This window comes from Vidua chalybeata, chromosome 10, assembly GCF_026979565.1.
Source record: "Vidua chalybeata isolate OUT-0048 chromosome 10, bVidCha1 merged haplotype, whole genome shotgun sequence".
Taxonomy (NCBI): Eukaryota; Metazoa; Chordata; class Aves; order Passeriformes; family Viduidae; genus Vidua; species Vidua chalybeata.
In genome coordinates, this window is record NC_071539.1 from 15,122,468 (window position 1) to 15,194,556 (window position 72,089).

The 72,089-nt window shown below is 37.9% G+C and overlaps 3 protein-coding genes across 5 annotated transcripts in view; all 3 read right to left on the bottom strand.

The window, feature by feature from the left end:
- Window positions 1-354: 354 nt before the first annotated feature.
- Window positions 355-5,329, bottom strand: RNF7 (ring finger protein 7). 2 transcript variants are annotated; one of them, XM_053951535.1, is made up of 3 exons: window positions 5,105-5,329; window positions 1,976-2,023; window positions 355-500 (listed from the first exon to the last, which is right to left on the bottom strand). In XM_053951535.1, the coding sequence occupies exons 1-3, from the start codon at window positions 5,273-5,275 to the stop codon at window positions 444-446; spliced, it is 276 nt and encodes a 91-aa protein (XP_053807510.1). In that variant the 5' UTR covers window positions 5,276-5,329; the 3' UTR covers window positions 355-443. The 2 variants fall into 2 exon arrangements, with proteins under 2 accessions (XP_053807510.1, XP_053807509.1); XM_053951534.1 differs by having other exon boundaries at window positions 5,098-5,321.
- Window positions 5,330-12,680: 7,351 nt separating this feature from the next.
- Window positions 12,681-58,487, bottom strand: RASA2 (RAS p21 protein activator 2). Its single transcript, XM_053952009.1, has 24 exons — window positions 58,426-58,487; window positions 52,191-52,296; window positions 47,067-47,170; window positions 45,948-46,042; window positions 41,359-41,435; window positions 34,619-34,702; window positions 32,781-32,853; window positions 31,456-31,532; window positions 29,968-30,066; window positions 27,746-27,902; window positions 26,433-26,581; window positions 25,019-25,133; window positions 24,497-24,571; window positions 23,700-23,823; window positions 22,214-22,320; window positions 20,928-21,014; window positions 20,757-20,834; window positions 20,224-20,297; window positions 18,927-19,033; window positions 18,559-18,641; window positions 17,498-17,706; window positions 16,677-16,780; window positions 15,900-16,089; window positions 12,681-15,045 (listed from the first exon to the last, which is right to left on the bottom strand). Exons 1-24 carry the CDS (start codon window positions 58,484-58,486, stop codon window positions 15,015-15,017), a joined length of 2,466 nt encoding a protein of 821 aa, XP_053807984.1. The 5' UTR covers window position 58,487; the 3' UTR covers window positions 12,681-15,014.
- A 3,202-nt stretch (window positions 58,488-61,689) lies between these two features.
- Window positions 61,690-72,089, bottom strand: part of ZBTB38 (zinc finger and BTB domain containing 38) — a 12,290-nt gene continuing 1,890 nt past the window's right edge. For both annotated transcript variants that reach the window (XM_053951692.1, XM_053951691.1), the window contains exon 2: window positions 61,690-67,519. In XM_053951692.1, coding sequence (XP_053807667.1) covers window positions 63,941-67,519 — 3,579 coding nt within the window. In that variant the 3' untranslated portion in view covers window positions 61,690-63,940. The remainder of the gene's footprint in view (window positions 67,520-72,089) is intronic.

Genomic DNA, 72,089 nt, shown 5'->3' on the forward strand with positions numbered 1-72,089 from the left:
CAGTAAACTATGCAGTGTATCAGACCAGGTAAGGTGATCCTTTCAATTCAATTCATTTATCAATGGAAAAAGATTAAATGTTCCGTGTTTAGGGTATGATCTGCACCACTAAGTTTCTGTGCTCTGATCCAGACAACACTCAAATCATAGCAGATACATTTGTTGAAGTAGCATCTCCTGTTTGACTTGTGGAACCCCTGCAGTGAGCCTGACCATGCACTGCACCTTGAGCAGCCAGAGGCCTGCACCAAACCCACTCTGGTTTGGAGCAGATAAACCAAGTGAGTCATGTCCTGATGGACATGTTCTGTTCTGCAGGAGCATAGGGCATAACACACACACCATTCCAGTAAGTGCAACAGAAAGAAATCCTTCCAGTTTTTATTTGCCTATTCTCTGGACTACCCAGTCCTGCTGGCAGAGGGGACAGCGATTATTCTGTTTCACCCACAAGGACATGCAGCAATTGTGGAAGGAATGATTGCATTCTCCCCAAACCACTGAAAGAGAAGAAAGAACATGTTCCAGTCACACTCAGCTGTTCAATCAACTCCTACAGCAAGGTTCAAACTATCACTCTCAAATATTTACAGCCACTGGAAACTTTAGAGACAAAACAGGTCATCACTGATTTATCCACTGAGATTAGATTATTATGATCATCCTGATGATAGTGAGTCCCACCAACAAGCCTTTTACTTCCTTCCAAATATTAAAAAAATAAATGCATATATTCTCACCTTCTTGTATAAAATAACAGGGTTTTGTGACTGTATAAACACATTTAGGGATGTGTTCTGCCCAGGAAATAAGTGCAACTATTAAAGTTTTTCCCTTAATCTTCCCCAGTACCAAAATAAAGCCACTGCACTACTGACTCACTATCACACCAGAGCATATCACCAAATTCTCATACGAATGAATGCACTGTTTGAACTGAAATGTATGATAGCAAGGAGGCACATGTGACACAGTATATCGTCTTAAAATGGGACTTTTACAACAGGAGTTATTTGCAGGCTACAGTTGTTCCAACACTACAAAAATTGTTAACTGTTATCCATTTACTTCTGAATAATATTTTAAAATGTAGTTACTTTGCTTTTTTTCCTTATTAGCTCACATTTTCCTCACAAGAGCACAAGGGTACCAATCAAAGGAGTGCTGTAAATTATACTTTTTCCTGCCTATCTTAAATACTTAGCAAGCCAGTTAAGATATCTTGAACTTGAAAACCCTATTCCCATTAAAACAATCATCAAAAAACCCCAGTGCTTTTTTTGACAATACACTTCAAAATGCAAAGCTCAACAGTATGGAAAGGTTTACCACCGCTTTGTTGTGGTCATAAAGTTGTCATAAAGGTTTAAAGCAAATTCTTTGAGATAATTTTCACTATTTCCAATTTAAACACTCAGAATTAAGACCTTATTTTGCATACACTGGCACTGAAAGTATGACTATGTTTAAACTGAAGTGATTCCACTTTTGAAAATGAAAAGTGAACAGCCAAGCCGTTGCCTCCATTATCTCTGAATTATGAGTGGGAAAAATACCACATTCTAACTCAGACACACGTTTATTTCACAACAGGATTTTTACTTATACTGCCATTGTGCTTTCTGGCATGCACCTCTGAAGAAAAAAATCAGCTTTTACCTACCCATTTCAAAAATGTACATTATGATCTCAAATATGCTCACAATGAAAGAAACCTAAATCTCTTTGTTGTGTATGTGTTGACAGGAAATTGGAAGCTGTTTTGTTTTACAGCACAGCTGACATGAAAACTGATTTTTTTACTGCTCAAAAATAAAGCATAAAGTATTACTAATTTAGAAAGATGATACAATGTAGAACAAAACACCAGTTTACTTTTGAGCATTAATAAAATCAGTATTCCCTTCAAACTTTAAAATGCACCATACTGAGAGAAGCTTCAATTGAAAAACAAGCGAATGAAGTCACTACATACCAACACAATCTTCTTGTTTGTTTTCAGCTTGACATCTAAGACAGGCATCTAAAAGTAAACAAGAACAAACTCAATTTGATTCTCAGGATTCCATCTTAAGAATAGGTTTGTCAGAGGAAAATATAAACTCTAATACAAATTTACAGAAATAAAAAGTCTCAAGTTTTGATGTCTAGTTCAGCCGTTTAACATTAAATAGCCCCCTTAAATTCTAAAACTGCAAATTACAATGAAATATATATCTGAAAGAGATCAGAAGGACTCTGAACTCTCCAGCATGTTTTGTTTATTTTCCATTGCTTTGGTATTTTCATAACTTTTGCTGAAAAAAAGCCTTCTCCATTTTGTAGATATAAAAGCCCACAGATTTGTGCCAAGGCACTCAGGCATATTAAGACCAGAGAAAGCACAAAGCCAAACCCTAATTACAGGACTTTGTTTTTCAGATGTCAGCATTTCCTTTTAAGGAAGTCATTCACAATTTTGATTTTTTTTAGGCTGTGCATCTCTCCCCACAACTCCCACCACCTATTACTCTTTATAGTAGCCTCATTTGACAAGTACCTGCATTTAATTTTCACAGGAGTCACACACATACAAATATAGTAGTACATTTGATAAAATATGTTAATAAATACAGAACAATATCTAATTTAAAATATTTATCATCTTTATGCACTCCAGTCTGTGGCTTTAGGATTGGATGGAAGCTCCAGGACTCAACAAGATACAAGAGTGACAACTTCCAGGCTTCCCACTGTGCCGCACAATACAGTGGAAAAACACCTTTGCCCCAACATGGGCTGCCACAGACACACATGCACGAATCATGCACAACAGAAAGTGTTCAACTGTTATGTGAGCAAACACATCTTTATCTCTTCCAAAGAAAAGTGGACACTTAAACAAGTGTACTACAGGTTAAATCTGGCTTACATGTCAGTGGTTGGACCATATTCTCCCAAAAGACAAAACTATAATGTGCTACAGTAATTTAGATTTAGATTTGAGTATTTCTGCAGTCTCTGCCAGACAGGGCCAGTATTTGTATTTTAGGTTGATCTGCCCAGAGATTCCTCCTTTTCTCAGCTAATAGAGAACAAAGAGGAGAGAACTCTAAAACAGCTGCTCTTTCTTCATTGAGACAAAAGCAAAACTTTCCTGTTGTCTGTCTCTAAAACTTAGATTTCAACAGCAGTTAGGGGCCAAGCTGCTGGAAAGATTCAGCTGGAGTGCTTCAGCTTGTATCATGGTGTGTGGGACCCCACTGATCTGGGGTCACAGCAGAAAGTCTGGGGTCAAAGCAGAAAACCAGCTGCCCTGTTGAGCCCTAGAGTTGCAGTTTCAGACAGAAGCAGCACAGAGAGCCAAGGACAGAAATCACTGCCACCACACCTAAGTAATCTGTCCCCAATCCTACATCATAACCCCACAGGGGTCAGTCTGAAAGGCTAAGGACAGCAAAGCCAGTCCAGCTGCAATCCTGTGCTTCTCAGCTAACACCTCCGTTTTTGTCTCTTTCCCTTGTGCATCTAAGACCGCATTGGCTGAAGGAGTTAAACCAGCAGAAAATGGAGCCAGCTAACACCTCCTTCCCTGCGGAAGTCAAACTAACCTTCAACAAGTGCCAGTCTCAGTCTGGCACTGCCTCCCACCTAAGGTTACTGCAGACGCAGTGACTCTACAGGAGCCAGATCCGCTCTGGCAGGGTCAACACGAAATTGCTAAACTGAAGTCAGTAATCATCAAATTTCACATTCTAACAATGTGGTTTGTTCCCAAAAAATGGTTACTAGATTTTTTCAGATTTTTTTCCCTAGTTTCGGATTAAAAGTACTCCCTTGGTCTAGCAATGAAAAAATGAGACTCTTTTTGTTAACTTTTATAATAGCTCTAGCTAAGATTTTGTTAAGACTTTTTTTATAGTGTCCTGTAACAGCCTAGCTTACAGTGGGGATAAATACATTTTTAAAATTATGGTTTGCATGGCAAATGAAGCCAATTTCATATTTCCAGAGTGGTCTCTGTTTACTTTAAAAAAGCAAATAATCTTCAAAACATGCTTATGTAAAAGATCAACCTCCCACCACTTCAGCCTGCGCTGCACCTTTTTTCCTCTTGTACACCCTTTTGCTTTCTCTGTTCCACAGAAGGTTTCCAGCAAAATGATTTATGAGAAATGACAGAATTGTATATTTTGCCTCATTTATGTTAAGCCAAATGCTGACTTCATTTTCAGTATCATGGTTCCTGGCCCTACAAAAGCAAGGTGCTCTGGAGGGGATCTTGAGTCATTTGTCCTGCAGAAGTGTTACAGGCCTAACTGAAAGGACAGCTACACCTAGGGTGACTCAGCCCAAAAAAATTGTAAAAATTGGATATGCACACAAAGTAAAGGAAGAATTTAAACCGTTTTTGAAGAACCAAGATAAATATCATATTTGACAAATATGTCAGAAAACAGTAATATGAGTTAACAATGAAGGTGCTTTCAAACAGTCTCTGGATTTCAAAACCAAGTAAATTAACCCCTTACTCAATAGATTCCTCAGTACATTTGTGTGTGTTAAACTGCACCAGTAATCACGCTTGTGAAGTGTCAGACACCCCGGTTTAACAGATTTGAAAAATCAACTTTTATGTACATCTGTAACTGCGTCGTAGAAAAAACCCGAACAAAAACCCCTTAACAAAACCCACCCCATAAAGAGCAGCCCCACGCATGCAGCACTGGGTTCAGCTCGGCTCTAAGTCAGTGCTTGCGGGATTTGCCCGCAGACAAGCACCAGCCCTCATGACGAAGACGGCACTGCACGGGTCAGCGAGCAGCCGGCGGGGCCCAGGCCCTGCAGGGAGCGCGGCCCGGCCGGGCAGGGGGGCACTCTCTGCCCGACGGGGCCGCGTGTGGCCCCTGCAGCGCGGCGGCCCGGCCCCCGCGGGGCCCTCCTCCTCTTCTCCTCCTCCTCCGGGAAGGCGCGGAGGAGGAAGCGGAGGCGGGAGGGATCAGCCCCCCCTTCTGCCGGAAACCGCGTCTCTGCCCTGCGCCCGCCGTGCCCCGGGCGGCGGGCACGGCCCCAGGCCCGGCGCAGGCCCCGCGCCCCGCCGGCCCGGCCGGCGCTTACCCATAACCTGCACCCGGCAAATGGCGCAGGTGTCGCACTCCACGTCCCAGCTCCACATGGCCACCGCGTTCCACTTCTTCAGCGAGAACATCTTGTCGGGGCCGCCCGCCTTGGAGCCCGCGGAGCCCGGCAGCGAGTGGGGGGCGCCGGGCTCGTCCCCGTCCTCCACATCGGCCATGGCGGAGGGGCGGGGACGCGGCGGCCGCGCGGGCGGCAGCGCCACCCTCCGGCGGCGGCGGCAGCGCAGCCCCGCCCGCGGCGCGGGCAGCGGGACGGGCCCGGCGGCGGCGCGGGAAGAGCCCGCGGGGCGAGGAGCCCCTGCTCGGAGAGCAGAGCGTTCTCAGAGCCTTCAAGCACTTCTGGTGTTTCAGCAGGACACCTAGCAGGGGCCAAGTTGGCGTTGCTCATGAAGGATGTTCTCGTACGCAGAGTGCAAGTGAATCAGTCACAACTTCACCAGTGGTTTGGGCTGCCCTGAGTACGGGGAGACGACCCAATCTTCGAACCCGACACATTTCCTACGACTGCTGTGAAACACTTCAGCAGTGGCGTGCACCTTGACCACCTGGGTAATAAAGCAAAAAATAAAAATTATATTAAAGATTCTGTGTTTGCACATTACTCAACTATCAATTCAGAAGCACCTTGAACACTACTAAAGAGCATGGTAATAAGGTCTTTTAGCTTGGCTGATTCACACTTCTCTCGATCCACACTGTTCAATTCCCTTCGCCAGCTCCACTCCTTTAACTCATCATTGTATTCTGTCCATTTTAAAAAACCATCATGGCACTTCTGAATTTGAATTACTGGGACTAGATGTAATCCAGAAAGTTTAAAATATTTTTTAAAATTAAGTACATTTAATTTCTGCTACGTAAAATGTCAACTACCTCTAAATAGAGATTAAAAAAAAAAAAAAAAACTGTTGGAGTTTTGGGGTTTTTAGATTTATACAATTTGCCTTGTATCCCTGACTGATGCAATTCTTCTTCAGTTCTAAGAGGAAACTATGTCAGAGATTATAATTGTGTTTGAGTGCTATCAAACCACCACACGTGCTGTACACGATGCAAAGTCAAATATAAACTCCACTTACATTACCTGTGAAAGTAGAGCAAATATGACACAGGCACCTTTGACTCTGTCCATACTGCCTTAGAGAAATAAGTGATAGCTTCCCACCTAAAAATTATTTTCTTACTATTTTATCAGCTAAAGAGCTGTGTAAGAAAAATCCCAAGCCATTTTTGAGAAGTAGTTCTGGCAGTCTGTAACTCATCTGTCCCCTGCAGCCACACATGACATTAAGGAGGTGACACATGGGAGAGTGGCACAAACCACAACAGCTCTTTCAGAGGGTTTTCCCTATGGACATTGTCACTGGTTTTAATTGTAAGTAAAACCCACAATTTTTCAGACTGGGCATTTGCTAATCTCATTCACTGAAAACATTCCAAATTTAATACCTAAAAATGAGAACTTAAACCAAGTTCCTTTCAGCCCATCAAGGGATTGTTCAGCTAGAATTAAAGCCAATCGTGTGCTACAGAATGGGGAAAAAAAGAATGTTCGTAATACTAAGTATCCAAATTTGAAATATTGCTTTGTATTACATAACATATAATCAATTAAATTTCTGTCATAATTTCAAAGTAATGATGCGGTGTAATACATCAATTCTGACTGTCTCCATGTAAAAAATACTCATTCAAAACTCCAAGTGTTTGACACCCAACTTCTGTAACTGCCCTAAGTGTTCTGTTCATACTCTCCCATTTCAAATGAATATACAGATGCATCTTTGCTTTGTATGAACATTTTTATTTTCTATACACCTTTCTAAATTCTGAATATTGCACAGACAGTGGTTTAAAGGACATAAAATGCCTTGCATAGATTTTCACAAATTGTTTGAAAATAGCCTGATTCTGTTCCTTTTTTCCCCCTTTTTTTCTTTCCTCTTATAACTTTTTGACATTTTTGTTGTTTTCTTTTTCCAGTTTTTTTACTCCAAAACATAGAATTGAAAATATTTTTATTGACAACATGGATGAAGGTACTGAATCTTTCATTAGTAAAATGTGCAGACAACACTAAGCTGGGGGCATGTGTTGATCTGTTGGAAGGTAGGAGGGCTCTGCAGAGAGACCAGGAACAGTTGGATGGATGGGCAGAGCCCAGTAAGATGAAGCTTGTAAGTCCAAGTGCTGAGTCCTGCATTTTGGCCACAATAACCCCCTGCAACGCTATAGGCTGGGGACGGAGTGGCTGGGCAGTGCCCAGGAGGAAAGGGACCTGGGGGTACTGGTCGACCGCCAGGTGAGCCAGCAGTGTGCCCAAGTGGCCAAGAAGGCCAATGGCTCCTGGCCTGTATCAGGAATCGTGTGGCCAGCAGGAGCAAGGAGGTCATTCTGCTTGGCACTGGTGAGGGCACACCTTGAGTGCTGTGTCCAGTTCTGGCCCCTCAGTTTGGGAAGGACATTGAGATGCTTGAGTGTGTCCAGAGGGCAACGAGGCTGGTGAGGGGCTGGGAACACAAGCCCTGTGAGGAACAGCTGAGGGAGCTGAGGGTGTTTAACCTGGAGAAAAGGAGACTCGGAGGTGACCTTATCACTCTCTACAACTCCCTGAAAGGTGGCTGTGGTCAGGTGGGGTTGGTCTCTTTCACCAGGCAGCAACTGGCAGAATGAGAGGACACAGTCTTAAGCTGCAGCAAGGGAAATACAGGTTGGATATTAGGAAAACTTTTTTTACAGAAGGAGTGATAAAGTCCTGGACTTGTCTGCCCGGGGAAGTGGTGGAGCCACCATCCCTGGATGTGTTTTAAAAAGACTGGATGTGGCACACAGTGCCATGGTTTAGTTTAGGTGTTAGGGCATGGGTTGGACTCAATGATCTTGAAGGTCTCTTCCCACCTAGTGATTCTATGATTCTGTGAAAATTATTTTTATTAAAAACAAAGCCTTGACAAAAATGTCAGTTTTATGATAATGCAAAGAACAGTTATGTAAGTATGTGTTTATCTTGGCCAACTGATGCATGTACTGGACTGTATTATCCCACTTACTGTTTGTTCTGTCAATAGATTAACATATATCAAAACACTCAAGGACTGTGTCAATTTATCTGCCAAAGAAAACAATTTAAGCATACTTCTATACCAAAACTATTTCTTAAACTCTGGTTATCTGTGTCTCTCTGCGCCTCTTTCCCAATAGGAATATGCTACATGGGTCTATTAATGGCCAGTAGGGCTGAGACTTGGCTACAGTGGGGCTGCAAGAGGAAGAGAGCACAGGGAACAGTGCTGTATGAGCATACCACCACCTCTGACAAACCCACCTGTAGCACCTCCTAAGGGTTTACTGAAGCTGCCAGAGGCGATTGCCAAAATGGAAAACAGACTCCAATGCTGACAGGTACAGTTTCTGTGAAACAGAAGCATGTAGCAGGCATGCAGAAATATAAAGGAAATCACAAGAGGAGTTAGGGAAACAATGTATTAGTGGAATAAACTGCATGCTTTTGCACTGGGAAGATCTCACTGGATGGGAAGAAATCGCACAACCATATTGCTGCACAGCATAGCAAAGGGAACCCAATATTCCTATAAATCTGTGATTGCGCATGAACTTCACAGAAGTCCGGGAATGAGCTCAAAGGCTGAGAAGTAGCAATAATTCCAGTTCTTAAATGCATTGTGCTTTACTCTTCAAGTGAAACAAAAGAACATTCATGACACATAATAAACAGAAGGGAAATCCTTACAAAAGTTATTAAAAAAAAAAACCCTTAATGACTTCTGCACAGGAACCTCTCTGCTTAAATGGAAAACCCTGTGTCACAGGAGACTAAAGAGATCCTGACTTTGCTGAGCTGCTTTAATCAAGTCTAAATCCTTGGAACTTCTCCATTCTTCACACAACAGCCTGGCTCATCCATCTTTCCTTCTGCAGCAGAGATTAAAAACCAGAGGCACAAAGACCCCTGACTGCCTTATGAAATTCAATACTGTGTTTTTGTTTGCTAATTGTCTTACTCTGGAGTAAAACTCAGCTATTACTATTACCTCAGTGCTGATTTTCAGGTTAGATGTCTATCTCATATCCATTCTTTAATTTAGAAAACCTATGAAGATAAAATTTTGCCTATTTTAACTGTAGTTAGCTGTTTGAGAATGGAGCTGCATTCTGAATTGAAAACTGGAAACCAAATTATGTTGTTCTGTTGCTGTGCAAGGGCACAGCCCCCTCTATTTTGAAGTATGGACACTTCTTATAAATTTGTGAGGTAGCAGTCTGTCTTACTATTTTTAACATCCCTCTGATATTTGGATCCTGCCTAGTATCAGGATGGACCCCAAAAGCCACTCTTTAACAAATCCAGCCCTCCAATCCACACCAGAACTTCCCTCCTCAAAAAAAAAAAAAAAAAAAAAAAAAAAAAAAAAAACAAAAAAAAAAAAACCCTAAAACCCCCCCAAAAATTAAAAACACTACAAAAAGAAGCCATGTAACTTGCCTATAGAAACTCCCTTTACTTACATATTTAAAGTACTGGAAGGTGTTGCACAGGTAAACTTTATCTTCTAATTATTCACCTTTGCAGATGTTATATCCTGTGCACCATGTCACAACTCATTTTTTTTTACCTTGACCTACTTTTCTATTTTTAGATTTTGGCCAAGGTAGTGCCAAAAATATGCATTTAAAATTCAAGTATATATAAAAATAATAATAAAATAACAAACTCATATAAATGTCACACCGTGACAGAATGGAAGAACTCAGCTGGAATATAAATTAACTACTCAGGAGAAAGCTAGATGAATTATTTTGGTCATCACAGAAATCATTGTTTTGTGTTTCAAAAAGTTCTATCTTTCCTCTTGGACTTTTCAAATTTGCATTGCTTACAAAGCTTAGTGCCTTCTGTTACCCAGTATGGAAAGAAGAGACCGAATTGTAGGTACTTCCCCTTCTTTCATTAAGTACTTTAAAGGTCTGTGGATGCAAGATGCAGCTAATTGTCAGGTCTGTATTACTGCATTACTGCAGATCACTTGATTCTTAAAGGGGAGTTTCCCTGCTTTTTCCAGGCTTGTTTCCGCGTCCTGCAGCAGCAGCGTCCCAGCGAGGGCTGAGCTAAACACCGGGAGCTCCAGCTGAGCTCCCAGCAGCTGCTGCAGTGAGTGACCCTCTGGAGCGCTGCCGGTGGCTGCTCCGGGAGGGAAGGGCTGCTGCCTTTGGAGCCTTTGCTGTCCAGGATACACACATCAGCCTCTCTCCTGCTGCTGGACACACTGTGGTTTGCCACCATAAAGCACGGCATATCCTGGATCTTTGGAGAAATCAGAGGGACCAGGTAAGAGATTTTTACCTGTAAGTCTTGAATTCAAGTCGCACAGTGGGTTAACTTTGGCTGTTCTATGATCCTCTCGGCTTTTTTTTCCCCTGTGTACGAGGAATGACCAAAAATAAAAGATGAAAGTGGGGAACAAATTCACAACCCCTTAAAGCAAACTAATTGTTTGGGTCCATAAAGTTTCTAAAATCGGTATAATGATTTACATCCTCGTTTTGGTGAAATTGTTAACTAGACTTCATACAACTGCCATGGCATTTGCAATAGTAATTATGCTAAAACAATGATGGACTCAAACACTTAAAAATCTTGATCATACAAGACTTTCTATGGAAAATTGTATTAAGCAAGATGGATGAATTTTATTATTTACCCATAAACATTTATTAACATAAAGAATATTTTTAAAGCATTTCAGCAAGGTCATATATTTGCTTTTATTTTAAAAAGTTTACCCAAAATATTATTACCAAGAATATCTAATTAAAATTCCTAATTTCTCTAATTAAATACTTACAAAGCACAGTCTTTCCTGAACACTGTAGCCACTGGATCTTTTAAAATCTTATTCTCATTGTAAAGCAACTGATTATCAACGTTTTTGTCCCTGATTTAGGTACATAAAGTGCCTTTCTAAGTAATTTAGCTGAATTATAGGCTATATTCCCAATTCTCACAACACTGCTCTTCAGCTCTGATTTTTTTTTTTTAATATTGTTTATTATGATGAATCTCAGGAATACACAAATATTTCAGCAGCAGTCTCATCACAGCTGGATACAGTAACACTGATATACTCTCCTTATTGCTATTAAAGAAATTCTGGTTTATTTAATGTGCATAAATCACATCAACCTTCGTTACACATACTTCTGTAAGTATTTGTAAGAACTTCAAGTGAACTGCATGCATTTGTCAATTTTACTAGAAGTTGCCTGTTACTGGGATCTTATTGACCTGATGTGGATTTGATGTGTATGCTATTTTAAAAACAATACAGGATCTGTCCTTATCACATGTGAGTAAGTGTTGCAAATTTTGTCATACAGATGACCAGGAATTAAAGATAATTTATTGTAAAGCATGTATCATATATTTATTAATAAAATCATTTAGATTAGAAAAGACCTTTAAGATCATCAAGCTCAACTGTTAACCCAACACTGCCAAGTCTAGCACTAAACAATGTCCCTGGCACATCTACAGATCTGAAATGGGAATGCCTTTTTGGTGTCACAGGTTAGAGAAAACTCAGGTTAGTGGAATGGTTAGAGAAGGCAGTATATTAGCAGAGAAAAGAAAGGATCAATCTGATATAATCATTACAGAACACGTGCAATTCCTTTTTTAATGTTCACAGAAAAAAAATTCCTACTGTACTTCCAACTTCATATTAATATTCTGTATTCCTCTGCTTTCTAATCTCTGCAAATTAATGTAGTGACCACTTATACTGGGCCTTAATACATCTTACCTCAGATTAATCAAAATTAATTCCAAAATTGCTGGGAGGTTTGCACTCTAACTCCTGACAAAAGCTTCCATGCTGGCAACAAAGGACAACAGGTCAGTTCTCTGCACAAGGAAACAAAACACCTCAGGACATTAAAAAAACTTGTGCAAAACTTCCTTATAAAAAATGCCCGAAAGAACAGCAGAGGAGAGTGGGTGGCAAGAAAGTGCCCAGATTACATAAAGAAAGCAGATTGAGAAAAGTAAACATTTTTTGCTTTCTATATGCAATATATTTTAAATAGTTCTGACCAATTGTACAGGTTAGGTGACTCATTTTTTATTCTTTTTACACTGATTTGTGTTCCATTACCTGTGCTGTGTACCAGTACAGGTAATGGAACACAAATCAGTGTAAAAAGAATAAAAAATGAGTCACCTAACCCTAACAACACAGTACCAGCTATCTTTCAGCTCAGCAGACTAATCATTACAAACTTCATAAGCACTGTCAAATTCCCAAGGCTTCTCTGCATGCTCTTACTAAACGATGAACCAGCACTTATCTCTCCAGCCACCAATTTAGAATGCAACACTGCTGCAGATGCCACGTCCCCAGGGCAATTCTGGTGCGTTCTGCCCCCACCATCCATTAGGTTTCTCTCTTTATACCCAAGTCCTGTATGTAACCCCCATTCATTAAGGTAAATGCTAACATTTTAAACAGCCAGGCCTCACAGGAAACACACAGCTTATCTCAGGTTTGTTGGAATTTATTTCTGAGTTATTCTCAAGCAATGTTACAAAACATTTTAATGTCTTGATAAGAAAATAAAATTTAAATAAAAATACATTCAACAATACATCATCATAATAACATTAAAACTTTTACAATCCTAACAGAACTAATTACTGAATAACATCACTTTTCTAGACTAATCAAAATGAATGCAACTTCTATTATTAATCATCCTACTTGTACCTAATTAAATTCTAGAACATCTACTGTACTTTAAAACATTATAAAATGAGAAATCAAATCTTAATGGTCACAAATATTCAGTGGCCTTCTGGGTTTTTTTCTCAATATTCCAATACCAAAGCAAAACAAAAAGTGCATATTATAAAACCCCAACATAGCAAGAGTATACTACTCAATTTTTCATAAATTTTACTTTGAAAACAACAGAAAATGGCTCCAAGGAAGAGTTTGCCACAGGGTTAATTCATATACAACAAAACTTAATTCTGACACTCAACCACATTCAGCTTTGTTTAATGGCAGTTTTTGATTAACGGCAATTAATCTTTACCTTGGCAAAACACATTTATTTGCATTGCTGTATTCTCCCTCAGTTTTAACTGTTGGCAAATAAAAGTCCCATTGAACACATCAAATGTGTAAAAGAGGAAAAGGCAAAACCAGCTGACATTATTAAATGATTGAGATGTTGCAGATCCTAGTACTGAATCCCAGTTATTCTGAAGTATCTTGGTATTAAACCAAAGTAATTTTAACAAGTTACATTCATTCCAAAGAAATTTCAATCCTGTCTTGTCACCTTGCTTCCATTATAGAAAGCCTTCTTACAACAGTACAATAAATGTGTGGTAATTTCAACGCCTTACTCTTTCAAGCATTGTGGATTTCTATTCTAAGTTACATTCCTAATTAATGTCGACAAATTGTGATTGGAAAAACAAAACAAAACCAAAACAAGACCCCACAAAACAACAAAATACCCCACAGAAAATGCTTTAAAAATAAGAGTACCACATACAGCTTTTATTAAAAATAATATTCAAAGGAGTACCATTGCATTTAATACTGATGAAGCAAAGTTGCCACAGTAATACCTTTGCTTCTTCCTGGTTATATACATATACTTTTTCCCAGCAGAAAACTAACTTCTTAGTCAAAGTGAGCAAAAATTAATCTTACTGAAGTCAGGAATGCCAGTTTAAAATTGTGTTAAGTGGCAAATACGAATCCATGTAACTAAAGATACAAAAATATTCACTGAAGCATTGCTTAAAGACAAAACAATGTTGATCATTCAACTGATCATAACAAGCAGATACTACAAAGTATCTAAAAATAATCTGGGATAGTCCAGATATCTAAAGTGCTTTGAGTGATTGTAATAGAGATTATTTATTAGATTTGTAGTCAAAAGTTGAGCTGGACGTAGTTATTACTTTTTATAAAAACAAGAAATTAAATCATACAAGGGATGATGTTAATTGATCAGTACTTAACCACAATTTGTTCACGCTTAAATTTTTCTATCTGTAGGCAAACCTATTTAACAAGAATGTTACTACCCTGCATTTCTTTTTAGATTAAGAAAAAGTATGTACCTTAAAAAATGCTAAAGAAAATAGATAGTGGTCTAATGTCACTCCATATATTACTCACTTCAAATGTAAACAAGAGGTACAACGTAAGTTCCCTGATTTCTTCTTTAGCACTTAGTAACACAACTAACACTGGTATCTGCTGTCCAGATTATTTGCAGCATACTGCATGGTTCTGTAGAACTTCAACTGTAGACAAATCAAGTCCTGACAACACCTAATACAAGAAAAAAATAAATTAAATGTATCGAGTGTGAAGCTTCAGATCTTTTCCACATCATAAGATCTTGGGATTTCTATTTCGAGATCCGTATCAGCAGGGCAGGCACTCATGGTAAACTCATGCAAGTTTGCAGTGTATGTACTGAGATGTAATCCAACCAACAAATGCAGTGTGGATTTTCTTCCATGAAAAAGCTTATTTGTTTAGAAAGTTCTTTCCAATAAGACAACAATGGCAAAACAACATTTAGATTTATTCACATCTGTTATTTCAAGAACCTGGAACTTCAAGTTCTTCAGCAAAATGAGAATAAACCTTGAAGATTGGATTTCCAAGAAGGTATCTTTCTATTAAATATTAAATAGATTGTCAACACAACTAGCATTTATGTTCATTCTTAAATATTTTGCAAAAATGCATATAATGAATTAAAAAAAAAAGAAAACCAACAAAAAACCAAAACACTCCAGAACATTTCCAGTTTCTTTTTTCATCCAAGTGGTCCAGTTTGTTTTAGTTAGGAAACCTTTCCAACAATCGGATTTTCTCTGCAAAAAACCAAATTATATGTAAATACTTTTAAGATTAACATTTGCTTTCTAGTTCTCATCATGCAATTTTAATTTATCAAGCAAAATAACCAGTTCTACCATTAATTGTGAAATTTAGTGATTTGCAAAAACCTCAGTTTACTTTCACATGGGACTTCTAAATCACAGACAATTTTTCTGAACAACTTGGGTCAAACACTAACCTAAGCAAACCAAATCAGGGTGAGAGCTTTTTTTTCCTGGACAATCAATCCTTATTGATGCAAAGAAGAAATCTAAAAACTTGCTAGTGGTGTTCCAGAGGCATAAGCCAGGAATGAAGAGAATTAAAGCCATGTGCTCTGGAACAACAATGTACTCCAAAGAACAGGTTTTTTACCATCACAAGAAATAGTATTTATCATTGAGTATGGCAAGTGAAATACAAACAGTAAATATGCTACCTGAAAGATATGTTTCTGCAGTAAAATTCTGACAGTTTCATATAACTTGATACTTCAATTATTTAACCAAAAATTTTGAAAAAACAGTATTAAAAGGCAGGCATACTGTTATGGATAAACTTTGTGTGCACTTCAAATGTTAAGTTGCCAGGAAACAAAAGAGTCACTGCATCCACTTACAGGAATCTCAACAGGAACAGATGAATCTGTATCAGAAGAACTTGGATCTTCAACAACTGGTAAAAAGCTGCACTACTACAAATGATGTACCTTATTTTCTCCATGTCTGTGTTGTCTAGCTCTACCTTTACCTTCATTATCTCTACCCAAACAAGTCTGGCCTCGCCCCATGATTGATTTTTTTCACAATACACGTTTATCAATGCCAAAATTACATAAGATACTTACTCACTACCATATTTGGCACTAGATGATCTCTTCTTCTGGTATTTTTCATGTGATTCATTCAGCTTTTCTACTATATCTATTATCTGCTGAAGTGTATGAAAAGTGGCTACAGAATCTTCTATGGTGAAGTTAGAATAATCATCTGGTTCTTTCCGAGGACCTTGGTAGACTGCTATACTTCCACAAGCCTCTACAAAAAACCACAATAATCCCATTTAGAATTTCAACAATTAAAAAACAAATCTAACTCCCATGCAAATGCTAACTCCAACATTCTGAAATGTAAAGTTATTCTGGCTTATACATAAAATGGATTAAGATAAAAGCAGGAGGCAGTATCAGTTAAATGTATTTACAATTCTGTAGCTTATTTTCTGCTAGCTGTGTTCAGCATCTTGAGCATCCATCTCTCTCCTCTTCACTTTAAGAGAAGTTCAGTGCTTTCTTACAGCAAAACCATGTCTAATATAATTCATCACATAGTCAGGAAAGGGACAACAAAGGCAGAAAAGCATCACCTACAGCTGCAGTTTAAACTATTAAAATATTACATATATGAAAATTCAATTAGAACAATGCCTGATATCTATTGTAAAGAAATGCCTGAAGAACATCAGACATCAGGGCACTTAGAAGATAAAAATTCAATCTTTTCCTCTACTTTCTATTTTTTTCGGGTAAATCATTAAATTCAGTTAATTGTTCAAAATTATATTCTTGGCCTAGAGAATTAGAACTGAGTATCAGTGTAATTCTTCTTAATTATCATCTGAGTACCTTCCAGCTTCTGTAGTTTAGACCTGTTGATAGTGAAAAGTGAGTAAATTCTTTCTGTCTCTCTGTCGCCATCAATCTCAATTTGAGTATCAGCAGGAACATCTCTAAAAGGTGAGCCAAGACAGGTAATCAATATCAGTAATTCTTGAAAGCAAGCAGAAACTGATTCTTTATCATTATGCATAGTCTTTTAATAAGTTTATCACTCACAGACAGTTTCACAAAACTTAGTTTGTAGTTTATATAACCTACCCAGTAAAGGATAATTTATTTTTAAAAGAAATCACAGCATTTTTTTGTTTTCAGAAATCAGTAGCTTCTAAAAAGACATGAAAACATTTTAAGATGTTATTAATTTTTCTGACGTACCCACAAAACCCAAATGATTGTCAGAATCTACATCCAAGATTATTTAGCTGACTTTCTTAGGGCACTCCTTTAAAATATGTGAAGTCCAAATAAAAAAGTGGTTGTCTAAAACAAGAGAAAGTCATTAAGGAGAAAAGACTTCCAGGCTGAACTTCCTGCAGCAAGTATTTTAATTATTTCATACAGATGATCTAGGTGTGTCCTATTTCTGCATTCAACCTGACATCTGAATTAAATCTATTATTCTGCCTGCAGAGATCTCAGCCACCGGATATTTGTGATTTTCATGATGAGCAGGTTACCTCCACAGGGTGGCACACAAAGTAATAGAGAAATCCTGCCTTATCACTGTGGCAGGTCTTTGTGGCATCACTTGCTGAATTAGACAGGGAAAGCCTTGCTTCCCTGCTTTCAAGCTGCAGAGTGACTCCCGCACTCCTGGAGGGACTCACGCGGTGCAGCGAGCGCAGCCCTCCGTGCTCTCCGTGGTGGCCTTGCAGCAGAGCCAGTTCCCGTTCAGGAAAGCAGAGGGGTGGTAAAAGCTCAGCCTCTTCTGGTTGCACCTCGTTACCCGGCAAAGAGCCTCTATCCACTCACTGGCTTCTACACAGTTATTTGCTTGGATATAGAGTGGCTTTTCTCCATGAAGTACTTGAAACATCTGTAGAAGAAAGACATTATTCTGCTGAGTAAAAAAATCCAGTTACTGAGCAACTTCAAATATGTCAAAATAGATTTCAGTGCTCAGGCAATTCCACAAACTCTAATTTAAAGACAGAAAGTGAGACAAGGGAGAACAGCAGACTTTTCATCTCTTTCAACTACACAGAAGAGAAAAGCCCCGCCAGAAGAGCTCCCTGTGTTCTCATCTAAGAAAGATCCCTTATAAACTAAAACAGGATGCATCTTCTGTCATCTTCATCCACAGATCTTTAAGTGTGGCCCTACATTTCATGACGCATGACCTTCATGCTTCTGCAACAGATGATTCCCAGAAGTCTCTCCTTTAGCCATCACTGGCCTTAGTGACAGCTGTTCTTTTATCACTGCCTCAGATGTTTGGATTGACGTAAGAATAGAAATAACCGATGTGTTCCAGGGCCAGAATGAATGAGCACAGACAGCTCATCAGTCTCAGCTGATGAAGGGATTGGTGGAAGTTCTCACCAAAAGGAATAAACACAAGTTTGGTAAAATACATTTCTAGTAGTATATAATATAATTTAAAGTGCTTTGTACTAAAGTCATGTAGTTTTAACCTTCATTCCAGAAATTTGGCAAGGGGGGCAAAGTCAAAATCAGTCAGAAAACTTGGTGCAGATAGCCAAATTTCCAGGTTAATTTCCATGTTAAGAATACTTGGAGATACTGCATACAGTTTGTTATTCCTGATGCATAAAAGACTTTTTGTTAAAGTGTTCAGTAATGGGCTTTCATTAACTCTGTAAGCTAATTAGAATCTTTTATTTAAAGAACATATCAAAAATTACATATAAACTATCTTTTGACCCACATTTTTCTTGTTGAAGGAGCTCTCATCAAGTTTCTCCACTGCAAGGATGTTTTTGATTGGAATAGTGAAAATTGGTTCTTTATCTGTAAAAAATTGTAAACAGAGGAGTGAAGCAATCTTTAAGAACTATTTTATAATCTCAGGGCACTGACATTGCAGTTCATGCTCTAAAAATATGCATTTTTATTATTGATAAAATAGGCATGAATCAGACAGAAGCCTCAATTAATCAAGGCAAAAGTAACTAAAATAAATCATAGGTATTTTAGGAAAAGAGAAAAATGATGCACTTTTAAAAGTACAAAAAAGCTAGAAACACTTGGACAATATTGAAAAATAAAAATAATTGTAAAATAAACATTATTTACCTTGCTGTTTGTGGTATGTGAATTCTCTACTTGTTAGACAGAACCATCGTTTCTTGAAATTCTTTTTACCGATCCGAGTCCTTCCCTGAGCTCTTTTGTACATTTCTCTGTAAAGATAGAATCAAATGAAATGCAACCATTAGTCTTCAAAACCATTTCTTGAGATACGACATTATTGTTCATCATGTAAAAATCTACTTCACTGTACATTAAAAAAAACCTACTACTTGTTCACAACACATCCTCAAGATTACCTCCCAATGGTGATTGTGTGCAGGCTTCCAAAACAGGAAAAGAGTTTGAAAAACACACAGTTCAGACCACTGCTTGTAGCAGTAAATTTGGAGTGGATACATAACTTGTTCAGATCTAGAATTCCAAATTTTCACAAAAGGGAATAAGGTGTATCTAACTACAAGATCCTCTCTTTCCTGCCACTTTCTCCATGTAATTGTACTTGGCCTTATCTGGATCAGAAAGTGAGTATCAATAAAGTGACACTGAGCATGGCTCAACAGCAAGGGCAGACAAACTGTATTTAGTACACTTTACTAACTCTTTCTTTTATTTTGAACAGCCGCCATCAATTTATTACTATAACCAAGTGTTGATCTAGTACAATTTCCTCCTTCATTTCCATTCAGTATTTTAATGAGACATATGTTTCTTCCTTGTTTGAAATTTGGATGCCCATTTGATCTTTTATTCTTATAAACCCGCTTCTCAAGTAAATTAAAATATTCTCAGGTAAATGAAAATATTTTTCCCCATGAATGTTGCTCACATCATCACTTTTTCTCAATCAATATCAAGCCAAAGACAGTTATTTTTTAGGAAGAGTGACTTTGACCTCAATCAGCATTCTGTCACTAAATGTTAACTATTTCAATTACAGGGTAGTTTTCTATCTAACTTTAAAGGCAGAAAGAACATTGAGTTGGCCAGGTTTATACAGAAGGTAGGATAATTCTAAGTTAATAACATCGTTTTCAAATACACTTTCACAATCCTCAGAGCACATATACTGAACTGTGACAGTAATGCAGTCTTCAATAGGTTTTCAGCTGCTTTTAATTACTTTTTAAAGTATTTAGAAGATGAGTTATGAAAGTTTGCAGCTGTTTTTTAAAATTAATTTTCTATATACTAAGAATTGTCTAAATTACAAATATAGTAATTTCTACAGTATATCTGACATTTTAGTAAGCATTAATCTGAATCTGGCATTAATGAAAAAAGACTGAAATCAATTCTATTATGGAATTATAAAAATTATAAAAATTCAAGATGTATTCACCCTTCTTTTAGATGTACTGGCTCGCTCACACCACTGGGCTCTTTACTCTCAGTAGAGGAAACATCATCTAGGAACTTAAGGAAAAAAACCACAGGGAATATAAATATACAATATTCAGAAACACAAAAACCCAAAAGCTATTTTGAAAATATAAATGGACAGTTTCTCCTTGAACAGAACAGTTATTTTATGCAGCAGATGAAAACATATGGCAAGGTGTTGGAACAATGTAACAAGGGATGCCCAGAGGTCACACAAGCTTTCTTTAACGAGTTCCTAAACAGCAGACCCAATAACTATCTCTTTCAAAAAATGTACACTTTACTTTTTAAACTAAATTAGCTTAGTTCACTATGTGTAACTCTTGTGTATAGTTTTGCTATGTTGTTTTCTGGTTTGGGTTTTTTTTATGCCTGAAACAGACCATAACTTTCTTTTTCTCTCTAGTAGAAAACTGAACACTAACACAACCTTTTAATAATGAAGATTAATCAGCTACACCAACAATTAAAAAAAATACAGTTGAAAGGTACCTTTTTAACAGATTCAGTAAATTTTTCTTCTTGAAATGTTTTGAAAAACTCACACATAAATGTCTCCTTGAAACTTGACTGAAAGGAAAAGTATATTGACATAAATAAACTTTCATATGAACTTTCAATAAGCAGAATGTTTGAAATGAGAAAGAATTTTAACAGCCTTACAAGTTTGCTTTTGGTCAAACTTCCCCAGCTCCCCAGAGTCTGGATGGCTTTTGATATAAGAGTTAATGTTCTAGAAGTCTGTGCATCCTAAAACAAGGAAACAAAATTCAGAAGTCATACATTTTCAGAGTTCCGGGTAGAACTGATTAAAAAATTAAAATGTCAAGAAAGAGTATTATATTACACAATGCAGTAAATCTGGTACATCTTCATTCCTTTTCTTTGCCCCAAAAGAAAAAAAAAAGCATATGAAATGATCTAGTTTATCAGCTACTGCATAGTGTTTAATATTTTAGTCACTATCACTAGAATTTAATATTAGTACCGGGGAAACATTTTTATCTATAAAACTTTGGAAACCCTCAAATCCTGTAATCATTACTACACATCTAACAAACCTCTGAACAATAAACATAAAGAACCACTGCAGGACAAATGGTCCAAGTCTTCATAATAAAAAGTGAAATTTAAAATTTTGTCTTTAATGCTTTTACTTGATTTGTTTGCTACCTCACCGATTGCATTTTAATGCAGAATTATAAACACAGCCTCCAAAAGTGGCCTTGCTGTTCCCTTTTAGATGTTTAATCCTCACATGTTAAAATTCTGTAATTTTTTTACTCAAAAAAATGGATCATGTCAAAACAATGAATTTGAGTAAGTATATCTTTTTCTTTTGAAGGCACAACACAACTAAGTAAATAAAATAAGGTAATAATGATAACCTCTAGAGAAGCAGATTGTTCATATGTTTTCTGTATTTAATGTGAAAAATACAGGTTTTTAAATCTTGATATTCCTGTCTTTGGAATTGTTTTGTACTGTATCTACTTGACAAACAAAACCAGAAAATTTGTGAACCCATTGTAACTAGTGGAGTCCAGGATAAATACACCAACCAATTACTGGATAATGCTACAACCTCTGCTTAAGACCCACATGGTAATACATGTCTGGATGTTTCATTTCCTTGGTGGAAAGACTCATGGCAGTTTAGGCCTATACCTTAAAGGACCCTCAGTCATGTTGCTATTTCACCCCAGAAGCACATTCCCAAATAAAGCACAGCATCTTTAATATTGAAAGCTCTTCCACATCATTTGAGAATACACCCCATAAAGACTGAAATATCTGATGCTTGAAGAATTGCAAATATCTTACTTCTTTTGGAAACTGAACCTAGAGACATTTATTCATCTTATTTCCCAGATACTGAAAGTAACTTATGCCTTCCCAAACAGATCTGACGGAATGAATAAAACAGAACAAAGCTTCACAAGACTTACTGGATGGTGAGGTCGTAAATGAAAAGTATGAGGTGAGACTACGGCTACAGCAAAGAAACGAAGAAACACAAAGCTGCTCACTGCAGAATACTGTACATGAGGGTCATCTGCAGAGAAAAACCATGAAATGTAACATGCACTGAACTTAACAGGAAATCATGAAGACAGTTAACATAAAAATCCTTAAGAAGATAACACCAGAGGAGACATTCATATTTTAAAATAGATTAGAAAAATCAATGAAGTGCATGAAATGAGAAGGGTGGTCATGGTAAGAAATGTTCTCCTTATAGTGGAGTGTTTACTGCTTATTTATCTGAAAAGAAGTTCTATTCCCATACAACTGGCTCATCAACTCCACTGGGACAAACAATGAGATGATTGCAAGCATTTACATACACAGTTGATTGGGACTGGCTGGATGCTGCACCCAGAGATAAAACACTGCAGCAGCTGCCTCTAAACTCTGGGGCTATTGCATTTATTCACCTGGAAAGCTACTCACTGATAATTCAAATACATTAATGCCGCATGACAAATACAGTCAACGCATAGGAACAAATATAATTGCAATTCTGAGTCGCATCACAAGCCCATGCTGTTATATAATTCTGATGATGTAAATGAGAATTTTCTCATTAAATATTTTGGGTATATTTACTTTTATACTGGGAAACACAGTGAGGTCACATTCTTACTCTAATGACCACTACAATCTGATCTGGTAGGTCAGCTTTTCTGAATTGACTGTCTGAACCAGAGCAATTTATGGCTCAGTTTCAGTGATAAACATGTATCAGTGAGATCTTCCGCATTATAAGGAGCATATTCTTCACCTGTAGCTTCTTACAGGACATTTCAGATTTTAACTGACTGAAGTATGAGTACTTCAGACCCACTACATTAATCTGATATTAAAAGCATTCTGAAAGAATAAAGCTATTCTAATACAGGTCATATTTACAAACCCATTAAATAATTTTTATTATCCACCCTCCTCAAAACTACCCATAACTAGTTTAGCTATAGCAGTACTAAAGCTAACTTCAGAGAACTTATGAATGTGCTGGTCATCAATAACAGAGTGACAGTTCATGTAAAGATGCAAATGCTAAATTGATTTTCAAGTTCACATCATGCTTCTTTAGAAGCAATAAACAGAACATCTCTTAAAAATTTTAAGTATCTTTCAAATAAATCACTTCCTGTCTTGCTTGTGCTTTTTTTCTATTATCTTGTACTTTTTTTGCTGACTTCTCATTTGCTGCTGTCTTGCAGTTTCTGACTTGCTATATTTTTGTATCAGAAAACAAAAAATAGCTCTTGACTGACCACAAAGTTTCACTATAACTTACAGAAAAACAAATGCCTGTCAAAGTTCAGGGCACAGCTTTGGACAAGACAAGAATTTTAACAATCCCCATAAAGTAACTGCAGAAGTTTTCAGTCTGAACACCACTTTGAGGAGTTTTTAGACAACACTTACTTGGAAATCTTTTGGCAGCCAGATGCCTCAAGGAATAAAAAACATCACACATTAGTGTAGGACAACTGATACTTGACCGCACTATTTCACGGAACACTTTGTCCACGTAATATCGGAGATTTTCCTGCAATTATGAAAAAAGGTATTTTTTCAGACCATGAACATTCATATTTCACCTTTTCTTTTCCCTGGGCACAAACATAACATTGTCTGACTATTCAAAACTGAATTCTACTACAGTGCATATTTTAAAAGCCTCATAATGTTTATATGGCATTACTACTGTTAAAAGGTAGTTTAATGGTATTTACTTAAAGTATCTAAGCACTGTCTAGCAACAGAAACTACCTATCAATTCCTGGTTTTGTCATCTGACAACAGGGAAGGAACATTTCCCATGTATATCAAGGTAACATTAACTTTATTGCAGCAACTGCTGCCTTAAACATCAGCATACTCTGATAAGAGGGAAGCAGCCAGCAAAACTTCAATGAAAAATGCTAGAGTAGTTCTAATTAGGTACATCATAATCTAGATGCTGAGGACAGGACATCAGGAATCAAAACACCAAAATAACTGATTAGAATGACTGTCATCTTTAGTTTCTCCTCTCTGTCTCATTTTCCACTGGACTTTTCCATTGCTGTCTTCATAAAGAAGAGTAAGAAAATACAGCTTTTTCTTTCTTTACTCTGAAAACAGAGTTATATTGCTACTATGAGTTACTCATTTTCCATTACGAAGAGCTGCTTTAAAAAATGCTTCTTTCAGATTTTGAGACCAGTTGGGAAACTCACCATATTAATTTCCACATTATCCCCCTCTCTTAATTTGATGGGATCTATTTCACAGGGTTTAGGAGACTCACATATCTGAAACAAACAAATAAAACTATAGGAGTTCAATTTTTTAGACAAAGTATGGAAATGCACTCATTAAAAACCAGATTCTTATATTTAGGAATAATGTTCTAAATAGGTCCTAACCATCTTTAACAACATGCAATGATCATCCTCACTTTTGTTTGTGCATTTTCAAATGATTGATTACATGAAGCATCACATGGGCACATTCTGCTATGTGTTAGAGGCCGCAATGACTTTCACTGACTCTTTCTTTTGAAGCATCTGGAACATAAATAACAAAACACAGCTCCTCCCACTAAACTTAAGCAATTATTGCTCAATTAATTTTTCCTCTAGGATTCCCCTACATGAGTAATTCCTACCACAGAGCTGAAACAAGAATGTCTATCCAACAGAGATGGATACTTCAAGAGGGCTGAGCTTCCCCAAAGAAGTTGCAGTAGGATAACATACCTCATCAATAACAGGTTTCAAAGTAACCTTTAGGTAGTGCTTCCCCACTATTTTCATCATTTCATCTACACACCGAGTTGCTAATGAGTTGCCTCTGAAGATTGTGTTTGCTTCTCTGTAAAAAATAAATTATTTTCTTTGAACAGGGAAACAAAAAGTTCAGTTACAAAATTTTATTTATACTCTATCTTGCTATTAAATAATTATTTTAAAAAATTTGCAATATATTTTAATCAGGAATTCCAGAACACATATACCAAGTTTCCAATGGCATTCAGTAACAAAAAGAGTATGAACAAGAATATTATTACAGCAATTACCAAACCCAGGAACATAAATAAAGCCATAAGAAAAAGCCTAAGAAATTTCATACAATTAAAATTATAGTGCAGTGTGGAACATGAGAAAGAATAACTGGAGAAAATCCCAAAATAATGAAAATTGTACCTCAGCAATATACAATTTCTCCTGCAGTAGTCATGGTGAAAATATCTGGAGCTACAGCACACTGCTACACTACACCACTAAACCCAGACACTTAAACCAAAGCATAATTTAATCCAAGGTTATATTTTTATTCATTACAGCTGCTGAAGAAAACTGACAGCTAGCTGTGCAAAGTGTATCTTTCTAATCTAAGAGATTTAGTTTAAGCTGCCTTTGTTACAGTTTAATTACAATGGAATGTGTGTACTAAAATGCAGTTTAGAAAATCATTTTCTATGAGTCACCTCTTTCTACACAGTTAAGCTGTCTCACATTATTTAAATCAAGACTAAGTGCCTTGAAATTAACTGTCCTGTGGTGACAAAATCCCTCCACACCTCCACTGGACATGACCTGGCATTGCAGTGATTGCTACTCACATCTGCTTTATTTCTCTCCTAACCAGAGAGCTGCAAATTCACAGACCATATGCTGCTGCTTGGAGAAACTCCTGTGCTTGCTGCTTGCAAGACATGCAGGCCACATTCTTAATTACATGGTAACTTTGCAGAAAAAGAGCAGCCCTCATTTAAGCCACATGTTAAAGGAAACAGGATAAGATTGTCAACAATTTAAAGATGTTCCATCTGAGTTTGTAAGTTTTGATCTAATGCACAGTAGTCAAATTCTACTGTGGTGTGGTCAAATAAAGACATTTAAAATAAAAACTATACACTCTAAGAAAAACTATGTACTCTCTGTAAAAAGTTTTACCAAAATGCCCAGCACCCTTAACACTGACTCCCAGCTTCAAAGTGAGTTTAATGAATGCTTTTTAAAATGAGCATTGAAAGAGGAATACATTTAGTCAGTTTTACATGAGAGACAGAAACCAAAGGGCTTACTTATCAGTGCTGTATCATGAAGCCCTGTGAAAGTCTAAGATTAATTTTAGAAAGGATGACATCAATAAACATGAAATACATACTGGGTGTCCTTCAGATCTAGTTCTGCCACTGCTGCAACAAAGGGAACCAGCTTATGGTGGTGCAGGAAGAGCCGTACCAGAGGCAGCACAGCATCATACTTGTCTCGACACACTTCACTCAGAATGTAGGCAGCAGATGCAGAAACAGGCTGTGAGAAAGCAGAATATGAAATCTGAGTAAAGCAGTCAAATCTTCTTTGTGTATTTGAAAAACTATAGATCAAATCTAATGAGACTATAGACAGTTTGTTAACAGAAAGTGTCAATATTTGCTGTGTAACATGGCAATTAAACACTTCCATTCCAGAGTTACTTAACTGAAAATTAGTATTATCTACTCTATAAATATAATTATAGAATGGAATTCAGTAGCTACTCATCCTACTCATTCTCCCTAAAGGGTTACACTATGGCTTTGTTACAAACCCAAGTTAGAGGCAGAAAGCAATTGTTTTACTATAATGTCATGTATCTTTATATGACTGTATCTTTATAAACCTACAATCAAGGGACATTACAATTAAGTTCTCACCCTTCTGAAGTGTTTGTTGCCACTGTACAGTTGGGAATTTTAATACAAAACCTAAATTATTTCAGTAGAGAAGACCACAGCTGACTGCTGCTACCTATATACTCAGCTATTCCTGAATTCCAGCGAAGCAGTATTTGAATACGGGCCAGCAAATACTTTAGTCACATCTGCCTCCTCTATCTTTCTTCTCCTCTGTCAGTACTTCACTAACACTGAATTGATGAAAAGCTGTAAAAGACCTAAGCATATAAAGTCTGGTTACTACGATTTGATTCCTGTCCCAATGTTTTGTAAACACTCTACCACACTTTGCTCTTTGTCACCATGTCCTGGTGAGAAATCCAGTCATGCTGATTAACATCCTGGGGAAGGCAGAAGCAATTCAGAAATAGAATTTGAAATAAATTCTGAAGTAGATCCTTTTTGTTAATTATCTGCCCTTCAGTGCCAGTAATGAATCAGTGTCCCTGGAAAACCTCTAAATCCAAGAAGCCAATGGAAAAATACAATATTGAAAAGAGCAACCAATAGCAAGAAAGTATTTTATCTCCTCCAGGTACATAGCAGAGGTTATTTTTGTCTCCACTGATTCTTCTAAAATAAGAAGAAAATCCTGGTACTTTGGAGCAGAAGAGCTCTAGAAGCTGTTCATCTGGGTGTGACAGAAGTAATTACAACAAATAAACAAAACCAATTATCTAGATATGAGTAATTCATATTGTCTCACAACTGCATAATCCATTTTTAGTTTTCACTTCAATTAAATTTTCAACAAAAGTACCTGAACATCTGAAGATTTTAGCAGCAAGTTCCTTAGAGAAGTGTAGTACTCCGATGGAAGTACACAGTCTTCAGTGTAACAGATATTTAATCTAAGTGATCCCAAATCATCAGTTTTAGAAGACTTGTTTCCATTTTCTCTTGGCTGAAGTAAGTACCTGTAAGCAACAGGACAATTATAAATATTAGATACCTATTTCATTCATTTGACTAATTCCATAATAAAGCAAAGTATCACACTTAACTATTTCAGTATACATGCATTGTATCTGAAAACTGGCAAAAAACTCAGAAAAAAACCCCCCTTGAGAAAAGTAAAAACATGAGCAACATTTAATTCATCTTTAACACACAATGGAACTTATATTTTTTTTCTCACATCTTTGCAAACAGTAGAATAGGATATACTTTTGGTAGGTTAACAGGGAATAGCAGGAATAGTTTGAGATTACACTGGGCCATCTCATTTTACATCTAGGTTATATTTAGTGTGTTGGACACTGCAGGTGAAACAGCTAATGTGAAAAATTTAAATGGTCTTGGCTGAGACAGAAAAAGCACATAACATTAACAGGCTCCACTCTTGAGAAACAAGATACAGGGAAAAGGCAGATTTTTTTTTTTCTACTCTTAATAGAAAATACATTCAACAATTCATTGGCTGCAGTTTCACTGCATTCCAACAGGAGGTGCAGCTCTACAAAAATGTTAACAGCTTTTAAGTGGTGTCACAGTAGTTTTAACACACATCCCAACAAACTGAAACCCTATCTCCAAATATTCTTTTACAATCATATAGCTCTACAAGCAGGAGATGAGACCTTTTTTTCATAATCAGATGCAGTGCTGATGAAGGCATGCTAACATAAAATAAAACTGATTTACCAGGAGAACCTCTCCTTAACAGCATGACTCTTAGGCTTATTTTCCAAATATTTAGTAGTACAGATAATTTCTCTGCTGTACCTCAGCTGCATTCAAAACCATATTACATAAATTAGCAATAGTATAAAATATTTCTTATTTTTAATCACAGAATTGTTTTTGATAAGCAGATCATACTTGGATATGAGGATGTTCAATGCAAAGTGTGCCTACAAAGCATATTAGCAGACACACTCAAGAGAACTAGACATGAGTTAGAGTTCAAAAAGCTACACCAACAGCTCACTGCCAATGAGCCCATGCTGATACAATCTTTCTCTCTCCAGGTTGTTAACAGATGCCTGTTTTTATGTTAATATGGTCATACAGCTGTTGATGAGACACTGGCAGAACAAGCCCATGCAAAAAACCAGAAACTCCAGCACAAACACCTACAGGATCACATTCAAGCGCCAAGAGTCTGAATTCAACATCCAAGACACTTGGAACCTGAGGTGGGTACATGGAGCAGAGCCATAATGGTTCCTGGCCAAGACCTGTGTTACATTTAGTTCCTATTTACACATGTCCTTCCCATGTGTTTTCTGTGTGAATATGAAAGCACTTCCTCCATGCTTTTCCCTGTACTGAAAGGTTTACTAGAAGCAGAATATTTTACACACTTGGAGGCACTCAAATCCCTTGCACTCATCCTTTCCTGCTGCTAAGCATTTGGGACAGTAAAGGAGCTAGAGATGGGCTCCTGCTTCCTAAAACATCAGAAAGGAGGGTGCTGAGATGACCCATGCAGAAGTGCTTCTTTCCTGAATTCCCTTCATACTTCACCCTTCCAGTTCCTGTGCCTGCTCCCTTGATATGATATTGGGTTGCTTCTAGAAGATACTTCCAGAGTCTCCCCAAAAAAGAAAAAAAAAACCCCATACTTAATGATCAAATAAACTCTCCATCAGTCATTCTGGAAGTCTGACTTAGGAATTTAATTACAGGTGATGCAATTCTGAGAAGCTCCAGGTTTGCTGGGTAGGCTGAAGAGCACACAGAGATCACTGAAATCCAGCAACCTGACCAAGAGACAGTTACAGTCCATCTTCCCTTCACTCTCCACACTTCCCCATCAAACATGCCACTATTCTGTGATTATGTGCAGACATGGGGAAGAGCAGAGCTAAATGAGCCTGCTGACAAGGTTAATTTATTGAGCAGGGAAGCTCTAGAAACATGTTTCACCTAGATTAGAACAGGAAAACACACTTTAATGAAGAGGTAGAGTAAAACATATCCTTTGCAAAAAAAACCATGCAAGACAAGCAAATTCACTTCCGAATCACCATTTCTCACCATGCTTGAAAGGAATCATTTCTTAACACCTTCACAGGAACTTTAATTTCTCCTAGAAAGATGTCTTGTACCAGATTCCCATTATTCCATAGGTCAACCCTGAAAACAGGAACATTGCTTAATTTTCTTTTCTCCCAGAGAGAAATAATCAAGTTTACAATAACTGCCTTACAGCACCAATCCACATGCATGCAGGCAGCAAATGTTAGAAATCTCACTCCATTCTAAATAAATCAAGAAGACACAAACAAGTGGCTTATTAATCCATAAAGAACAGATAAAGAAACAAACAGTGAAAATTAAGACTTGCAGACCTTGCATCAGTAAATAAAAGTGATACTGGCACAATGTACGGGTTCTGCGCAGTCTCCACCCCCAAAACTGTGCATGTTTCTTCTCAGGTAATTCAAGTGAACTTTTTAACCAATATATTTAAATGTCTACCTAACTGCTAGAATCTGGGACACTGCAATGCCACACCAACGCATGCGCTTGTTTCTCCAAGCAGCAGCTCGTACGCTTACAACCTCAAAGGGGATCCGGCTCCAGGCATGCACCCTGGGTTTGTTCTATTACTTCTTACCTCTCTGACATTTCTGACAGACAGCAGTTGTTAAGAACAAAAAAAAAAAAAAAAAAAAAACAAAAACACAAAAACAAACAAACAAAAAAAAAACTAGATTTGTTGGGGCATGACTATTTTTTCTAAATATATTTGCATCTACAATGAAACATACAGTTCTAATTAATGAAGCTAATAGTTAAAAACACACATACCAAGTTAGTTCTATAATGGCTATTTGGATTAACTGCTAAATTTTTCTTCTGATGCCTGTTAGGAAACATATGCTGGCCTTGAAGACTTTCTGTCATTCAGCAAATTTGGTGCATGTATGTGCAGGAGCACAAGAAATAAAAGAAACTGAGTACAGGGCTCTCTGCAGTTCTAACTACATTGCATAAATACAGAAAGACCTGCTCTGAGGGTAAAGCAGCAGAAAAGGAGAACATACTTTGAGTATTTGCATTTGCAAGGAAAAGATGAAAGACAAATGTTCCTCTAAAAAGCAAAGTGAAATTGTAAGAATCTCATAAAAGAGGCTTTCTCCTCTTTTTTTTATTAAGCCAGCCAAATATATTTGAAACTACAGACTAGGATCAGGTATGCTGGTATCTTTCAGTACCAGTTCTATTACCAATATTCTGGCCAAATTAATATAATTTGATAGAAGGTACTCATAGGCACGGGAAGTAAGTTCAGGCGGCTAGATACACTCAACCATTATTTACTTCAAAAAAAACCAACTAATCTTCAGTAAGAAATAAAAGTAAAAAAAAAGATAAATTTTCTATGTCACCTTTTCTACAAGTCTGATCAGTAATTCTATGGAGCTACACTAAGATAAGACAGGTATTTATTGTCTTGATGATAAAATATTATGATTATTAATGATTCTATGTAATCACTTTCTAATCCACATAACTTACCTGACTTCTAGTTTCTCAATATCTTCTTCTTCCACCTGAAACTGGGACTTTTTGGTGTAACTGCTGGACCTGGTTACCTGCAAGTAAATTCCTCCTATTAACACATTTTTTGTATTATGGATATCAAATATCAAAGAAAACCCTCCCTGCCTCTAGCATAAGTAAATAGCTACTGTTCCTTATACAAAGGAAAAAGGTCAGTTGACCAAACAAACTGCCTTTTTCCAGAAAGCAGGAGAAAAATGGGTCAAGAAGGGTTCATAGTGAAAACTACTGAAGGCTGATAAATGAGGGAATTACAGTATAGACCTATTAGAAAGAACAACAAGAAGTATGACATGAAACTGGCAACAATTTCTTTTGCTTAAGCGTGAGACCTATGAAAGCACTGAAGTCAGTTCTGAAATGTTTAAAGAAACAACAAATCGGAAGCTCACTCTTGCCCTAGTTACAAGACATTGTAACCTTTCATCTGCACTTTCCTCATTTCTTGATGGACTGCATTCTCAATTTAACTCCAATAAATCATAAATCAAAAAGTTACTGGAGCGGTTTGGATCACATTTTTATCCTAATAGCTAACTTCCTAAGAAATCACACTCAGTATTCTTAAGCAGGTCAACTGAGACACACACATGCATTGAAACTGTGCATAGGTATGAAACTATTTCTCACTCAAGCCCCACAGCAGATTTATAAAAACACAGTAAATTATAATACATTTGAGGCACATGTAATAGTTGTACGCCTTCCAACTCTCAGTACAGCATGCTTTAAATGTGAATCTGATTTTTACTACTGACACAAATCAGATGAAAATTTAAACTCATAATTTCTTTACTGTCAGATAACTCATGTAGAATTGAAATCAACTCCTAAATAACAAGTTAATAAAGTTAAATTTTTAAAATAAAATAAACTTTTTTGGGTATAATCACTATTTTAGTTTATTAAATAAATATGTTGTTTGGGTTTTTTAGGTCAAGCTTGAAAATATTGAAATAGAAGTCCATGGGATAGGTTAAAGTTATCTCAGAATTCCAGATGGTAACAGATGATATATAAAGTGATTCAAGATAGGGAATTACCTTCATATATGTGCTTGTGAGAAAGTAATTTCTCACACAGCAATTGGAGGGGAATGCTATTGTCAGGCAGACAGAAATTTCAGTATGTCATCCACTTACATTTGAGAGGCCAGTTAAAGCTCTTCAATTTGTCTGAAGAGAGCTTTCTGCATTAGGTACTGCTATGCAGCTTGCTTAAAAGTATCTGAAGGGTTGCATAAAATAGATAAACAGGAAGAACAGCACACAGAAAGTTACCTCAAAATAAAATGTTTCATTAAACTGCGGATTGCTTGTTTTCTTCTTAACTTTGGTCTTCTTTTGGTCATTCCTGTTCCAATGTGGTAAAATTTTTACCATAGACAACTTAAACACACAATTATAAAGACATTCTATTGTCAAGAAGGACCCATGCATTTACGTTAAACATTTTTTGTTATTCTACAATTCACTTTGATCAACGAGGAAAATCTTAAAATTAGTTCATCTTCACAATACAGTTTAAAGAGCTAATATTTTAAATGCTGTATCTAGCTAACCATGCATCTATCCAACTCAAAGGTTGTATTTAATTTCACAAACAGGTAAAACTTACATATATTAAAATACATTAACAATTTCTAATTCACTTAGAATTTAAATTTCTTTACCACTGCCTGAAGGTAATGAACATACTTTTCCTTGTCTTGTCCATCTGCAGTTTCCCACCCTCTTCGGCTGGTGAAGTACCCACTACTTCTTTATAGACAGAGGCTTCTACCCAAGACACTGAAGGTTTTCTTTGAAAGCAACTGCTGCTCATGTTAGATATGAAGCAGCACAGGGTCAAACAAAACAACTGCCCCCACTTCCTTGTGGGTTGGTTTTGGTATTTTTTTTTTTAATTTTACAAGTTTGATAAAGGAATACAGTTTTATTTATTTATTTATTTAGCAAAGGGCTGTGGTAGTATAAAATGGCTTTCCAAATGCAAGAAATATATGTGAGAAAAACAGACAAGGGAGAAGAAAAATTGCCCTAAGTATCAACTACCTATTTTCAGGCACTGAACATATAAATATTCCAGTCATAGTCCTTGAGTCACGCATGCATAAGACTGGAAAATCTTAACCAGGAATTCCTGTCAGATTTGCACATATATTCCCATACTAACAGGGTAAATATTTTGTGGGACCAGCATTCTCCCACTTCCATCCATATCACAGGACTCAAACAGAAAATGTATGTCAATTTACCTTCTTTGCCATTTGGCCCCATGATTCCTAAGTATAATGGGTGAGCCTCCCTAGTCTTCTTAGGAAAAACCCAAACAAACAAAACAAAAAACCCTCCAAGCCAAACCTAAAAATATGATCATTTATTACCAAGGAGAAAAAAAAATGCTCCATGCAGAGCTTACTCAGGGACAATCCTTCCAAAGTCTTTAGGCCAAGCAAGTCTGGTACAACACATCCTGGCACTATGCTCAAAAAGGCAATTCCTCAGCACCAGAAAAAGGAAAGGGTCTGATGGGGCAAAAAAAGAAGCAACTGAATCCTATCCTCATATTGGGCAGGGACATAGTGAATGTGTGGGATGGGGGATTTTTCTTAAACGAAAAAACCCAGCAGTCACTGAGGATTACTGGTCCCAAACAAGGAGGTATTTGGACTGTGTGGACTTTGAACACAGCATCCTGAAGGTGTTCCAGAACCTCTCCTCTCTCGTCTCCTCCCAATTACTACATATTTGCTGCAAAGAAACCCACACATTAAGAAAAACAGATAAGAGAGGAAGGTGAGTGAGCAACTGACTGTATCACAACAGACAGGAATTTCACATAAATTAACAGGAAGTACAGTGCAGAAATCCAATACAAAATGTAAGAAATAACTGAGTCATGCTAGTGCAGACAATTCAGACAGACCAAACACCATCCCAGGCTTGAGCATATGCCAGGGAAGGGAGAGAACAGTATCCATGGAGATGTGATGTACACATGAGAGCACTGGAAGATTTTTCTGTATTTTAAAGATTTTGCTTAAAACCTATTACTTTCTTTTCCAATTCAACATTACACCATTTTTAGATTTATTCATTTTATATTAAAATGTTACCTGGAAGGACCCACAAGAGAGACTGTTGCATAAGGATCACAATTCTGTCCGTTTATAAGAGGTAACCCATGGCACTCCTTTATGCTATAAGGAAAAGGCAAACGATAGATCAGTGAAGCAATTATTTGGCTTTAAAAAATAAAATCCAAACAATGCTTTCTTTTTGAAAACTTTTTATATCCTGCTGTATTAGACAGAGATATTGCTATACACTGATCCAACACACTGCATGTACTTGAAGAAGATCTCTAGATGGTAACACAAAATAATACTCAAGTATACAGTCAGACTTGGCGGGCTCTCAGAGAACAAAACTCTTGAAATTGCTTTGATAAAGAAACTCCAGTATCATACATGAATGACAAAATCCTAAGTAAAATGAACTGCTATATGTTAGGAAAAATTGCAGATTTCATTAACTTGAATTTGATTTTTCAAGGCCCACAAAAAGCTATCTGGCCTCAACCAATGGCAGCAACTGTATCTGAAAGGCGTTGAAATGGATTGAAATATTTAATTTTGGACAAATTACTTTCTGAATTATGCTAAGAAATGCAAAGTCAAATCCTGAAATTATATCTAAAATTAAATATCTGAAACTAATATAGTATATAGTTCTAGCTCTGTCTTTGAAATAGTGCCTAAGGTTTATTTTCAATCCTTTTTCACAATAGTCCATGTTCAGGGTTAAATGACCATCAGGGTTAACAGGCCCTTTTCAAAATACTGTTTTCTTCCATAATTCATAGAGTAAGTGGTAAACTGATGTTTAACAGGTACACAGGCACACTGTTCACCAGTCCTGATGCAAAAGGGACAGGATGGTTGGCAACTAATGCTCATGGAGACAGAGAAACCTCTTCTGGACCTTTTGTAAAGTCTTGCAATCTTTGAATCATCACAGCAGCAACAACAGAGCTGGCTCAGCAAGTGGCCTAACCTTCAGATGCTGCCCACATATGAGCATTAACTAAAAAAAAAAACTGGAACAACAAAAGTGAAGCAGAAGAGTTTGTAGCAGAAACCAGACTTTCGAGTAAAATGATGCTCTAACCTAACCATACACACTGGAATTTAAGTCCAGAAACATTCCGCAGATTACAAAAATTTCGTAAGATCTGAATGTTGTATTCCTGTTCTCTATAAAATAATGTATTTTTCAGCTGTATTGCAGGAATTTAACTAAATTAATTCAAGAAAGTTTCAATTGTCATAATTTGCTAGTTTGAACAAAATCCAAAACCTAGGCAACTTAAGGAAAAAATAACTTCTCTAAATTCATATGAGCAATTAAGTAAATGTTCTAATATCATAATGTGGAATAATAAGTTGTGTAGATCAAGTTGAACTTATGTAGCTGCACACATTTTAAAATAAATGCTTTATGTGCTGTAGAAAAATGGTGTTAAAAGAATAACAGGAGCTGCAAATTCAAACACAAGAGTGGAACCAACAGACACAAACACTCCTGTGCTGTCTCAAAACTCCACCCTCTTTGGAGTATGCACAATTATAAACCAGATGGTATTTTCCCCCCCAAAAGTCCCTTTGTCTTAGCCAGTTCAGGGAACATTTAGTGCTGAACCACTGCACAATCATTTGTTATTTTTCTTCCAGTTATCAAGCATGTGGCCTTCAGCATTTCAATAATTTTTGAATCACAATGAACGCTACAGTGATTTCAAACCCACCATTTAAATGGGTTCTTGAAACATCCAGTTGTTTCATAAGCATTAATTGATTCCTCCTCCAACACATAAGTGGCACAGAAGAGTGGCAACAAAATTAAACTGTCTAGACTTTTCAGTCATTGGGGTATCTGATCTGAGGCAGGACTCGATTCTTTCAGACTGATGGGCATCCTGTAGCATAAAACACCCTCTGCAGCTCCTCAGGCTTTGCAGTTTCAGGTGCAAGTGCTGAGTGTACCTATAAATCAGCTGCAATTTGAACCTCATAGGAAATTCATAGCAGATGGATCAGTCAACCTTATCTGAAGAGAATTCAGCTGTTTTAACAAGAACACCACAATTTCTCTTCTTACAGTCTTTGACATGATCACCAAGCTCCTGGATTTCTCTAGCAAACAGATATGAGTCTGTGGGACTTTCAGTTACACAGCCTGTTCTGTTCTCTTGACCATAACATACACAAACTAAAGCAAGGCTTGTTTGTGGTTTCCTGCAAATTGAAAAACATTTTACTGACAACTTCACAGCCTTGCAGCAGAACTAGAATCTCTGGATTCATCACATGGATCTGTCACTTCAAGTTGATTTCATGCTCCAGCTGGCCTCCCTGTGGAGGCAGCTCTAGCACTCCATTTTCACCTCCTGCCCAAGTCTCAGATCTGCTGCCAGCAAGTACAGTCTGCCTAGTTTATTAGACAGCCTGTCCTGGTCCAACACCTCCCCTGACCATCACCACCTAATATCCCCAAATCTCTCTTCCACACCTATCAGGCACAAAAATTTCTTCCAAATTTTTTCACCTCCTCCCCTTCGATCTCTCACTCCAAGGTAGCCAGTCAGAGCCATCCCTTCAGTCTGCAGGTACTGCCTGGAGTCTGCTTTAGACACACATGTGACAGCACAGCTGAGTCAGCTGAACTGCAGCTTCTGCTTCTTCACAGGAAGCTTTTAACCTAAAAGCCAGTTGTCAGTTCGGCAAACTGAATTACCCTGCTGATGCAGGACCCCTCCCAAGCTCCAAAGGCAAGCAGCCATTAGGGATAGGAAGCCATTAAACCAACTCGGCGCTACTGAGCTAGATTGTTCCTCCCCAGGGACTGAGCACATTGCACTGAATCACTACTGATACTTTTAAGCTACTAAACAAACAGCCTCCAGCAAACATGTTTAAAAATCCTGAAGATGTTTGAAATGGCTAAACTAGAGTAGACTTAACAGAAATGGAAGATTGGAATGAAAATGAATGCAACAACAACAAAAAAAAACCTCACTCAGTTACCTAGTCAGCAAATTTCACAGGAATACTGCCTCTCCTCAAAGAATCAGGCAAAGTGCTGCAACTGCAGTCTCCTTTAAAAGGAAAACAACAACCAAGAAATCCCAGCAAAACCACCACCAACAAAATGCCAAACATTTTGACCAATCAAAAAACAAAATAACATTAAATATGTACTCCTATTCCGACAACCATAATAAATACATTTCTAACATACAGTAAAAATATTTCAGCTTTGACAAATCATTCCATCTACCTAGCTAGGCAGTTGTCATTCAAAAGGCATAAATGCATAGAGTTTCAAGAAGTAGACAGGAACTTAGAAGCCTTTTATTTTATATTTTAGACTTCTATATGCTTATGTGCCGTCTAAGCAATAGGTAACAGAACTTTGGTTATTTTCTCCAGATGCTGCCCTGTTCCAGTACAGTGTAAGATATGATTCAGTTTTCATTAATTCTCATCTCAGTAGTTTGTTGTGCAAGAGGAGTTTCATACAGGAAATGAGAGCCTTTCAGATATAACTGGCATATATTCAGCTTAGAAGATGAAAGTAAGTCCTTAAAAAGACCCAGCCCACAATAAACCCCCTCAATGACTGACTCTACCTCCATCATTCAAATCAACAGACACTCCCTAACTGCAGCCATTAATATCTGCATGTACACTCCATAAAAATTGCTGTGTTTGCTAGAACAACTTCATGCGAGCAGACAAAGTATAAACAGGACAGTAACAAACTGACAGGTCAATTCGAGAGAGCATGGTGTATAATTCATTTAGAAAGTTATGTGCAGTGAAGTCAAAATCTGGCTGTAATAAACTATTTCTGGGCTTTGAAGTATTCACACTGTAAATACACAAAACCTTCTTTCAGAGCTGAAGGGCTGTTGATCTCTGAGAAGGCAGGTGCCACCACTCAACTGTCTAATTTGCCAAGAAACTGTTCAAGCATCATCTATTTCAGCAGCAGCAAATATGCAAACAATGGCCATGCAAACTTGTTCTTAGGGACTCCCAGCAAGAGCTGCAAACATGTATTTGTGAAATGTGTTACTATACACACCACTGCGGTTTCAAAAAAAACCAACCCACGCTGTGTCAGCAGGTAATGCCTTGCACTTTTCCCCCTCCTCATTCACACATTAGAAAAGGAAACAATTAGTATCAGAGACAAAACAAAGCTTTAATTCACAGTCTGTGAGTGTATCTGCATGAAACTTAAGAGCAAATTTGCAATTAATACAAAAATTATGTGTAAAATCAGGGCTTAGCCTGCTCTACATGAGCTCTAAGACAGTCCTTCACCAAAGGAAGATTAACTGTGCTTTATGACAAAAAAAAAACCAACTGGAATTGAGTTTTAAAATCAATCCTAATCATAAAACTCATCTAGAAGATCAGCAGAAAAAGCTTCTACACCCATGTTTACAGACCCAAATCAGCACAAATCCACTGCCTAGCCAGTCATGGTTTTGGTTTAGCCACAAGGTGACAGGGGACTCCCGGTAATGCTCAGAATCACAGCCTTTTAATTACTTGCTATTGTGTGTGCACTTAACACCACATTTCATCTTGTGTAATAAAGTTGGAGCTACTATTTTTCATCTTTGTAGAATTTCTGGATTCTCAGGGAATAACACAGTGGAAATCCATTAGCAACTTAACTTACGCACAGAAGCCAGCACAAGTATCTAGAATTCTCCTATCTTAGAAAAAAATTAACTGGTGGAGGTTTAAAAGCATCTAATTTTCATTGCATTGAGACATCATTAATTTGAATATAAAGTAAAATATTGCTCCTGAAAGGCAAGTATCATAGTCTGTATGTCACAAATTATTTTCTCGGTGATTTTTTTTTTCCTTTGGCCATTATTTTCCAGTTTAGAACAGTTTATAAAGAAGAGTCAGAAACAGACACATAAATACATTTGTGCCCACTCCTTGTTTCTCTTTTAGTCTGTCATAGTTCTGCTCCTTTCTATCTTTCAGCTTTGTTAAAGGAGTTACTAATTCAATGTCTTCTCATGGCCTGGTGACTAGCAAAAAACATAGCAGGAAGTGCATCACTTACTAATTATCATGGGAAATTTACACAACAAGCAGGGTTTTAAAGAGTTTAATTTTCTCTTTAATACTCCCACATCTATTTTCTGTAAGTTCCTCACACTTTAAGGTCAAATGCATCTCAAAAATGCTCTCACATCCATTTCTTTAATACCACAGTCAGTGAGAGATTTCTTACTTTGCATACTCTCACATGTCCATGCAAAATATATTTATGTACCATGTAGTAGTAACGCAGTAAATTATCTCACAGGCAGCAGCACGTGCGGTAAAAGTCTACTAAACATTTTTAGTTTAAGGAACTCTAGTGCATTTCATAACCTCAGACAACTGCATTGATGTAACACTGCAGTGTTTAACGCACAATCCTCTCCCACAAGGCAGTGAGTGGGTGAGTGCAGCAACCAAAAGAGAAGCCTGGCTTCCTTTTGATCTATTATCTCCGTCATAAAAAGATCCTAAGAGAGGGCACAGTGAGTAAACCACTTCCTACTCAAAACTGCAATTTGCAACAGCAACTTTCTAATGCAACTTTTCTTCATCATATGAAAAATCCAGGCAAGTTTTTAAAATAAAAACTCCACAAAACTAACATAAAGTGCATAAACATATAAAAATATAAAATTTTCTGAAAATTAAGTAGAAGTTGGGAATAAAACATGAAGTTATAAAGCTCCAGCCAGCTTTTGGTGGTGAATAGTCCATGGGGAAAAAGCTGTTCTAATTCTGCTTTGTACTACAAGTGGGATACAAAAATAAGAGCAGCAGGACTCCCAATGAACCATGCTGCTACCCCATTATAAAACCAGACACATTCCAAATTATTTTTAAGTAATAAAGATACCTTGATGTCTAGCAAGTTCTATCTTACCTGAATTACGAGCCTAAGCCATTAAACCATCACCGGTTTCACTAGTTTAGTTCTCCCACAGAATAGCTTCCTCCCTCATAACAAGTTAAAGAACAGCAAACAGACCACTCTGCTGGGTCCTGCTCCAACTCAACTACCCATCTGGGTCTAGAGAGTTGACTAAGACAGGAACATCTTCTTAGCTTCATAATGAAAATTACATTAGCAAATATACAAACAATTTACTGTTTCTATGATGCTCTTTGATATGCTTTAGCATTTTTACACTTCAGAGCCAAAATTAAGTGGTAGTGAAATTTGGTAGTGCAAGCTCCTCAAGTTGTTGCTAAGAAGTTTTACTGAAATGTGGCAAACATGCTGTTCCAGAACCACAACTCCTATACTTTGTTTTTCTGTAAGAATTTCTTATCATGGTTAACTGGAAGAAAATAATTCTGAAGCAAAACTAGCAATAAACTTTACCATACCAACCCCCAAAAAATACCACCAACAGCAGTAATTCAGTCAGTAACAGCCGTACTGCAAGTTCTGGCTGTCAGGTGGACTGCACATTCCTAGCCTTCTTACCAGAACAAATTCAACTGGAATTACAAGACACTAATCCTAGTAGTCCCAATAAAAGTGAGAGCTTTGGCAGCAGAGATGAGCAGCTGTGAAAAACTAGACATATACTCATCTCCTCATAAGGCAGATTCCAAGGAAAGTCATATAAAAAGAAAAATGCTATTGGTACTAAGATGTGCAGACAGTATCAGGAAAGACAGTATCAGGAAAGACAAATCCCATAACATTCTAACAAATAACCAAATATTAAAGGATTGATGTATTTCCTTACTGTACTACTAGTTGCTGGCACACAGATCCATTGTCTGTTATCAGTTCGTTCAGTTTTAATTCAAGGTGAACTTTTCCCTGAAAAAAAAAAAACAGGAGAGAAACACAAGGAATTTTAAAAGCATTTATTTAAAAAGTAGGAATTAGAACAATAATATAGTTTACAGTTAGAAGTTATTTAAGGTAATTCCAATATTATCACTTGAAGAAAATACCTCATCTAAAGCAGATATCCTGCAAGCAGAGCATGATGGATGCACTTGAACTTTGAGACAATGCTATAGAGAAGCACTAACTCATCTGCAGACAGCACAAGAATGAGTCAAGCCTCTACAGATTTAACACACACAAGTAGTGCTTCTACCATGAGCAATTACCAAGAGCAAGAGTCTCAGCTATTTTGTCCCAAGCACAGGATGAACCCTTGTACAGACATGAATTTCTGAATACTTCAGGAGAAAGTTCTAAAATGACCTTGGACTCTGAAGGCAGGTAGGTATACCTAGAAAAGTAGAATAGCATGCAACAGCCATAACCAGCAACATTTAATAGCCACAGTGTCCATCCCACCAGAGAGAACATCATTTAGAAATGAACTGTGCATCCCAGGGCAGTTTTCAACTATCTCATGAAGACTGCTGATGTATTCAAGGAACAGTAAACACAACCAAAAGAGAGGAAAAGGTGGCAGTAATTGCTAAACCCAGCTTCCTCCTTTTCTTTTTCTGATATGGCAGGATGTATTTAAGAAAAAGGATCCATACCTTATAGCACAGCACGGATTAACTTCAGAAACCAGCAAGGGCCAACCTACTATAGCCTCTCAATAAAAGGCTCCATAACTTTAAACCATGATATGCAACATTTTGGGATGACCAAAATTTATTACTTAAATCTTGCTCCAAACAGCTACTGCCTGAACAATACCTGCTACTCCTTTCAGTGCCTGGCTGTTTGTGCTGGCTTTTACACCTAAGATAGGCACACACTGCCGGAGTCTTTCTTCTAACAATGTTGTCCTTGGTATTCTCAGACTTTGTCTATTTGGTAAATGGAATATTAGATTATGGTGGTCTGGTCACAATCAAAATTCTCACGGAAGGGTTCTGGAAGGTGATTTGGAAGAGTAGCAAAGGAAGCAAGTCATAATCTGAATTACGGCTTTGCCTTTCTGCTAAAATGGAAGTAAAACCCTTAGCTGACCTTGCATGCATTTCTACAGCAGTTATGTTTTGACATAAACTGCAATATTTTTATTGTAAATCCCCAGGGGCAAAGGCTGTGTTTCCCTCCCTGTTCGTCACATGGGAGGAGAAATGAAGCTTTTTTACAAGGCAGTTCTCAACCTAACTGCTTTGGGATGCCTGCCAGGTGTTTTGCAAACTGTTACTACAGGGACAGGAACACAGGTACATTAAGAAAGTATTTGTCAAGCAGAGAAACTCCATTACAAAAACAGATTTACAGGATAAAAACAGGATACCAAGAAACATGCCAACAGCCTTACAAGGCAAAGTTTTTGAATGACAAATGAAAAGACAAATATTATTAGTATTTATTTAAATAACTGACTTCACTTGCTTTAGAAAAAAATTGCTGTGAATGGCCTAAACATCTTCCTTTTGCTTTTAAAACCAAAACCCACAAACTGCATTTTACACCGAACAGCAGGAGTAAAACAGCACATTGCTGCTCCTGAGAAATACCTGTGGATGTAGTTTGCTCCCAGCTCAGTGCCATGATGACTACAGTAACATGGCTCTAAGAAAATATTTCCTCAACATGCATGGAAAGTTTTAGAACATTTTTGTCATTTTGTTTGTTGAGAGTAGTGTGATGGTTTCCTAAGGTTGCTTATCTGCAGATCTATATGAGAACTTCTGACAAAATATGCAACCGGGTTTTAAATGTGGCTGTACAGAAGGCTTGTACTTCAAAGTAGAGAAATCAGCCATCTTTATACAATAAATAATAAACAAACAGTGACTTTGTGTGAATGAACTTTGCATCTGCAGATCTTGGGGCTGTTCAAAGGCAGGTAGGTGCCATTTTAACTTTACAAATGGATTAACAACCAATTTTCAGGTACTTATTATAGGAAGATGGAGTATAACTGATACAGATCCTATCAATTTTAATAAAAAGAACAGTGAATGTTCAAGAACCCCAACAGTGTGTGAAAGATTTTGATCTTACCAATGTGTTTTTCAAGTGCAGATCTCTATAAAAACTCCAACTATGTATAAATACAGGTATAAAATTATATATATATATATAAAAATCTCTACAAAACATTCTTGCTATGAATAATATAGATCAAAGGTGTGTTTAATCAAATGAGCCAATTTCAAACAAGATTAATGAAGATTTTATAAATAAAAAAGGGATCAAGCAATCCTAACAATTTTACTAGCATGCACTATCTGCATTTTAGAAAACAAGAACATTTTTTAAAAGCTAATACATGTAAACAAGTTTGTGCCACCTGCAGTTAAATGTGGCCTGTTTCTCCGAGCTTCTCAAATTCTGGTTTATTTATTTAGTATTCCCATATTTGTGTTTATTTTTCAGGAACTAGTGGAGAAGGGAAAAAATTTCAAGAAAACAAGATTAATATGAACTCATAATACTGTGAACAGCAGCAAAACAAAAACAAGCTAATATCAAAACACAGAGCAGAGCAGTTGCTTTCTAAAAACCTGGTACATAAAAAGTACACTTTTCTTGAAATAAATGCAGATGGAAAACCCCAAAAATAATCCCAACCAAGCAACTACAAAGTGTACTGTGCATAATCATGGAACACAAAATACTTCTCTGCTCTCCTACTGCTTTGCACACATCATAAATTCTGGAAAATATTTACATGGAGGGAACCAGAGGAACAAAAAATCAACTAAATGTATACTGCCATGAGGAGAAGAAAACAACTTTTTTTTTTCTCTTAACTGATTAACTTTATAAATATTTCATGCACTTTTTCTGCACATTTACAATATAAAAGTCTGCTACTTTCAGCCATATCCGGCCAACAATATTGGATATCTCAGAATATATTTCAGTACTGTATAGCACATCCAACCAACAAGATTTCAGCCAAACATGGCAGATGGGACTGGTCTCAGCTATGCTCTGAAGACTTTTATGGAAAAATAAAGCAGGATGAGAGAAACCTACCCAAATGCCCTGATTCAAGAAAAGATAAATATGAGGAACATACACCTATGCAGAAAAGGTCATCTCTTAATGTAAGTGTCATGCAGGACAGTGCATGGCACAGCACTGTCATAGAAAAGTAAGAGCTTACATTCTGCTGTGAGTCACAAAGCCATGGAAAACTATAAAATTTTTATTTCCAATATGTAAGAAATCACTAAATTCAATTAATGGAATATTCTAATTGAATTTTCACACACTCATGTAGTATGACAAAAAGTAATACCTTTCTCAACATTTTTATGACAGAAAAAAATCATAGCAAGTGTGGCAATGTTTAAGTCAAAGTGGAAACTGCCTTTCAGTTTATATCTGGGAAGAGCTTTCTAGAATTTTCAGAGTGATTACATGAAAGAATTCAAAGAAGATAATGTGTGGCTGGACTACATCATCTCTAGGTCCCTTCCAAATGAACCATTCTATTCCATTCTATCGTAACTGAAAGAGGACTGATTTTCAACAGAGAAGAGGAAGTGGTATTCAGATGTTTTGAAAATCTGTCTTCATGTAAAGCAACCACATGCCCTCCTATACCCAAGAGTTGCAGGCTAAACTTATGGCTCATAAATGAATCATCTGTGGAAATAATAGGAGAATTCTGTACACATTCAGTTCTTGTAAAAGTAGCCAGGATTCTCCCTACCCAACGGGACTTTCAGATTACTAAAAAAATACAAACACTGTCAAGTCTAAGACTTTTGCCCTCAGGCAAATCTGGAAAAACACCCTATTAAAATCTACTTGTTTATCACAGCAAGAAGGCTAAGAGATTCCCAAGAATTCTGTTTTGTTCTTGAAACCAAAAACAACTACAACTTCAACTTGTTACAACTTCTAGAGCCATGTCACTTTTACCTATTCCTAGAACAATCCTGTTTGAAGAACCAGAACCACAGGCTGAAATAAAACTGTGAAGTGCAAATTGTTTGACACTGAATGCAGAAAGTGTTTTAAGATAAGATACGTGAACACAGCACAAGTACCTCCAGGTTTTGAAGACTAACCATTTCAATGTCACAGAATCAGCCATTACTTCAGTTAACACCAAACATTACTAAAAAAAGTTATTCAAGAGTTTTAGGATCCATTCATGTGCCTCAAGTACATGACCCTCTTACAAGCATTTCAGACATCAAAATACTGTTAAGACATTTCCCAAACAGTTGTTTCATGTCTTCTGCCAGTTTTAAGTACCATGAAGAAGAATACCAGCTTAGGTGTAGAGTAGCTTATTCTCTAGCCAAACTGAAGACAACTGCCTCACAGAAAATACAGATTCTAAGTCTTATTTCCTACAGCTCAATGTAATCTTGTACCATCCCATGCTTATCTGTACTTCACTTTAAAAAAATAAATGTGCAATTTAATAGTTACCTGAACCTCTGAATTAGAATCAACAGGTTGAAGCATAAACCAGTTCTCTTTTCCTGTGTAGTTGCATAAATCTTCTTTTTTGATTGACACCTTTCCTGAGGGAGGGTGGCAGGGGGAGAGAAGCATAAATATTACCTTCATCTGAATAGAACAAATATGTAATTATGTTTGAAATTTGGTTTTTTTCTAAACTCTCTTTTAAGTTTTTCTTTAAGTTTATGATGCTATATGAAGAACATAAAACAAGGAATGTTAGGGGTAAGTAAAGCAAAAAATAGTTTATATAAAGCCGGATGGAACTAATTATTATTTGTTATCCTGGATATCACCAATAAGAAGGTAAAATAAAGAACACACTTGAGGCTGGAAATAACATAATATATTTGGGAGAACAAAAACGGTGTTCAAGAATGTTTAAACAGGAACCTGAACTAGATGCCTTTTACTTTTCTGATTGCTATTTGGAAAGCTGTTATTATATCAAATTATCTGACATCCTGGCACAAATTATTTCCTTCCTCAATTCAAGTAAAGCAAAGGCTTCTTCCACAGCAGACTATTAAAGCTTTGTAGCAACTGTATCCAAAAAGCAGCTGCAATAAAGTCATTATGCAGTGGAGGGAGAAACAGAAATCCACCTCCTGTGATTTTTCACTTAAGTACACAAGTTGCTGCCAAATGCTTTATAAGCCACTAAGTTACAGGTTGCATTGACAGGGGAAAAAATTATCTATAAATGATTTTTATAATTATTCCACAACTGTGATTATTGTGGAATTATTCCACAATTTATTCTTTAAAGATCTATAAGAAGTAACAATTATTCAAATATTCCAATGAATCAAAAGTGGAGAAGAAACAAAGATAATTTTTAAAAATGTATTTAGACCATAATAAGACCGTAAAATGTCCTACTAGCCTGAAAAACAGAAGATATTTTAGTATAATTGAATGAAGCAAGGAAACAAAATCCTTCTTTTTAAACTTGAAAGGAGCACTTAAGTGCACTATATACAGTTTTGAAAGATGCTCCATCAAGAATTGTGAATCCTACAGATAATGCTAATGAAAACAACCAAGTACTCTGCAAGATGCAGACAGCACCTCATAGACACTTACCTATACGCAGGTCCTTTTGTAAAACACTTTTATCATAAATGTAGAAGGACAACCATTGGAATGTTCTTGGAATCTCAAAGTAAAACTCCTCTCCAAAATAAGGACTGAAAAGAAAGATTTGAAGTTAAAATAGAGAAACACTTCATGCAATTTATATCGAAGATGAACATCAAAAAGCTGCATTCTGCTGGTGTCCCAGCCCATGGCCCTCAGCCCTACACCAAGCTGTCATCAAAGGTGCCCAAAACCATTTCAATACAAGAACACACAATAACATGGCAATGCCTTCTGTTTGTTTATTCAAAGGTAAGAATCAGAGCACACAGAGAATGGTGTCTCCTCTGCAATTTCAATTCTATTTTTCTGTCTTGAAATTAATCTAGCTGGGTCTCTAGACTTCCTGAGACACGCACAAGTTTTGTTTCATTTTCTTATTCAGCACATTATTAAACTACATTTAATCTTAATTTAATTTAAACTTCTTGATTACTTAACTAGCTGACATTTGTTTAGCTCTAACTTCCATGTCAAAACTACTACTCTAAGATTCAGACCTGTAAGAAATTAATCACTAGAAACTATAAGATAGAACAGTGTAAAAAGAGAAACGTTACTCTCAAATCCAAATGACCTTCCTCACACCAAAACGGTCACCACATTTCTCCACCTAAAAAGTCCAATATCACATTTACAGTTCACCCTATTTAAGTGCCATGTGCACAGCCCTCTACAGAAAAAGACTCTGGATTCCTCTATGTTACCCATATTTCATCCCATGTGTTGGTATCTGCACTCCCAGAACTGAGACTCTCATTAAAGATAAGGAGTATTTATTGATGCAATCAGAGCCAGCAGTCAGAAAATTGTATTTCAAGACTGAACAAAACCGCAATGCTGTTTGTGATGAATTCCGAAAGTCAAGCAGATCCACAGAAAAACCCTGCTGTTTTAGAACTGGGTTCTTAAAATAGTTTCAGTTACTATGCATTCATAACACCGAGGAAAGATGTTCATGTTCAGGAAACTACTTTTATGCAGAAAAGTACTGTGATATCAGTTATACCAAACCCTGAAACAAATGTTGGGGTTTTTTGTTTCGCAGCAAAGTATCATTTTGACCCTACTGCTGCAGTACCTTCTTAAACTAATAAAAATATGACAAATATGCTTATGTTTGGAACAAGCAGTTCCAAATGCTATTACCTACCCAAAGGATACCGGGAAGAACTAGTCACCATCCCTACTCTCCTCCCTCCAAAATAATCACAGAAAAAGACCACCCCAGGCTTAAGGACAATGGCTCATTAAATAAATTAAAAAGAAGAGCTGATAACTAACTTGAAAAGTGGGAAAGAACACAGCTGAAGAATCCAGTATTTCAAAGGTCTAGAATAGATTTTTAGAAACAAGAAATTTAAGGGCAGGAATTCATTATCAGGAATTCCACAAGTGAAAATGTTCTTTTTGTTAAAACACAGACCTTTTACCAGAGGCTTTAAAGCAGACAAATCAGTATTGCCCTTTGCACTACACTGAAAAATAATTTAAGAATTCTCAGTTAAAAAATTCAGCTGTGGTTTTGAGCTCCCATCTTTTTTTATAATTTCAAAGCCAACAAACTTTGCTTTGATTACAAGGGCTAGGTGGTTCTTGTCAGCACCATGACTGAAGATATAAACTCGTGAGCATTACCTTTAGCAGCAGTGGAGCCCTAAACAGCCTCAACTTCCTTATTACCATCACTGCTCATTTTAATTGTATTGACACAATAATGCATACCAAAACCAAGCATGAAACAAAGGCTGAATTTAAACTTAGGTTGCTTCCCCTCACAGCTATACAAATAAAGTTACAGTGGTACAAACAAAGAGATGCTACAGCAGAAAGAGTGAACAGTGGGAGAATGAGATGGCACTGATGTCAGGGGAAACTCTGCTCTAGCTCAGCTTCAGACAGACATCCTAAGGGAACAGCAGACTCCAGTTCACACCAGCAAGTGCCAAGGGTTTAAGTACCTATTCTGGATGGACCTACAGCACTCTATGCATCCAATTATAATTAGGCTGGGATAGACTCTAAGCAGAGACTTCCAAAAATCTATTTAGCACCTTTGTCTTGCACCTAAAAGAGCAAACTTTGCAGCTACACATATCCCCCAGCCCCCAAAGGATGACCAGCCATTAAATCTATTATTATTTTGACTTCAACACTACATTAAGTCTCAGATTTGGCAAGAAAAAAGCCAATAATATGATCAGAAATAGAAAGTAATACATTCTTTTACTCATGTTGATATATTTTTCTTTACCTAAATTAAAAGAGGTTATCAGTTATTGATTCATCAGCAAAGTAGGAGGTAAAGAGAGAAAATTTAAGGTGAAGAATACAATGTATTAATAAAGAAATTCTTAGGTAGATACAGAATAGGCTGGCAGGGTACAACAGTTTACACCAATGAGGAATAATTAAAATGGGGAACTCACTCATCCTGTTCCTCAGGGATTCAGTCAGTTTAGTACTTTCATTTGTGACTTTGATGCAAGAACTTTAAAGACTGTGATGGATACAAAATTAGAAGATAGCACTAATTCAAAGGGCAACCAGACTGCCATACAGGAAGAACTGGATTATAGTAGTAGAGGAGATTAAATTTCACTGGGTAACACACTCCTCTGCTCTTCCCTTCCTTGGCACAGTAACCTGGCAGTTCTGTGAGGACACTGATCAGTGCACCAGTCCATCAATTAATAAAAGTATTGGTTACATCAACAAGGGAATTAATTTCTGCTTTAACTTTGCACTACCACAAAGTTCAGTTGGGAAAAAAAGAAACTGAACTTAGCTTAAATTAAAAAAGACACACATATACCACAATACCCCTTCCTCTCCCCATTCCTCATATCTGACCACAGACATCTGAGGAGGCTCACAGATATTCTTTCAACTTTCCAAGGGAAAAAAAAATTCTTTCTTCAGAACCCACAGAAATCCCACACCATGTCAGAAAATATTTCTTGAGTCATTAGCCAAAATCTCTCTCTTTCACTTCAATATTATTTCACAGTTTTTTAACTTTGGAAAGTCAATGGTTTTACATCTGCACTCCAACAACTCTCCCAGTGCTGGGAGAGTGAAAGGCCAAATCTATTTGCACATTTAAAAAATACACTTCTTAATAGTTTTCAATCACGGTAGTCAAAACTAATTTTAATTCTAGCGATAATTACTTCCACAGACATTTAACTAGTTCATATTCACAGGACTAAAATTTAGGTTAAAACTTGTATAAATTTGCAAGCCATAATACATGAAAAAGATGGCGAATTATGTAAGAAAAAGCAACCAAATAATATGAAACAAAATAATGAAATTCAAAGTTGCATCTATGACTACAATTATACTGTACTACACCTCACTGAAAAGCAATTTATAAAGTTTTCAGGTTAATAAGAGATTGGAGCTTTCATCTCCTGTTCCAGTACCTCTAGGTTAGTACAGTTTCTAGTTTAACACAGCAATGAGAAACAAGATGTTTTAATTAAGTTTCTGGAATGAGACTCAATCTTCATAACTGCATACACAGTAGCAATCAAGTATAAATATCCAACTCTGGTTGCTGGTAATAGAGGATGAGTTATTTTATTACATTTCACTGGTTTGTATGGAACCCTTCCCTAATTCAGAGAATGAAGGGAGTCACCTAGGAAGTCAGTAGAGACAGAAGAGCAATTCTAAACACCAGGTTCTAATACAATGTTGTCATCACCTTCTTTTATTAGGTGATGAAAGTACATAAATAATTTTTAAATAGAACATAATAAAAATATCTGTGTATACATCAAGTGTAACAGATCTTGTTTCTAAGCATAGTAGTAACTTCCAGAGTTTCCATTATTAACAACAAAATCAGAGAGCAAAGTCTTTCAGAGATGGGTTGGGTTGGGGTCTTTTGCCCATGAAACTATTGTCTATTTGAAGGGGAAATGTTAAGTTTCTGCTTTATCAATACAGTCTCAACATTTTTCTCTGAAGGATTACTCAATTGATTTTGTTTTGACAATCAATTGCAGCCTGTTAAACTCTGAAAATTTTATGGATCTAAATACAGCAGTTAGAGATTATGAATATAAGCAAAATATTTGTTCCTGACTGTACATATGTGACATTTGCTTTTCATGCAGAAGCATAAGGAGGCTCTGAAATGATGTTCTGAAAAAGCTAAATTCCCTATTAAAGTTTGTCATCTGAGCTGTTCCTGACCTGTAAATACCTGGAGAGAGAGTTCAAAGAATGAACACTAACAACAAAACCACTGGAAAAAGGAATTAAGAAAAACTTTCAAGAGTTTGAACAGACTGTCCCGGGTTTTAAAAGGAAGGCTTAATGTCACTTCCACATAACTGAAACTGTCACTCAGATATTCTGAACAATGAAGCTGCAGTGATGCTTTTTTGGGTCCTCTGTGTTCAGAGGACAAAACTCAAAAACTTCTCAAAACTTCAGAGTTTTGAGACATAAAAGCCCTTACACTAATGCAGCTGCATCATCCTGACTTTTTGTTTGATTCTTTCTAAGGCTCTAAGGCAGTAGCAGAATCTACAGCAAATGGTGCCCAGGGAAGCAAAGCAGGGCATTCTGTGTGGATCCTGTTACAGTTCCCAGAACAAGAGCTACAGGAGAGAACAAGGCCTGTTCAGGGGACACCCTACAGCACAGAAAACTCTCATACATGGCAAAGTTCCGGTTCCTTCATTCTAGAAACAGGTTTTACCAGATACACAGTGAGAGCAGAATTCCACCAACACACTTCAACTGCTTGTCAGAAGAAGGAAATTACATGAGGAGCATGTAGCAAGTAGATTTTTCCCTAGAAAACAACCTAGCAAGAAAGAGCCCACTGGAATAGAATAGAGTAATTGTGAAATATATTCTAGCATATTTCATTTAAAAGCTCACAACACTCAATTTTGACTTCTTGCAACACTCTCGTGATTTACACATTGCTGTAACATCTCTGAATAGTTGCCACAAGTCAGTTCTCATTTTAAAGCAGTACAAGGAAAAGTCATACACACTGGTATTGGGCAGTCTTGCTCATCATATCAATTTAAAAACTGAGCTTACCTTAAAGATTTTTCAACTACCTGTGTACGAAAAACTTCTTCTTGGTCCAAGTTTATGGTACAGAAAAAGTCTCTCATTTTGTTGGGTACTAAGTGTTTGGCGTCATCTGTAAATAAAAAAAAAAAACGTAAATATTGCAGGGGAAAAAACAAAATGTTAGGTACAAGAATGTCACAGTTTTAGCGTGTTCAAAAAATTTACTTTTCCATTCAGCATGTATTTTGATATTCATTTTCAATTCATAAGCTTGTAGAGGGCAGAGAAGTTGCTACATCCAGCTTCCCATGGAATGAGAGTCGACAGGAAGAGACACACTCTGACTCATGTGAACACCACTTCTTGCAGCACCTGCACTTTCCCTTGAAAGGTCTCATCTCTGGCTTGACCCTGCACAACTTGCTAAATCCGAGACACTCACAGCCTGAGGTCATGTGGCATTAGGTCATAACACCAAGACATGATCTGCCTGAGCTATTGTTCACTTGGTATTTTCTCTGCAAATACTTTGGCTAAAGGAAGCTGATTAATAAGAACTTGCCCATCAAATCTTTATTTCATTTTCCACAATGAACGGCAGACTGAGTTGGCTGAGCCTTTGAAAATATATCCCTCATGAGTACTGTTCATTTTTTCCTAACTAGTAGAAGGGGGAAATGATCACTCCTAATTCAATGCAACATGGAAAAGAATAAAAGGAAGTTTCTAATAAAAAAGAAAGATTGGCAGCACAAGAACACAAAGATTTGCTCGGTATTGAATCTAGGTCACTGCAATTACATGCTGGACATAAGGCAGATCTGTTAGGAAATGGTTCCCTCTAAACAATCACAGCTAAAACCAGCTGAAGTTGCTCTTCCAAAATCCAAATGCTACAGACATCTAAGTTAATTTACAGCAACACTGTTCTCTAGATTAAACAGAGACTTTCTGCCCAAATGTCTCCTCTCCCTTTGAATGTCTGAAGACAACAAACAGACCCTTTCCACCTTCTATTTTGCTAAAAGAAAATTCAAGCTTTTCAGGTACTCTCTCCCATGAGAGGCTCCTAAACAAAGCAGGTGATCTGCCCCTTTTCCACTTGGTTGTCCAAACCATGGGCAACCAGAATTGCATTAGGTCTTAGCCAGGACCTCTCACATCCTTGCCTGCTGCTGGAAATACCTCTCCTGATGACATGTGGAATCAACTTTATCTAAACATTATCTATTTATATAAGATATTAAAAATGGGATGAAAAGTACATCTAAGTACTGAGTTTTAATTACTTTTATGTCTGAATAGCATAAGACCTTTCAGAAAGCACAGTTTGAAACTAGATTTGAAATGTCATACATGTTTATTTTTTAAAAATGCAGATATGAAGCACAGTGAGTAAGCTTTATTCTCTATGCCGATAAGATGTAAAATCCAAGTTCTGTTTTCTCTCTCCTCCACACTCTTTTTTGTGTTAGATGGTTAATGTAGGTTAACCTATTACAGTCTTGGAAGTTAAGTAAGTAATGCCCAGCACTGGAAGGGCTGCTCCGACTGTCTCTGAGCAGAGACCGTGACAGTTTAACAGGGACACAGAATGAACTTCAATCATGACATTTTCCAGGTCAGGCATATGTACACTGATGGAAAGCATGAACAGACACTTAAGGAACTTCCACAGTTAAAACCTGTGCTCTCAGAAGCATCAACAAGCTTTTCATCAGCTTGGGTGTGGGAGAGGAGGAAGTATACACATTATTTTTAAACACCACACTTCATGTTGACAGATTGAGAGACATGAACAGAACCTGGTTTTAATGGCTTTAGACTCCAAAACAGGACTAAACTCCAAGTTAGCCTTAAGTGAGATATTACAGGAGAACCAAGGAAAGCATCAGATTACCACTGCCTTAACTTTTTTTAAGGAAGAGCTAATTTAATAAAACATATGACATATAAAAATCAATTCATCAATCTGGATGCAATCCCTGGAGAGCTCCTGATACCAAAAGTTTGTAATTAATAAGCATGAACTGGATGTGTCAGCTGTTCCTGAGAACAACTTTATTTTTTAGTTAATACTTGGCATAGTCCTATTTTCCCATAAAATATTTTAAATACAACATTATTTAATCATCACTGTAAAGGCACAGTACAGTGGACTTTGAAAGGAAATTACAGTTATTATAGTTTTTTATTTTCTTAAAAGGAGAATTACAGAGAATTATGTAATTCCTAAAATCACATATTTCTGAATAATTCACTGTTTGTCTATATACTACAGTGCAGTTTTTCAGTTTTAAAAGAAACTTTCCACCCAGAGGAATACAAAAAATACAAGTTTTGATTTCAGCTGGTTAGAGCATGGTGCTAATAACACCAAGGCTGTGGGTTCAACTCCCACATGAGCCATTCACTTAACAGCTGACATTGATGATCCTTGTAGAGTACCTTTCAACTCAGAATATTCTGTGATCTGATTTTCTAATGAGTTGAAAATCTTTATTTTGTAGCCCAAGTGTCTGGCTTTAAAAAACAGACAAACTTTTGGGAGGAAGAAGATCCTCAATCCTGAGTTAAAAATAACCTCAGAGCACTTGTCAGGTGAAATACAGAGCCTGAGATTTCACATAGTTTCTAACACCTCTTAGTATCTGTGATTGTGGGAGACATTTCACCCATACAGTGACCCAACTCTTCCAAGAAGCTTATTTCCTTAAAAAAAAAAAAAAAAAAGGCTCAAGTCTTTGATTACACTACATCTTCCTTTTTCTGAGAAACCCAAGGCAATAATGGTTGCATAAAAATCAAGTATTAACATATCTGCTTGAATTTTTACATTTTCTGTACATATATGTAATATCCTCTGTCAAGTAAAAGTGTGCAATTAGTGTCCATCTTCTAAATTTCTTTGTTCTGGGTCCCTGCCAGAAGACATTTATTCACACAAATGCTGAAGTATTTGCTTCACAGGACTAAGCATTTTATATAGCAACAATAAATTCCACTCCAGGAGTGCAGCATAATCCAAGATAACCACACACTGTTAAAAACACAGTGCAAATTAGAAAAAGAATGCATCCTGAATTTTGTCAAATAAGCTCTAAGAGACAACAGGGACATTTTACCAAGTGCTTCATTAATGCACGTTTCAGTAAACACTCAAAAAATCAAGGCAACTAAAATCAATTAGTGTACTACCGTATGGCATAAATGAAAACAGAAGCCACAGCCTGAAACACTACACTAACAAGATATGCCTAAAGCAACTTGACACCACATACCTTTGTAAAGCATTTCTGTCATTACTAGTGCACATAAAATAAGAGCCATCAATGCAAAAAGCACTGTCAAAAAGGAAAGACAGTCTTTTACTGGATTTTTGGTGAAAACCTGCTTAAGAGTAACACTACACTTTCCAAAAATATTACAGGGTCTTAAACAGGCAAGACCAGTTCATCTCATCTCACTTGAAAACTGAAGGCAGAAGACTGGCTGCAAACACTGACAGCTCACAAAAACAGGGTACCAGGGACTGCAAACATGTCCTTACTCAGGTTCTTCACTGCTAGGTATGCAATGGCTGCTTAAGCCACCTTTAAGAACATGTCTCAATTCTAAATTTGGTGTAATGATTTGTATAACATTGCTAAATTTAGATTTTGCCACCAATTTGTGCATTGCAAAACACAGTATAAATAACAACTTTCTGCAGATGGTGTTTTCTATACATTCAGAATTACACAGAACTGACATTACCTCATTAAAATTACCATGCTCTCTCATGCAACACACATAAAATGAGCAAGTGTTAAATTTTAATTGCCAGCAAAGCTTGGGCACCAAAATGTGTTCTCCTTGTAAGAAACATGTAAGAATTCCTTCAGACTATAAACATGAGCTTTCCAAAGTGAGGTCTGCTATTGTTAATCCCTCCAGATCAAGGAGGATTACATTATTATATTTGTTTATTATTCTTCATTCAGAGGGTTTTCCCCTACCAAACACAGTACTAAAATACTAGCAAGAAGTGAAATAACAGTATTTGTGGTGTGAAGAAGCCAAAAGAGCATCTAGGCATCAGAGGGTTCCCAAGCTTCCACAGCATTTAATTCATTGAGTTTTTAAACAGCTTTTGTTTTCTTAGAAGAAATAAGTAGGCTTACAAAGTGATTTTAACACTGTTTCAAGACATGTCTTTTATTGCAGCTGTTACTTCCACTCATTTTTCAAATGGGTTCTTACAGGTCCATCTTCAGCAATGACCTTTTCATATATTCCCCAGGAAGAAGGTCACAGTCCTCTGTTAACTGAACATTCAAAGTTATGATACAACCACAGGCTCAATCCATAACGCATAAATGGGACAATAAAACTGTTTTCAACATAAGTCTCAAGACATTTTGCTTTGTTTTTTAATGTGTAGTGGAAAACTTTCATCAAGTTCAAGATTCCAAAATGTAGAACTCACTGAATGCTGTGTAGTCCACTGTTGACAAAACCTTACGATAAAAGATAAGAAGCAGAACAGGATCAAAAAATAAGCCAGCTTCAATAATCTTTAGCGACCAACTTTTTATGCACTCCTAGGAAGCAGGTCATAGTCCTTCTTCCTAAGGAGTACTATGACCTGCTTCCTAGGGAATACATAAAGCGTTGGTTGCTAGAGATTACTGAAGACAGATTAAGAAAGGTGGGGCTGCTCAGCCTGGAGAAGGTTGTGTGAAGACCTCACAGCAACCTTCCAATATCTCATGGGGGAAGCCGGAGAGGGACTCTTCATCAGGAACTGCAGTGACAGAATGAGGAGTAATGGGAACAAACTGAAAGAGCAGGCATTCAGGTTAAATATATGGAATAAATTCTTTACTCTAAGGGTGGTGAGGCAGTAGCACAGGTTGCCCAGACAAGTTGTGGATGCCTCATCCCTGGAAGTGCTCAAGGCCAGGCTGGATGGAGCTCTGAGATGGTGTAGCAGAAGGTGTCCCTGCCCATGGCAGCAACATTGGAATGAGATGACATTTAAGGTCCTTTCCAACCGAAACCATTTCATAACCCTATGATTCTATGAATTCATGCTTTAACCCCAAAAGTAACAGTATGTTTTTTTAAAGGCTAGCTGGTCTGTATTATTTCTGTGCTAATTGCTAACAGCAGTAGATCTCAGTGTGTGTTCAGCCTTGCCTACCTAACCACGTCCTATTGCTCACACCTCGGACTGAGAGCACCTCCAGCTCCACTCCAGGCCATCCCCTGTTCTCATGACCCAGTCTTTCTATTTACTGAAGACACAGTAAATACATCTAGGCTGCATGACGATATTTAAGTAAACACGACTCCACTCCTCCACCAAACCTAATCCTTCAACATGTTTTCACAACCGGTTCTCAACCCCAGCGCCATGCCCGAGTCAACTTGTTTCGCTTCATTCTCAAAAAAGTCGATCGGCTGCGTGAGAAAGGAAGCAACCGGGCCGCGTCCGAGCGCTATGAATGTACTCCGATACCCCTCAGGAAGCCGCCGCACATCCTGTTTCTCCCGCTCGCTTTGAAGTGCTCCCCAGCCGCACCGCACTATCTGCGCGCCTCCCCGAGCCCTCCTCCCAGCCCATCCGACGGCTTCCCACGTTACCGAGGCTATCGGTATTGGGAGTCAGCACTTCTCAACCACCAAAATAAGGCCACCGGCCTCTCTCTCCGCCTCCTCCCGCTCGCACACACGCTGCACAGAGGCACGGGAGTACTGGTGACCGCTTCCAGAACAGCCCTTCACCACCAACTTCCTGCACATCGCTAATTTCGCAATTTGAGCCTGACAAACAGACTCTGATGCCCGAGGTCCGGGCGGGAGGGGGCATTTCTGTTCGCCCGCTGACTCCAGGGATACCTCGGAGCCACGGATGCTTCCCTGACACTCCGGGCCTCCCGCGGCCCGGCCGCGTCCATGTATCCATCCATCCGCTCACCCACCATCCCGCCCCGGGGCGCGCAGACCCCGGCCCGGCCCGCGCGTGCCGTCGTTGCCGCCACAAAGTCCCTCCGCGGGGCCGCCGCAGCGCGGCCCGATCCGTACCCGGCCCGCGGCGGCCGCGGCCCCTCCGCGCCCTCCCGCTCCCGCCCCCGCCCCGCCGCCTCCAGGGCCGCCGCGCCGGTGCCCGCCCGTGTCGCCGCGGGGAGGGAGCGGCAGCAACGGGGCCAGGTCGGGAGCGACACCTGAGCGCAGCGGCCCCGGGCGCTCGGCCCCACCGCAGCGCCGCACTTACAGATCTTCCCCCGCAGGTTCTGCAGCACCCGCACCTCGTCGCCGCCGTCTCCCGCCGCCATCGCGCCGCCGCCGCCTGCGCAGTGCAGCGCCGCGGGGGAAGCGAGGCAGGCAGGGAAGGAGCGGCCCGGCCCCGCCGCCCGCCCCGCCCCCGCCGCCCGCGGGCACCACCGGCCGGGGCGGGCGGGGGGCGCGGCGCCTGCGCTAGGGCGGCTTCTCCCGCCGCGTTGTGAGGCGGCTCCGCCTGGGGTCTGCCACCCCGCGCTCCAGCCGGTCTGGGGCTGCGCTGCGTTGGGCGCCGGGGAGCTCGGCCGGTTCCGGGGCTGGCCATGACCGCCCCTTACCCTGCTCTATAGTCTGGAAGAGAGGACGTAGCCTTAAGCTGCACCAGGGGAGGTTTAGGTTAGACATTAGGATGAAATTCGTCACAGAAAGGGTGATTAGACAGTGGAATGGGCTGCCAAGGGAGGTGGTGGAGTCACCGTCCCTGGAGGTATTTTAAAAAATACTGGACGTGGCACTCAGGGCCAGGGTCTGGTTGACGAGGCGGTGTTGGGTCACAGGTTGGACTCGATGATCTCAGAGGTCTTTTCCAACCTAATCGATTCTGTGGTTCTGTGCCTCCCACCGGGACAGAGGGCTCGGCAGCCCGGCACGTTGAACGCTGTGTTCTCTATGCCGAGACCGGTCACATTAAATGGCAGGTGGTCACATTAAATGGAACGAGTGGCAGGTCCGGCCATTTTGGCCTGTGGCGTGCCAAGCGCCTGTCCCTATGCAAAGCACGGGCTCCACTGGATCTCCTCTGCTGTCACTAGTTCACGTTCAGCTGTTCGGCCGTGTGAGAAATGCCATGAAACAAGTAGGAAATGGCTCGGCTGCCCGCGCTGCCCCAGGAGCAGATGTTGCGGTGCTGCCTGTGGAATGCCACAGGCAACGCTTCCCTCAGGAGTCATACAGTGCCCAGAGGTGTTTGCAGGCTGCAGCAGCTCACCTTCATCAAGAACTAAAGGGCCTTTGCATCATGTTTTCTACCATGGATTCTTGAAGACAGCAATCCTAATATGAAACTCTGGGATCTGGCTTACATCCAGACTTCACCCCAGTCCTGCATTGGTGCTGGGCATCTACCTTGGGCCTGCACAATCCACCCAACCATCAGCTGCAGGTGACACGTCCGCTTCGATGTCACTCTGGGTCAAACTGAGGGTACATCTGTTCCCAGACCCTGTAAACACAGAGTCTGATGAAAGCCTTTCGTGACTGACATGTCCTAAACCACAGGTAGTTCTGTGGTTCTTTAGCTGGCTAAAGCTGTTTCAGGAAGCAGTATAGGACATGGGTTCTTCACTCTACACATAAAGGCCTTCTCCAGTCTATCCTCGTGTTAAAAGGAAGTTTGGAAAGTTGCAGGCCAACATCTGTCATTGTTTCTAACTGAAGTCCCCTGCTGTGGTGCTCTGGCCGTTTTTTATTTTTCCTGCACAAATCTTGCCTTTATCACTATGATATGGTATGGAGCCATATAATCTGTCATAATTTCTTGATGGCTTTTCCTGCATCCAACTTCATCCCCACTGCTTCTTCAGCAGTGGTGGCATTCCTTCCCCATCCCCACACTCTACATTGTGGCTGGGGAAGGACTGATGTGTGTTTCAAAGCAAGCAGGGTAGTGGTGGGGAATAAACTGCTTCATCACACCAGTAACAGGTGGATGTGAATGCAAAACCTAAACCTGACAAAGACATGAGTTTGCATAAGCTGAATTTTAACCATGTTGGAAATGTGAGGTTCCTCTACAGTACAAATTGAGGATTTGATTATCTACAGCTGGCTGTCTAGGCTGCCTGCCCTGTCTGGCTGGTGGCTGGTGAACTGAGGCTCACCTGGACAGAGTCAGAGCTTTGATCTGGAAAAGCAGCAGGGCAGCACCCTGTGAATGGAGATGTGTGCCTGAACTGTGCATTGCCACACTTTGGAAGGGAGAGTGACTCTACTGCCTCCATATTCTCTCAAATATTATGACTACAGTTGAGGTTTACTCATTTAACTTAGCATCAGCTTCCTTTAGAGCACTGGCCTACATTATCAATTCAAGTTTTGCCACTGACTCCTGACACAGTTTTATTAAAAAAAAAAGTTTTGCTTTAGTCTAACATAATGATATTCAGAATACTGTTTCAATTGCATAACATTTATTTTTGGCCTCTTTTAAAGTTACATTTTAGGAGTATCTGTATGACAGGTAGGTCTGCGTAGGATATGGTTAAAACAAACACTGGTGTGCTGACTTGCACACTTACAGGAAAGATTTCTTCATTTAACAATGGGCGATCTTTGCTTCTTGTGAGAGAACCTCACAGCCAAGGTGCTGAACTGTCAGTGATAGCTGCAGTGCTAAGTTTAGAAGGAATAATAGTAATGACAATGCACAGTGGCTTACTTCAAAATGCTTCTGCCTGTCGTTTAGCTGTCATGCAATCTCATTCCACAGAAGACAGCAATATCATTTACTACATTTGTTCTAACTTTGGGTGTATTGTAAATGAGGACTGACTAACACTGTTTAGATGCACAAGCTTCATGATGATCCACTTGTCTTTTTAATTAGCATTTCAAATAGAGAAAAAAAGTATTTATTACAATTAGCAAACTTCTTTTCTTTAGTTACATATCTCTCCTGACAATCATCCCAAAATGACCTGCATAATTTAGCTTAAGTTTGCTTTTTAATGCAGGTTACAGACGAGTGACACCTAGCTGAAGGGGGAAGTACTTTGAATATGCATGGTCTTCTATTTCGTATGTATCTTCATATTTTCATATGTAATTAGATATTTGCATTTTGAACTATATTTCTTGACAGAAGCCCAAAAAAGTAGAGTGCGTAAAATACACAATCTATACTACAAGGTTACTAGCAGAATTGAATAATTTTTCAAGTTTCAGGTCCTCATGAACACATTTAAGATGTTGCAAAGAATTAAACACAGTTCACCTGTGTTTCCAGCCCTCTGAAACACCACTGAGCAGGGAGATTCTGTTCTGTATTGCATTCACCCTGTATGATGCCAGGAGATACCATCACTTCCCTTGAGCTCTGGCATGTTCTCAATTCACTGTTCTGACCTTAATGAAGGGACTACTTGGTAACTGTGTTGCTTAATCTTCCAATGAAATAACTATTAGAAGATATGTATCTGTGGATTGTATAGGTTATATAAGTATTAAAACAAATTAAAAAATGGAGAGACTTACAGAAAAATAGGAATATGTTATTTTAATTAAGCAAAAACAGAGTTATAATCACTCTTTCTAAAAATAAAATTAGACTCTTTATCAATCCTTAACATCTGCATTTAATATTTCTTCTAAACAAAAATACAGATGTGATTATGTAGCAAATTACAGTCTTTGACAACGTATAGTATTTACGTTCTCTTACACTTACTTTAATTCTAATTTGGTCATTAATACTTGATTCATTACTGCAACATGTTACTTGTAGTAAAAGTGCCACAATTGAACTATAAACATGACATTGCCATCTTAAAACTGCTTTGCTATAAACTGTAGAGAATATACAAAGTTGTTGTGGTTTTATCAAAATATACAAACCCCCCCAAACCTAACACAAGCTAACAATATTCTTTTTATGAACTATACAGTTATAGAAAATATTTGTAAAATTATCTTTGTATTTATAAATATTCTACCTTATTTGCTTTGGTCTATATTTATCACCATACAAGTCCACTTAGAAGATATCTTTGAAACATCTTTACACTCTCCTGTGTTTATTATTCTATTATCCTTATTTAAATGGAACCAAAGCTGCCATGAAACCAGTATTTCTCAAAGGGTTCATAGCATTCACCAGTGACAGAATAAGTAAGTGGACTGTATTGTTACTTCAATCAATACTGTATTATCATTTAAATTGTAGTTTTATTGTACCCAAGCTATAGTTTCTTTTAAAATATTCAAGAAGACAAAGTTAAGTAACAAACTGTGAACCATCACGGAGAATGAAGTTGAGAATCACTAACCCTGTCATGACCTAATTTTTTAACACTTCACAGGAATGAACATACATGACTATTGGAGATGCAGATACGGTACAACAGAGCCCTATCATATAAAATGCAACTTGCAGACATACACCTGCTTGGACTTTTTTAAGCATCTCAGTTAAAATGAATCACACTTCCACAAAACAGTATTAACTGGAACATTTTGGTGCTGTCTTTCAAAAGCCCATTCTCCCAGTTCTTAGTGAACTGTGCAGCTGCAGGCTCACCATAACCCTTCGGTGTGGCAGATGAGGGAGGCAGGAAGGCTGACACTCCTTCCTCCAGCAGCCTGCTCCTGGCCCATCTCTACTGTGGCCATGGAACAGTGCTGGAATGGTTGGTGGGATCACTGAGAAGGGACATCTGAAGGTTAAATGTTGCATTTAAGGCATGGAGATGACAGGGAACCCCACAAACTGGTTCTATGCTTGTTTATACACAGGGATAGCTTCAGGGATAGATATGGAAGCAAGAGTCTTATTTACCTACTCCTCTCAAACTCAAAGTATTTACGGGGAGTTGCTCTATTGTTTGTGTCCAGGCATTATTCCAGGATGAGGAGGGAAACTGTCTATATGTCCTTCTGTGGAGAAGAACTGTATTTCTAAAAGACAAGAGTTGCAGACCCACCAGGAGGTGGACATTTCTATACAGGATTTCTGTTTCATGAGAACAATTTTCTTTAGACCAATGCACCTGAAGAGTTCACCAGGCCACTGACATGGGGATTTATGCAGTTTGGAAGACTGGCTATAGCAAGTTCCACTGAACTTTTATTAAATGTCTCAGAGATATATAAATTGGGAATACTCCTCACACCTCCACTCAGACGTAACAGTTATTAAGGTAACTACAAAACTGAATATGGAAAGGAAAAGAGTAGTTTAAAGTCCTGAATATGTTTCGTAAAGGCTGAGTCACAGAAAAGCATGGCAGAACTCAAATGTACTTCGGCACACCCAAGCCCATGAAACACTTCCCACCTTCACTTTAGAATACACAAGATTACAATTATTTCCTTTATAAACACGTTACTTTTGTTAAAAAAAAAAAAAAGCAATATATGGTTTCTGCAGCAAAAATTAATTCTACAGAATACACCATGAACCTACTTATTACTTTTGCTTTGAACCATTCTGATTCAAAACCAGAACTATAAAATAGTTCAGTGACTAGTTTCTTATGATGTTAAGTAGAAGGGTTTGGGTTGGCCATTTTTCTTTCTCTCTATGCTAGAGTCTGTTGTGGCAAAAGTATTTTGGGTGTTCCAAATTAAATTTGTATTATTGCAAATACTAGTTTTTCTGTGTTATGTTTTCTTTTGCATATATTGACACACATTTAGATGAAGAAATTTGATCTGATACGTTTTCCCATTCAATACATCTTTATCTTCTCCAATATATAGTTTTGGATTTTTCTTCTCTTTTGTTCAGCTGTCACTCAGAGTATAACTTCTGGAGTTACATTTTGTGTATTTTTCACTTCACTTCCTTCTGAGCCAAGGATATGTGGATTTTCCAAAAGTTTAGTGCTTTCATTGCAAAACTGTTCTTTTCTATCTTGTGTGCCTGGACTTTTGAATAGATGTTTCTTCTGGTGCATTCCCAGAGCAGCTGCAGTCTTGCAAATTTTGGGGCACTGAAAGCAAGCGTATCCTTTTCCATTATGTTCACGTACGTGCCTTTGCTCATGGTTCCTTTTGGTAGAAAGATACAAGAAGCTCTGAAAGCAAAACTGACAGTGGTAGCGTTTTTCTCCAGTATGAATTCTTTCATGTATTTTGAGTGTTTCATTTAAAGTGAATGCCTTATTACAGTATTGGCAGACAAAATCTTTGACACCCAGGTGAATACGTTCGTGCTTCTGTAGATTACCAGGAACTGAGAAACATTTACCACAGGTTTTACAAGTGTAGGGCTTTTCCCCAGTGTGACACCTCATATGCATTTTTAAAGTGGATGGACTTTGAAATTGTTTTTGGCATAACTCACAAATATAAGGCTTTGAAGCAGCTGCATGCCAGTGTACATGTTCTTGAGCTTCTGCTGTGGAAGACTGGTCTCTTTCACAGAGCTCACAATGAAGATTAGGCATTTCTCTGTTCTCCTCCTGGCTGACCACCTTTTCCTCGGGAGCATTCCTGAGTGCATACTCTCGACTGTATGTGTTGTGGCTTTCCATACCAGTGTTCTTGCTTCCGTGCTTTTTCCTCCACTTGGTCTTTTTCATTTTTCTTAGCTGCTTGGATTTCTTTTTTGGTTTATAGTTATAATAAGGTCTCCAGGGTTTATCACTGGAGTCCTGGTCACTAACATCATCACACATTTCTGTCAGCTCCAGGCATTCTGAGCTGTAGAGTCTAGATGGGCTTTTTTCTTTTATCTCCATTTCTGGTTCTTCAATGAGATTGTCCTGTTTGGACTCGTGTTTGGATTTTCGGCCCCTTTTACAAAACAGCTTAGATCCTAATATATGCCTTTTTACAATGGCTTCATTACCAATTTTTACTGTTATCTGACAAAGAGGTGCGACATTGCTGTCAGCAGATGTTCCAGGTAAGGCAGGCTTCGCGATATATGTTTCAGTTTTACTGGATTCTTGGACAGTATTTGTAGTTTTGCTACATGAACCTTCAGATCCTGTCATGTGCTGCGTATCCTCAGTTGCTTCTGCTCTGTTGTACAGCAGTGTTTTCTTTTTCTCCTTAATAGTTTTTGATTTTGTAATGCACTTCCCATAATTATCTGACCCATACTTACAGTCATCACTTACTGACTGACTGGGTAGGTTATTTGAAGATTCTGTCTTACTGTTTTCTATGGAAGTGACTGTTTTACTGTGCATTATTACTGATGAAACTCTGCTACTGTGCATTATAACAGAGGGTGCAGAACTGCTGTAACTGATGACAGAGGTTGAATTTTCATTTACGTTTGCTAAAGACACAACTGAGGAATCACACTCCTGTGAACCTGAGTCATTCGCAGCAGTGGAAACTCTTTTTTCAGCTGGCAGGAAGTCCCTCTGCAGGTCAGAATTTAAGATACCTACTCCTCCAGAGAAAGAATTCTGAGTATTTGTGGAAGATGCTGTATTATTACATGAAGATGTATCCAAGGCCAGAGTTCTGTTGTTTGATATTATACTATGTTGAAAATTCAGTGGTGGTAGCTCAGAGCTAAGAGAGCTCGGAATGAAACAGTTAGTAGAAGCAGTTTCATTAGCCTGGGTACTTGTTGGAACATTTTCATAGGAAGAATTTCGATAGGATTTATAAGGCAGTCGCCTGCATTTCATAGGTAAGAGTCGATACAGTTTGTATGGGTACATATTTGGTTTTAAACCCCCATTGGCCGTCTTTTTATTTACTGACAGGCGATGGTCAATAGCATGGAAAGACTTCTGGTGATTTTTCAGTATATAGTAAGTCATGAAGGTCTCCAGACAGAAAATGCACTGGTAGCGCCTCTCTCCAGTGTGCCAGATCTCATGCCGGGTGCGGTACTCAGCTAATGCGAAGACTTTATTGCAGTAGTGACAGGGGTATGTTCTTCTCCAGGAATGCACATTTGCGTGTCTTCGGAGGCTGGACAACGTGACATAACTACGCTTGCAAACAACGCAAGTGTATAGTATCTGCCCATCAACGACTTTAACCAAATGATCTGTTTCTGGTAAAGTGCAGTTTGCATTAGAACAATCAGTGATGCTGTTTTCAGACAACAGAGGCTCTTTGTTCGCACAGGAGCTTCCATTCCGTCCTTCTGTAGCAGTACAGTTATCTGCAAAATTTTGTTCATTTCCGTTGTGAGCCGGTAAGTTACTTGATCTCATGCAGACTTGTTCATGACTTTCCAGTATATTTAGATTTGCAAATTGTTTACTGCAGTATTTGCATATGAAAGTTTCCTGATGCTCTGAGTGGAGCTGAAGGTGAGCAGTGAGTAACACCCGGTCATTGAATGATTTTGCACAATAGTTACAACTGTAAACAGGCGGAGTGACTGTCGCCCCAGATGCAGAGACATTAGCAGAAGTGTTTTCCTCTTCTCTGGATACACGTAAATCTCCTGGTTTATTTTGAGATTTTGGAAAGGAATTAATTGTCTGATCAGTAACTGCTTCGTGCTGGGCTTCTGCAGTGGTTACGGTAGAGGCTGGTACTTTTGCTACAGCCAAACCAGTACCCTGGGGCTTAAAGGCTGACTTAGGAGTACTACCTGCTTGTTTTCCCTGCTGAATGACTGGGGTGGCTTGGTGATTTTCATAGCGGTCCTCACCCACCTGGTATGAAGGGCTGCTGTCCTGATCAACAAAAGGTGCTCCTTGTGAAGTATCTCCCCCAGAAGAAACTGCATAGGAGTGTTCAGCCAAGGTACTGGCTGGTTCAGCATCTTTGCACACATCACTTCTGTCGAGGCCGATGCTGGGAGCTTGTATTGTGTCAGATACCTTTTTAAAGCTGGCCCTCAAATCAAGGGGAGAAAACAAATTGTTTTCTGTTTCAAAAATTGAGAATGCATTTGTAATTCGTGGTCCATTTGTCACAGCAGAATCTTCATGTCGCTTTTCATGTTTTTCCTCTTTGACAGTCCCTTTTTCATTAACACAGTATGAATAGGGACAGGGGGAACTTGAAAAATTTACATCTGTAAGATCTTCTAGAAATGATATTCCCAGTTTTTTCCCTGCAGCTGCAAGGTCCGTTACAGTTTCCTGCCTCTTAACAACTACTGTGGAACTGTAGATGTAGTTCAATATCTCTGTAAACACTTCAGCTTTGAGATCATCTAACTCCAGTACATGACCTGAAATACAGATAGTACGACTCCAAAAAATGTTTTTAAAGTAAAGGCTTGAAGCTGCCAGCACATTACTATGGGCTTTAAATTTGGTGTCTTCCACGATTATGGTGACATCACATAAAATACCCCGAATGCGCTGTTCATTTAAAATGGAAAGTACAGTGTCACTGTGGAAGTCGTCCTTGAGGTCCTTTGAATGGGACATGACTGTCATCTACAAGAGAAAAAAAAGTAAATTAGAAGGCATTTTTCATCCATTTCAGTTACACATTAAGTTTATAGTTCTAGTTTTTTATGTATTTTTTAGTTTATTAACTTTTAAAGTTTAAGAATGAGTAAAATTTTGTCGTAATATTTCAGGTTTAAGTCATCTTATATTCTCTGGTGTCAACACCATGCAGGAAATGTCTGTCTAGATCAAGGAGGCAGGAGCACCAGTAGCTCCTCAGCAGGAGGCAGAGGATCCCTCCCACTCCCTCTCCGCTTGAACGTGCTGTCCATCCTGAGCCTTCACTGAGAATGCAGCCAATGCCTTTTGATGCCTTTTGCTATGCCAGCGGGTGCAGCTGCTCAGGGTCACCCTGAAGGACTCCCTGAAGCCTGGATGGAATTCCTCAGCATGCCACGGAGGGACCTGGCACAACTGAAGGAGAAGGCTGTGTTGCCGAGGTTCTGTGCAGAGCGAGGACTTTGCTTTCTGGGTTGTTTGTCAGACACCGACTTCACAGCACAGCTGCATCTGACCTCCCTTACTAAGCTCATATTTAAATCACAGCAAGAGAGTCTCAGTTTCAGGGTAAGGCTTTATAAGCAAATGAATGCACAAGGAACAAAATTTGGTAGACAACAGTGAAGTACCCATAACACTGTTAACAGATTTTTTTTGAATAGTAATTAAATTCACTCAATAATTTACACTACTTTAAAATGACTGAAAAGTTCTGAGTAAAACAAGTAGAAAATAATGGAATAACAAGTAGAAAATAAGAGAGTTTTTTCTTCAGTTATAGTTCATACTTAGTGTTCACGCTTTATAATTAGTGTGTTCTTAATTTCTTTCAAATAATAAGATTTAATTGCAATAATAAGTACCATTAAATAACTGTTAATATATAATAATTAGGTTTAATGCTGACAAAAACTATTTAGATTCGCCACTGTTACTATATGAATATACTGGTTAATTCCATTGAGAAAAAAAATGCAAAATATGAATGAAAAATAATCTGAAAAAATTGATTAATTTGTCAGTTGAATTTGAATTTTGATGATTTTTGCCAACTGAATTTTGTATCTGGTGAAAATCTGTTTTCACCAGATGATTTTTCTCAAATTCAGATCTGTAGCACATAACAAGGTTTATTCCTTTTCCCCCCGTGTCTGGAGTAGTGTTTTGAACTAGTACTGTCCATTTCTGACTTCAAGTCATGAAGAAATAGTTGTGCTAGTGGAACTTACCAATCACTACTGTTATGAATGAAATTCTATATGTCTAATTTAATAAACAACAAAACTGAATTTAGCAGCAATTTTAATTAAACAGCAATTTAATATAAATGAATACAATCAAGTATATGAAATATAATCAAACATATACAAAAAATTTGGCAGTGATTAATTAAGTACGATTAAGATTCATGTAAAGCATAATCAAAACCGGCCGGGGTACAGGGAGGGCTTTTCTCCCTGCCTCATGTATGAAACAAAGTAATCCAAACTGAACTTATATACTGTATGCTAATACATATTCATCAATATTTTTCTGTAAATCTCCTCCTATTTTTTGATTCTTGAAATCTACATCACTATACTGCATAGCTCCATTTGTTGTTAGGGGGTCTCCTGGCTTTTTGGTGGTCTTTTCAGAGGAAAGCTCGCTGTCTTCCTCGCTGCCCTCTGAATAACCTTACAGGTTGCACATGTGCACTAAGCTTTGTGCTATGTAAGTAAGCATTATGTTCCAAAAATAAGCCTTACTATTTCATAGATAATACCACAACTTAGATTCCGTACCTGGAATTGTCCCAACTTTGTTCATCCCAAGGCCAATTCTGTTTTGTGATCTTGCTTATCTCAATACTACATCCTGTATCCTATTTTTCACATGTAATATCTGCAAAGGGGCCCATCTGCTTTGTAACACTAATCACATATACTTTTCCTTTATTACTTTATAACAATTATTTTCTAAAATATTGATATAGTGACAATTTAAAATGAATCATATCCATTTATCACATCTACAGTAAAAAATCACACTTCTTAAAGATCCTTTTCTTTAAAATTGTGGAAGTAAAAATGCATCTTAAAGTATATGACTGACAGAAATTTTGTAAGACAGGCTAAAATATTACAACACTTTAAGTTAGGATTTACCTTCTAAACACTCCATCTTCTGCTCCAAACTTTGATTTAAAAATTTTTAAGCTTTAAAATTTTAAGCTTTAAAAATTTTATTATGACCTTTACCCTCAAATACTTTACGTTAAGAATGCCAATATATAAAATGGGTTTGATCCAAATGGCAAAATAAAGGTTTGATACATATTCACGAGGCAAACAGCAGTGGCCATTTAGAACACATTGGTTCATTCACCCAAAATCCTGGGAAGTAATCTGTTCTAGAAAATAGGGCCTTTATCACAAAGTTAAGTAATACAAGTCATACACCCCTGCTCTAACTCATATAATTACACTTTTATCACAAATTCACAAACTACTTCCCTGCAAATCAAATTACACAAAAAGTAGCAACAACTTTACTGTGAAGATAAACCCAACATAATAAGAACAAGACTCTAATTTGGTACATTACAGATGAAGTAAAGTAGAATTATTACTGATTTTGGAAGTAAAAGTTTTACCTTGCAGCATGGCCGCTGTTTCTATCAGGAAAGGAGTTGTCTATGCAAATAGTCAAAATTTCTAATAAGCTGAGAATTTTCAATGCACAGAATTCACAACAAAACTGATTCACAAAAAGTATCTCTGATGTTTCCCATGATGTGCCATGGGTGTCAGGAAATGAATTCATCAATATAATGGTGATATAAACATACATGAATATTATTTTGTTTATTTGATCACTCTCAGCAGTTGTAAATCTAGATGCAATATTTTGTGCCTTGAAATTTTAAAATCATAGCTTATGATGAGTTTGTTTATGACATTAATTTGGCTTAAAATAAGTGATATTTATTCATTTGGAATGGCAACCTGAAATTCACAGTGGTTAGATACAGTTATCTGCTTTGGTTGGGTATCTGAAAACTCAGATATAACTGTAGATAGTTTGGTGTGTGGAGTCTACAGAAAGCATACTGACAATTCTTTTCTTCCAGCAAGCAGCCACTATTCCATAATTGATTCCTTTTTTTCATTGACAATGTCTGAGATTACATCTGACTTGCCCATGTGATGTGGTATTAGAAACCAACTGTCAGACATCAAAAACATTTCACAACAGGAGCTATTGATAGGGTTATTTCTTGAGTATAGGAAATAAATGATGTCAACTCTACCTCCCACTGAACTGCCCCACAGGAACTTGCCTGTGTTTTTTGTTTCTTTATTGGAGACAGCTGGTTTTAGTTCAAAGACACATCATCTGACAGACTGACTGCACAGTGTATCAGACTGCTAATGCCACGCTGAGAGGCATACAAACCCAAGTGGGTTTAGTACAAGTCTTATTATTCAACTAATTATCTTAAAATTTATCTTCCTAAGGACAAAAGCGAGCATTTAAAATTTCTACTTGCCATGTACATAGATTGCCAACTTTTGGAGTCCTGGACAATTTGGTATGCTCAGTAAAATACTAGATTCCTTGTGCCAATATTGTAGAAAGGATCATTTGCTATTTGGTCACTTAATTTTTTTTTTTTTTTTTTGTGTGCTAAACTATAAGCTAGGTATCTCATTGGAAAGTTATACAGAAAAATTCCAGAGCAAATCAGTTTTCAGAGCCAACACTTTTTCCTTCTTCATCTCAACCTACACATACCTCAAACAGTCCATTTATTCATGTCTGTAATGATTCTCTACTGCCTTTTATTTTACCTGTCTCGCTTCTTGCATTTGCAAAAACATGTCTGAAATGCTATAAAATCAAAATGCCCTACCTAGCACACACATATAAATGGAGTATTTTAGGAATTTTTTTACATTCCATTTGCAGGTCATACTGTAAAATGAAAACCTGCTCTTCATTTTCCAAGGGAGCACTACCAAGAACCAAGATACATGGAGATCAAACTTTTCAGATGTGTTAGTATTAAATACGTTTCATTAAAACACTGGAAAGTCCATTCAGAATGTAACTACTCTTCTGTATGATTTTTATTTTAGAGCTACAGAAGAAAATTTAGTTTTATTGTAAATATTTCCCAAAACACAAATAAATACTATTTGACCTATTAAAAGGCAACAAACTCCTCAGCCAACTAATCCCTCTTTTTTTCCCACAAATCTGTTAATTTAATACTTTTTACTCTCAATCCAGACATAAATCATTTCTTAGGAATATGAACAGTACCTTTGTACTGTCTTTGGTACACCTATGAATAACTTCAGGTTCAGAACAGCAGAATTTTTGATTGGGGGTTACAGTACTATTTGCATATTTTCTGCAAAAGCAGTAATAGACTTAACCTGTCCTTAAAAGTTGTTTCAATCACTTGGAAAAACAAGATTTAAATGTTCATCTGAAGCTTAAGTGTAATGGTCAGTAGGTTTATTAAATTATGTAACAGTACCTTTTCTGACATCAACAGAACACCACT

What these genes read in the sequence shown, in the direction of transcription:
- RNF7 (XM_053951534.1), bottom strand. Translation starts at nt 5,275, where the DNA reads ATGGCCGATGTGGAGGACGGGGACGAGCCCGGCGCCCCCCACTCGCTG. An exon ending in TTGCCGGGTGCAGGTTATGG is followed by an intron (nt 2,024 to 5,097) that starts GTAAGCGCCGGC and finishes GTTTACTTTTAG; the next exon opens with ATGCCTGTCTTAGATGTCAA. An exon ending in CAAACAAGAAGATTGTGTTG is followed by an intron (nt 501 to 1,975) that starts GTATGTAGTGAC and finishes CTTCTCTTTCAG; the next exon opens with TGGTTTGGGGAGAATGCAAT.
- RASA2 (XM_053952009.1), bottom strand. Translation starts at nt 58,486, where the DNA reads ATGGCGGCGGGAGACGGCGGCGACGAGGTGCGGGTGCTGCAGAACCTG. An exon ending in ACAAAAGGACCTGCGTATAG is followed by an intron (nt 46,043 to 47,066) that starts GTAAGTGTCTAT and finishes ACCCTCCCTCAG; the next exon opens with GAAAGGTGTCAATCAAAAAA. An exon ending in AATGATTCCTTTCAAGCATG is followed by an intron (nt 27,903 to 29,967) that starts GTGAGAAATGGT and finishes TGTTGCTTACAG; the next exon opens with GTACTTACTTCAGCCAAGAG.